Here is a 72,089-nt window from a genome sequence, read left to right as displayed (position 1 = left end):
AAGAAATAGCAGCCTTCGATTAAATGCCTGCTGCACGACAGTGATAGCTTCAGTGTGGATTCTCGTATTGCTTGATGTCGTGTCAAAACAAAGTGCAGCTAAATGCTCTGCTACAACTCGTGTATAAAATTCCACTACTTTTTGGCCCATTAGTGATCCCGTTCCAACAGGCAGCTTCGGAATGCCAAGCAGTACCTTAACATGCATACCAGAAACTACAATGGCCAAACAATCGCACTTTGTGCCATTGGCATTAGTCAAATGTTTACCATGAAAATGAGCAACAAGTGGAACTGTTAGTTTAAATTTTTGCCGCACTGCAGCTGTCAGGCTTTCACGTGAAGTGTTTTGAGCATTCATGACAGAGGAATGTGACATTGTCAATTCATTTATATCAATTCCAGCTGCAGCAAGAGCAGGAGTGACGATCATCATTGCTTGACGACTTGATGTTATAGTTTTGTTCAGTGCTGCATTAAACAGTGGATTATCGATAATGCAGCGTTTTGGTAATGGCTGCTCCTACTGGGTTTTCTTTTGTTTTGGTGTTATTTGGATTTACGGTGCAAACAGTGGGTCACTGGAAGAATCTTCATCATCTGCTGATCATTTTCAGATGAGAAAGCAGCAGCACTTAAAGGTACTGGATTAATGTGATTTCTGTTGCGTCTCTGTTCATCATCTTTGCGCTTTCTATACTTTGCAGCATCTTGCCGATGCATTGGGTCCTTTGTTGTCATCAGTATCTGTCATGCACCACATTGGTCTATCAAAAACTGGCAGTCTTCTGGTATTGTTGTGCGGCATTCCCAGTTAGCATGTGCAATATCAAATAATGCACTTAAGCTCTGGGTGAAGTCAGCTTCTGAGGTCAGCTAGGAAGCTGAATTTCACCTCCCTTTGTGCTTTGATTCTCTTATATGCTCTTGATGGATGCGTTTTGGTAACAACGTGAGTCTTTGCAGTAGTAGCGATATTAGGTTTCACTCACAAGAACTGCAAGCTTTGTTTTGTTTGTTTTTCATATCTTTATCCTGCATTGCGGGAAAGCGGACTTGAGCGCTATGCATCGGTGTACGCCTTCCGACTTACACCTGACCCACGCTGCAGCCGACGGCAATGTCTGTTTCCGGTTGTCTACTCTACTTACGACTTAAATTTGGTACTACCCATTACTCGAAATCGATCACTGGATAGAGGCAATTATCGTAAAGTTTCTTGCCCAGAAAAACAACAGCAAGTGCGGGTGGCTGGAGTCGAACATGCAGGCTCTCGACTGCAAGCCCAACGCGCTAACCACTCGGCCACTGTTGCCGACGTTCAGGCAAGTGGCAGTGTAACCTTATTGATCTTCATCTCGTAGTAGAGGTGGTGAAGAACCACACCCCATACAGGCAGCTGACATGGCCCCTCAAGAGAGTCAACACTAGAGAGTGGGTGTCCATTTGTTGACTCTCTTGAGGGCCATGTCAGCTGCCTGCATGGGGTGTGGTTCTTCGACGTCTCTACTACGAGATGAAGATCAAGAAGGTTACACTGCCACTTGCGTGCAGTACAGTTGCAAATGAAGTAATATTAACTACCATCTATGCCACTTTTTGGTTTGCAGCACCTTCATCAATATCTGCCTCTACGAATGACCTAGCAATGTTGCAGCTCACAGAGGATTATAAAGAGGTTGACAATGCAATTTCTCAAGTGGCAGAAAAAAGTTGAGGTTGCGCTTGTGGTACATCAGTGAGGATCTTGCTGCACTGCCTTTATTCAGTGATAATATCATAGATGATGAAAAGAAGGCAATCGTTAATGCTCTTAAGAAAGACCCATTTCCCGAAGATGTTCGTCGTTTTGCCCCAAACAAAATTGTCAAGTTTCAACGTCTCTCTTTGACACAGTTTGTAACACAGCGTTCACTTAACCTTCTCGAGTCACTGCTTCTGTCGACACATGGCGTGATCATGATGATTATAAAGAAGCATGCAAAGTTTGGCGTCATCTCAAAGCCGTCAATGATTGTGCAGAGCGGGCACTCAAATTAGCTACTGACTTCAATGAAGTCCTTACAAAAAATGAACAACAACGCCAGCTCCTTTATCAAGTGGTCGAGCACCACAGAAAGCTGCTTCCAACAAGTGCAATAAAGTCAACCAATGGCTTGGCTCTTTACAAACATTTCTCTTGCAATTTCTGGGCAATGTGTTGTCACCTGAAGTGTTGCGATCGTGACTGGTGAACGTACTTTTATGCGGTTTTCGCTAAAGTTTAGTGCATTTAATTTCATACCAAACGCTTGTTAATGTGATCTATTTTGTGTATTATTTCTGTGTTTCTGCATGTGGAAACACTGATTGTATCATAAATTCAGAGTAAAACAATGGTTAACACAAAAATGCTGCAACTGCAATGTAGATAAGTCAAAAAAGAATTACGTCACATATTCAAGGATTTTTGACAAATTACGCCAAAGAAAGCAAACTTTGAGGTCGGTGGGAGAGCACTTCCTCTTGTCGGATTCACTTCAAATTTTCACAGTGTCATTTTTTCATGAATCCTCCTCAAATGAGAGGGTGTGCAAACAAAAATAAAAAATTTCAATTTTTTTTGGCCACCCTACTGTAGAGGTTTTAGAAAGTAGTAACTACTGTATATTTGATTAGGTGTGTTAAGTGATATTATATTTTTTGTTTAATTTTATTTCTTTCTGCCAGGAATTTGTTTCATTTGTGATAGAGAATAACTTTTGTCTGACATACATTTAAACTAAAATTTTGATTTTCCAATTTCTTGCAAGTGAAAAGTTGTGGAAGTGAAATGGAAAGTGCAATACCTCAATATTACAGATTTTTGTTTAAGTACCGACGGTGGACTGCGGGTCTCTTAGCAACAGGACTTGCATTGAATAAAGGTTTGCCTCATTTCTTACCACAAGCCCTTTATATGCCTTTGTATGCTGATCTAGACTGCAAAAGGCGCTCACTTGAACAACAGTTGTCTTTGATCAAAAGCACCAAAAAAGATTTAAACATCAAAGAAACTGTTTTTCCTTTTATCACCAGCAAAGCATCGTGTCATTGTGCTGGCTTTTTTGCTTTTTCAAAATGGAAGCAATATCCTGTTGTTGGACTTCCAAAGTATTTTTTCTGTAATAACGTCATAGAAGTTGAAGATTTGGAGATAAAGCTGGGTGGTGACCAAAAAATTGTGGATAGCAATGGTGGTCCCAATGAACTAGCATTTTTAGAATCACTGTTATTGTCTGAATCAGCACAAAAATTTTGCATTGCCCAGCAGCTGTTTGCTTTAAAAGGAAACTGGGCATTGTGGCAAATCATTCTTTCCCCGTTGTTTGTTCTTATTGGATATGTTGCATCTTTTCATGGTTTAAAACTCATTTTTTCCACTACAAAGCCCACATCATTTGTGAAGATTGTCCAGTTTCAGTTAATCTGTATTATAGTTACGTGGATTGCATGTAGAATAGCAAAAGCAATGTTGAACAATTTGATGATCAAGTCAATTGACAGACAAGCAGCTATGATATCGAAAGAATATGCAGCTGGTGGAATGGAATTTTGCACGAAATCTAGAAATACTAATAAAGCTTTACGTGTTCTAATGGCAAGCAAAGGAGAGAAGATGTATACTGCATATGGAAATGTCAAATCTGGCATAATCTTTAATTGGGAAGGACCACCACTAACTGAAAGAGAAAAACGCTTTAAAAATGTTTTTAAATCATTTGAAAATAATGCATGACTTTGTTCTTTTCATAGCTACATTATTTCAATTAGATATCATGTTTTGTATTCTTGTTTATAAAACTGGGGATGTGGTACACCAAATTGAATTCTTTTATACTTATAGTTCCCATCTTTGGCAGATATATTTTCAATTTTTGAGGCTGATGAACTTCACAACCAACAGTATGACTTTTTATGACACCAGACAAACCTTTTGGTCTTATTTCACCATTTTTACTTTATATGTGTGCAAAACAAGGCAATAGTTCATTTTGTTCTTGTGAAGAATTTATTTCATAATAATAATCTGTGTGAAATTACTGCAGATTGGTTGGTTGTTTTGAATCGTTATCCTCGGACTGACAAAGCCTTGATTGATTATTCCTGATAAGTTTCTCATACTTGTAGAGGCTCCTTACTGAGATTGACAGAGTGAAGTTTTCCGATTGTTGAAGTGTTGCTGCCAGGGAATTATTCCATCCACTAGGTTATGTGCCGCTGAATGGAGAGCAGCCCTGAAATGCGTTGCTCAAGCGCACATCCCGAGAGTCGAACTTGCGCCGCGTGATTTTGAGCCGGGCGTGTAACCACTGAGCCAACGGGGCGGATAATTGTAATCTATGAATCTCTAAGTTTCTGGGCAGCCGATTGTAGCATGGAATAGACAGCGATAGACACGTGTTTCGCCCATGAGGCTGGGCTCATCAGTATCGCACCGTATTCTTGCCACTAGGGTAATCGACCGCCCAGCCTCATGGGCGAAACACGTGTCTATCGCGGTATATTCGATGCTACAATCGGCTGCCCAGAAACTTATCATTTATTGGAGGTCTTAATGGCTAGCGTGGAAGCTACACCGTTATGGTTAGCGAAGCGTTACTGCTGCTCGCTGTTCTAGCGAGTGATGCTGTGCTGATGGCCGGGAAGAACACCCCTTCTTCACACTATGAATCTCTGTTATTCTTATATAATTCATAATAAAGAATTTTAATGTTATTTTATAAAAAAAAAAATGTGGGCTACCAGCTTCTCACTGATTGCAGTTATCATTAATATTGCTTGGTTGTGGAAATCTTTATCCTCAGACTGAAAAAGCTTCTTTGAGACTGAGAGCTAAATCTGGCTGTTTTGCATGCTTGCAGAAGCTTTCAACTACTGACGCAGGCCCTGTCACCGAGATTGGCAAAGTAAAGTTTCTGCTTGTTGACTGATTTATTCCACTCAATAGGTGCCGCTATTTGAAAGCAAGTTGCATAAACAGATAAAGTTTTTTTTTAATGTGAATCAGTTGGTTAAAGTTTTGGTTTGTCATGCTGTTGTAAATTTGGACTAGGGGGTGTTCCGTTTAGAGTTGTCAGAATCACCGTAGTGTGTTTTGAGCGGATAACAAAAACGTTTGACATTGATTTTGCAGCTTAGGCTACCAAAATCAGTTCTTTTGACCTTGGGACTAGCACAGCAAGATGAGTTGTGGTATTAATTGACATTCACGGTCTGACCCTGTTTTTAATTTTAGCTTGATTTAGGCCAACAAGCGCTGGTTCACCAATAAAAGAAAAAATAATTGTAGACAGCTTAATCTCTATACCAATAAATCAGTCCATAAAGTAATCTACAAACTGTCTCTGAATGTCGATTATTTCTATTATGACCTTAATTGTATTGATATTTCGCTGCACATAAATTGTTATGCCAACCAACGTCAAATGTTGAATCAATGTAAAAAATATCTGTCAGGCTTTTCAGTAAATACGCATAGTCAATTCTGCCACCCTCAGAGACAAATAGAGAAGTGTTTATAGCCATCTACAATTAAATTTGTAACTTAAATACAAATTGTTTCTCGGCAGCCGATCTGTAGCAAGAATTGACAGCGATAGACACCGTGTTTCGCCCATGAGGCTGGGCTCGTCAGTATCGCACCACTAGTGTTAAACTGTTTTATTTGCATCAACAGCGCACGGGTACAAATAATTGACACGGCGAGAGAGCACAAACAAACATAGCCAGGTCGAAGACTTTCAGAAACCGGCCTGCCACACCCCGCGGCGGCGGGGAGCGGCGTGATTTAGGGGTGACGATGCACCCGGAGGGGTAAGTCCACCAGCTTAGGTCGCGGGGGCCAGGCTGGGGAGTCGAGGTACCTGTGGAGGGAGAGTGTGGATCGAAAACGTTACATGACCCGTCCGCAAATTTAGAATGGCGGAGCGGGCCAGGGAGACAGGCTCTTTCTGCATAGCCCAGAAAGATGGCCTGCGACCCGTCGCGTGTGGACGCAGTAATTGACCGCCGGGCGGCGCCCACGTCTTCCTCACGCGACCTCGGCGCAGGTACTTGACTCTTAAACCCGGTCTGCCAGTAGGCAGAGCAAATAAAATTGGGGTCTACCACGAGGAAGAGAGTCAACTATTTAAGGATAATTTGGCTCTCGTGGCAAACAAAATTCAAATAAAAATGTGGAGCAGAGGCTCGATTAATCAATAGTAACATATTCAACCACCGCTTTAGCAGTCAGTTTAACTCTTATCTTTGTGGAAACAAAGAAAGAGCCAACAAAACCAGCAGGCGCCAGGGCAGAGGACATTGTGAACAAATTGGCCAACTTAAAAGTTTTACCGTTCTTAGCCAAGTCGGCTACTAATACAAAAAAAGTGATATAAATTCACATCTTGCCCTTCATCTACGTAACGTAGGCTACCGGTGACTGGGGTTTGATAAATTGTAGTTTACACTTTCACACAATTAAATCACCCAAAACAGCTCAGTGGCTCACCCACGCAAACTCACCAATGCATTTTTGAATTTGGTTAATAAAGCTAATCACACTGGTAGGTAATTTATCTATGGAAAGATTTTGTATATTCTCAATCCGTAACAAGTGCATTGGTTTAAGTTGCTTCGGTGAAACATAATTTGATTTCTTTAGGGGGAGTTTCTCCAAGCTTCCCGTGGCTACGTCCTTTAATACTAGAGCTTATTAAGACCGGTTTATAATAACCAGCCTCATTTATGTCGCCGTTTTTTGAGTAAAATGATAAACATTTTTCATGTTTTTATGGCGAATGCATTTTTAATCAGGATCACAAATGTCTTGAATGTACCAAGTGTTCGTTTTGTTCAATGGACATTAAATTGAAACATCAGCTCAGTGGCAGAGTGGTTTCGGCTCTGGTAGATCTGAGATCGAATCCAGGTCGGGTCAAACCGAAGACATTAAAAACGGCACCGACTAAGTTCTTTCTTCCATAACAAAGTGACAATAAGTCGCAAAATAATGTGATGACATTGTAAACCTAATATAAAATTAAAAATGAGCACTGTCGCGAAAAGACCTTAACAGTTGTAAAGCGACAATCAATAAAACCATAACATCATTATTAAGTTAAATGCTGTCTAGTTCGGCAGCCTGTCGTACACAAAATGCTCTGGTTCTGAAAAGAGTAAAGCAAAGAAGGAGATAAGCTTTTAAGTGATTTGCTAATAGGCTACCACACCAGAAAACAACAAAATACAATTGTTTTATTAACACGTCTCCAAATCGAAATACACTTCATCGATAAAAGCATCGCATGTACATAAGGTTATTTGCGAACGTATTCTACGCATAACATCGGCTAGATGACTGTACAGAGGTAAAAGTATCGTTTTGACTGTAAGCTGAATAAAGTAGGCCTACTGTATGTACAATGAAAAAAGTTATTTTGTAACAAATGCATACGGCACCAAGACAGTTAACATCCTTTAAATATCACGTTATGATCTGTGGATTGTGATTGCACATTGCAGTGACTGAACGTATGGTAATTGGTAACGCTCACACTTATCAACTGACACTCTCTGTTGGTGGATCAAATCTAAACAGTTTTACACACACTTCGAATTCAAACGCAAGTTGGACATAGTTTCTGTTATCATTTAACGTTCATAAGATGAACGTTGCAACTAGTGCTAGAAACGATAATTGTCCTGATGAACACCCAAACTTTTCAGTATTCATAGTTTCTGTTTTCATACATGAACGCAAAAATTACATGTACAAGCTCCGATACAAAATAATATCACATAAAAGTTCCTTTGCTAGTCTTACTTTTTTGTATCAGTTAAACCCATAGTACTGGACGCTTATGACATGTTACATTGGTAAGCTAAAAACTCATGAAAGGACAGAAGACTTGAGTAAGGGTCTGTGGCTAATGGTGATCCTATTTGCTGTACACTAATGCAGCGTACCGTAATCGAAAAAGGTACGCCAATGCAACGTAATGCAAAAATAAAACGGACTGCAGGAAACACTAAAAATCGAATTCCCGGAGCTGCAGTGAGATTGGTGGGACTAAATCAAGTCGCCAAAATTGCAATCCGTACTTGACAAATGCATATTGACCATGAACAAAATCAAGACGCTATTTGCAGCTACTGCATGGTATTTCAACAAAGCTCAGTTAAAAAAGCAGTCCTCTTTCGGAAATGCACAGGGTATTATTTAACTAAATTCTTTCCCTCACCATTCAAGCTCCGAATTTAATTGTTGTTGCTTGAGATTAACCACGTCTAATTTCGTTAGTTTAATAAAAAAAAATGTACGAAAAAGGTCAATTTCTACATCCCACGCTAAAATATCATTGAGTACAGACTGGATCACAGCATGATTTGACTTCTATGTACGCACTGCAGTCAAAATAAAAGCTGGGAGAAATAGAAATGTAGGTTCTTTAGGGAATACCTTTGTCTAGCTGTCACCTTTATCTCCGGCGATTTGTGCAAAAGAATGAAATCTATTTAATGGCTATTGTAATAAGACAAAAATTTGCACTGCCCTAGTTTCACAAAGAAAATTCAATCATTGCTAATAATACTGTAATCGTTCGTTAACTCTTTAGACCAGTGGGATCTGGCACAATTTGTCTTTCAAAGAGGATGAAGCAGCAGTCGTATCTAGGCTAATACCTGGTTAGTAAAGATATCAATTAACTAAGCGGACGGAAAAGAGGAAAGCTTGCGTCCACCTTCAGGAGTGTAACAGCAACAACACGACTTTATAACACAGAAGTAACCCAGACAGCAAATTAGTCGTTTTTTACAGACGTTGAACCAATGTAAAAAAAGACTGATTTATTGTCTGGGAATTGGTAGTTGTGTGGCTGTAACATTTCTCTCATTTGCATCTTATAAATATGAGTACTTTCCACAACCGGATATTTACGAAACATACGTATAATGATATGGAAAATATGCTTAGTCACAACTGCAAGAAAAGGTGGCCAGCTTTGTCAAGAAAGACATTATGATGTTAGACAACCCATATTTAAAGGCCGCAAATAGAAAGAGAGCAATCGGTACTTTTGATCCCCGTAAAATGTTCACGGTAAAGAAAAATGCAACTTAAGAATTCAGAATTTCCGTTACCAAGCCGTGAACTTGTTCAACCACGCTCCACCCGTCTCCTTTTGCAACGCAGTTATCATTTTGCCCTTCCTCATATGTTTTAGTTTGGTCGCTGGGTCTCAAAGGCGAGGTGGAAGTGATGCTGCAATCTGCAAGAATCTTAGACAAGGCTAGTGTTGCTCTCATAGTTGGGTCGGAAACCTTTCCCTGGTAGTTGGTCTCAAGAAAAAAGTCGTCTGACATGAAAGCTTCAGTTCCTTTGGTGACGGTGAGTGAAGATTCGTCTCTCAAAAACGATTCTCCGCTCACTATGGCATCCACCTGCGATACCAAGTCAAGAACTTGAATGTTGGGTGCTTCCAATTGAACAGTGGGTAAAGAACTCTGAACAATATCAGCTATTTGAGCAGCCAGCAAGTTGGCCGACCACGGAGCGATGGATGGAATTCTTGGAGATTCCATTCTGGATTGAGATTTGCTCTCACCAGCAACAATTCGGTCAATCTCTTCTTGCAACGACCTAACTAGTTGAATTGGCTGACAACTGGTAAGATCATTTCCTTCCTGCAGTTTAGTGATAGGCTGCTTCTCCTCCGTGACAGTAGACTGTTGCAATATGATGCTTTTCAACGCGTGATCAATTGCAGTTACGTAAGGATTCTCTTCTCTTTCTGCTTCATGGTCGCCGTTGCATGGCTGACAATTGACACACTCGGAAATATTGCCACACATTTCATCTGCCATGCATACGTCGTTCAGCGACATGACCGATTTTTGCATGAACTTTTCTAAACAAAGAAAACAGTTATGAGATGTGAAATAATGCTTCGTTCATGTGGCATGTTAACTCACCCAGCTACAAAAACAGTACTTTTGTACATTAATTCAACGCGTGTAGACGTTGCCAGGAAGAACAGCATTTTATTGTATCCCTTCCAAATCGTTGACTAGGATGACTAAATCGAGCCAGAACGGTAATTAATTAACAAACAGATAATACGAAACTACAGTACGTTAGTTGCACTGATGAGAATTTAATATTCGAAAACGCGTTCTTCAACACTGTCTTTGCACTCTGCAATGCCTGAAGCAGATTTATCTGTAGATTTCCATCACGCATTGAAGCGGTGATCTGATCATGAAATTTTCAACGGTTCGAGAAAAAGTTTTCTCTGTCTACAAAACGTTGAATGGTAGTTTTATCAAATAATTAACAAACAGTCTGGCAAAGTTTACATTTTCATGATAGACACTGAGTAAAAGTTATTGGAAGCGAAAGATTTGATTTGTGGAGATTAATATGCATAAAGTACTCATGCAGCGTACTGGGAGTGATGCGAACACTGGGTGCACTCACTTTGGAAAGGGCGTAATTTCAAGACTTGAAATTAAATTTTTACAAAGTTTATGAAAAGGCTGCACTACGATGGGAAAATTATGTAACTTGCATGATTTGACTTGCTGAAGAAATTGGGACAGCTGATTCTAAAGTGGTTTAAGTCAAAAACAGTGATTTTGAGATCATCGAGTTCTATGACCCAAGCTACGACAAACATTGCCACTTCATGAAGATTAATAATAATTGCAAACTTTCAGCGGCAATGTCCATCACAGGCCACAGCGCGAATCTCCAAACTCAATGATCTCAAAATCACTGTTTTTGACTTGGGCCACTTTAGTATCAGCTGTCCCAATTGCCATAGTAATAGTATACACAACCACGCCAGTAAGTCAGTTTACATGTAAAAAAGGACAGATGTGGCATCTAGGACCATGGCGATCTTTCAATTCTTTAAGTTATTACCTCAACGCATGTCACTTACCGATCAAGCACAAGTTTTTGCTGAGATCTTCTACGTCCAATGGAATACCTACACAGCTCTCACAGTCCACAGGCTGAAAGGTTAATATGTACTTTTATTAGGAAGTAAAACGACTTGATTATAACAGCAAATAATCTCCGCCAAATAATTGCACTTCAATGCTTAATTAAACTTCGACTGAAACGTTGCTTTAGTGATTCGAATCCTGTCTGCACAAAACTAGGCCAAAGACCAGTGATATAAAATGGCTGGCAGCCATTCAAAGATCGGAAACGCGTCACAAATCAAAACTAAGCAGCCATAACACAAGCAAGACGGCGCACGTAGCATTTCTGTAAATAAGATGAATGCGTGTGGTGAGGTCACTCAGCACAAACAAACCTGCCCATTTTACGTACGCAGACGTTGAATAAAAGTAAAAAAAACGTTTGGTTTGCTGGTTGGAACAGGTTTGACAGCTAACGCAAGTTGTTGCAGCAGATGGTCAAATACAGACAAACAAACGTTGGCTAACGTTTAATCAACAACACACGATTAAAAGATTAATGCAATTGTAAGCAATGCTTTGTTTGCATAACTCAAATGGATTTCTTGCCCAGCCAGCAAAACCTTTATTGCAACTTTGGCTGACTGGTGCAAAAAGTACTTTTGTTTCTAGCACATTGTTCACAAACAGCATTTAAAAGCACGCATGTTGTATGGATACATAATACATGAATTCTTATCTTCTGCATTGCAAAATGTCAGCTTTGAACAAATAATATCTGGTTAACTCTGGTGGATCTAGCTCTAGGAATTCTAGTTTTCTTTCTATCATTTCACTCACCTCTGCTGGCGAAGCAGATCCAATGCTGTCAGCGAAGCACCAGGAATGATCAGAACCTAATTCTGATCCATTTGCTACAGAAGTGCCGCGTTGATCAATTTCAATGGAAGATGGAATATTATATTGATCTTCATCTTCCATTCTACAAATTACGTTGTATTGAAATGCACATTTAAAAGTACCAGGTGCATTTTCATTCAGATCATCTCTTATTTAATCCAGAAATTATTAAGTGAATTTTAATCCAGATCTATCTGCCCCGATAGCTCAGTTGGTTAGCGCGTGACTTCTGGAACGAAGAAGCTTCAAGATCAAGCCGCGCTGGTTCGACTCTCGGGGTGTGCGCTTGAGCCACGCACGTTAAGGACTGCTCTCCATTCAGCGGCATCTAATGGATGGAATAATTCCCCGGCAACAAGACTTCAACAATCGGAAACTCCACTCTGTCAATCTCGGTGACCGGGCCTGCGTCAGTGATTCAAAGCCTCTACAAGTATGCGAAACTGCCAGGATTAAGCTCTGCAAGAAGCTTTCCCAGTCCGAGGATAAAGATTCAATCAATCAATTTCAATCCAAAACCTATATCAACTCATAGGTACTGTTTAGATGATTTATTTTTCTAATATATGATACGTAATCACAGTATAACTTTTTATTGTCATGCTCCTCTTTTAGTGTTCTGTTCAAGTATAAAGCACAGCAGTATGGCCTCAATTTTGCATCATTTTCTCCTATTGCCATTAGTATCATATGTGATAAAGGTCAACTACAGTTCTGTTGGAATTTGCGCAGTACGCCTTGTCAATGAACGCAATCCACAAAATTAGAAAAGTATATATAACATAAATGGAGCTGCACAGTGCACACCAGAGCTGCAATTGGCAAGCAGTTGTAAAAACAAACAGATTTAGACATTTATAGGCCTGCCTCAAAGCTCCCGGCGGCGATGGCCACCAAGAAGTCGTTAAAAGGCCTCCGAAACTACCGCTCTTGTAGGCCCATGTTTGGATGCCACTTGCCACAAGCCAATATTTTAACCATAACACTGTAAAGCACAACTGCTAATTTAATCATTTATGTATATTAAAATCCTTTAAAGGTAATTAAGACATACTCAAAACTAACTTACAAGGAATGTAAAGCTTTAAAAATACTTTCGATGTACACATTAAAGCTTTTGCTTTCTGTTGCTTGTTTAGGTTGAACCAAATCCAATAGATAACCCAGTTGATCTTCAATCTGAAAAAGTAAAAGTTTCATTAGCTTCAAAGAAAATCTTAACACACAAAAATACGCTATTTTAAGATTTATAATTAACGTTTTCTCTATAGTGCAGTCAATTGAGTTCTTAGAACACAGCAAGGTTAAGTGTGGTAAAAAGATAATGTGTGGTAAAAAAAAGATAACGACCATCAAACATTCAATGCATACGTTTTTAGTTATAGAATATCCCCCAAGATTATTATAACTTATAAAACTGGCATACAATGACATTTTATTGTCACAAAATGTTTACAACAATCAAAACTTGAGTGATGCTTTGGGCTAGTGGCTGTGTGACACACGATAAAGACCAATATGTCAGAAACCAAATATATACTGTAATTGAATGACAATTTGACAACAGTTTACCTCCGTCAGTTGCTCTGCATTAGTTTGCAGTGTTTGCAAGCAACATGCATGAACAGAATCAACTTGCTGAAGAAGCCACTGTTCTTTCAATTGAAGCCCATTGATGTGATTCCCAAAAGTGGCTATTATGTTGCTTTTAATCTGTAAAATGTTAAAAATGTTCATGCTTCCCAATATTTTGAAAACTTGGCTAGGTATATATATATAGACCAGTTCCCTTTCAATAGTTTTGATGACTCATGGATCACTACAACATTAAGACAACTTCCAACTGTCTGTGCAAAGATTCTACCACTAAATTAAGGTCCTTTGCAATCACAGAATATTTATTGCTTCATGGATATATACTGAATAGCCTAGGTTCATAAAAGACAAGGTACCTCAATTCCATATGCATACCAAAAGCACTTTTTGATGCTTAGGCTACCAACTTCTATTTGAATAAGCTTAACAAGATGATCTACTAGCTGATTGAAATTGATTTTTAGCTGTTTATAATTGAACTGACTCGAGTGAAAATAAATTTGCTTGTATTACAAGACATGTTTCAACCAAGTCATTCATATCAAGCATCGTTGTGGGTTTGACACCTGTCAGAAGACGCTTTTTGATTTTTGATTACCAACTTTTTGATCAGCTTTTTGATTACCAACTTTGCTTGTGAAAAAAGTTGAATCAAATTTACCCTCCTCAGCACTCAGCAAGATTTTGCAGTGTGAAATCGCCACCATACGCACAAAAATTTGAAAGCTGTTTAACAACACCAGCACATAACACATCATTCTTGACTTACTTGTTGTATGTCATGATGCAGCAAATTATCTGAGTTTTCATGGCCAGAAGTTGATTCCAAAAGTTCTTTAATCTCTTGACTTATGTGTTGTTGAAAATTGGACATGATATACCGTTAGGGCTATTACAGTATCTTAGTTCAGTTATTTACAACAGCAACAATTACTGATCTGTAAACTTTCAAATAAAATTAATTTTCTTTATAAAAACAAAGCTAAAAACTTTAGCAATCTTGACTCTGTGCCCTGTTGAAATGGATGATGATTTTTTCAAAAAAGAATTTGCTTTTTGAAACATAGTTTTCGACAATTTGTACAAAAGCATAATGAACTGATTTCAATTGTTCACCGTAACAACAAGCTACAATGCAAAGAGTTTGGAGGAGCCATTGGATGTAGCTGGTAGCACCAAGCTTTAAGACTGAGATATATATAAATGTTCCAAATGATGTGTGGTAAATCCCTGAAGGGGAACAAGACATCCTGTTGCGGCTGACCTGTCGTTGGACAATTGACCACAGGCGACCTGTCACAAGAACATCCCACCACAAGGTGACTTGATGCAAATTGGTAAGATCTAAAGAAAAAACAGAACATTTTAAAATTTTCCCCTTGAGTTAATCATTGAAATTTTAGGGTGCAACCTATTTCATCCCCTGAAAAAATACAACAGAGCCAAAGTTGCTGATCGGAGTTGCCGCAAACATTTTTGTTCTGACAAGTCAATTGCCCTCTTGATTAGAATTGAAATTGTGATGAATTTTGTTGACATTGAATTTGTGTTGTTTCTGTGTTGTGCGTGACATGGCTTGCCTGGCTGCCATGAGATTTCACAACAGATTGTCGCTTTTTGCCGCGTGTGGGGAGCCATTGTTTCTGGACATCATTTGCCTTTGTGTTGGGTTCAGTATTTGGTAAAGCAAGCTAGAGGAATGTGTGATTTTGGATTTAAGTTAAATCGTTAAGAATTAAGTGTGTACAAAATTTCAGCTTTTATCCCAACTCACTGAATCAAGGCATACGCATTACGCAATAAATAAAAATATCAGAAACAATTGCAATCATGGTTGAGGTAAGAAGAGGATGGATTGTAGGAACGCATTGAGCCCCTACTGTCGTAACCAATTTCAAAATTTCTCTCGAACTTTTCAGGGGACGAAATAGTTTGCCGGTCCCGAAATTCGATTCTGTAGAAGGCGGACAATCGAGTCCGGTCTGGGAAGCTATCTCGGCGGACAAATTAAGTCTCACGGAGGACACACCAGTTTTAACGTCGATCGTCATGCTTAATTACTTTATCTTGAACTATATCTACGGTTTAGAATACTTTTTAAAATTTCAGCAAAGTCACTCTTAAAGGCTTTTATCAGACCAACAACCTGCGCTTGAAGATTTAAACATATCACTGGCTTTTTCCCTTAGGTTTGTTTTTGGGTGTCATGATTGTGAGCGAAAGTGATGAAGAGCAAGTAGGTTCCGGCTCCGCTCATCTTATTCATTGTCACTTATAGAATTTTCCCTGGGCCTTTTCTTTCTTCCTGTAATACCAAAACTTAGCCTACTCGTATAATCTAACTTTCTAACCAACCTTGCCAAAGTAGCCTATCAATAATACTCGGAAATCAAAGCCAGACATTGTGATGTAAGACTTGAACTAAATTGCGCTGATTAGTGTAGAAGTACGTAGCCCACTCAGGCCTCAAAACTCGTTTTTGTTGACGGCGGACAAACGTGTCCGGTCTGAGCAGCTATCTCGGCGGACAAATTAAGTCTCACTGTGGACACACCCGGTCCCACGAATTACCCATAAGTACCCATAAGCACCATAAGTACCCATAAGCCCCATAAGTCGCGTCGAATTACCCATAAGTACCCATAAGTCGCGTCGAATTACCCATACGCCCCATAAGTCGCGTCGAATTACCCATAAGCCCCATAAGTCGCGTCGAATTACCCATAAGCCCCGTAAGTCGCGTCGAATTACCCATAGGCACCATAAGTAGCATTGAATTACCTAGAAGTAACGTCGAATTACCCATAAGCCTGTATAGTGTAGAGTGTAGTCTATAGCCGTCTAGAAGCCTAGTAGTCGGTTGCATAGCCGAGTGGTGAGGAGCACTGGCTGGGCGTTCCAAAATATAGTTCTACACCGCTCAAGAGCAGGACACTTGAAGGCATGCCTAAAGGTGGACACAAAGATTGGCTTCGTTGCCTTCCCGTCCGCTTATGTGTAATCTGCAGTTTGCTGCAGCAGATGGAGTGTTTTGTCCGATAAAACACCTTAACATTGGACAATTTTCCCTATGAACCAGGTGACTGCAGCATGGCAATCGTTCTCGCACTCAGCCAAAGACTTAATTCTTGCTTTAAACTTGATAATTAAAGAAAAAAAAAGAATAATGGCAAGGGTGGGAATCAAACCCGTGTCACCAAATTCAATAGCCTTTGCCTTAACCACTCAGCCACGCAAGAGCTCGTGAAACCTTCGCTTAATTTGTTTATATCGGTAATGTTTCGAGAACGCTCACAATATTATCAGTTTAGTTTGTTTTTATTTCTGACCATCACAACGAAAAAACAATACACGACAAACTTAGCACAGATCTATAAAAGGTAGAAGCGACAAAACGCGGACGTTATAACGTGCACAATACCAAAGCCTGCAGATTACATATACGCTGACATGAGGCGTAAGTAATTCCACGTTGCTTATGGGTAATTCGACGCGACTTATGGGGCATTTGGGTAATTCGACGCGACTTATGGGGCTTATGGGTAATTCGACTCGCGTCGAATTACCCATAAGCAACGTGGAATTACTTACGCCTTCATGTCAGCGTATATGCAATCTGCAAGTCGCTGTTGCGACTTGCGATCGTGTCACTTAAACTGATTGTCCTGCTTTGGTATCATGCACGTTATAACGTCCGCGTTTTGTCGCTTCTACCTTTTATAGACCTCTGCTAAGTTTGTCGTATATTGTTTTTTCGTTGTGATGGTCAGAAATAAAAACAAACTAAACTGATAATATTGTGAACGTTCTCGAAACATTACCCATATAAACCAAATTAAGCGAAGATTTCGCGAGCTCTTGCGTGGCTGAGTGGTTAAGGCAAAGGCTATTGAATTTGGTGACACGGGTTTGATTCCCACCCTTGCCAATATTCTTTTTTTCTTTAATTATCAAGTTCAAAGCAAGAATTAAGTCTCTAGCTGAGTGCGAGAACGATTGCTATGCTGCAGTCACCTGGTTCATAGGTCTATAAAAGGTAGAAGCGACAAAACGCGGACGTTATAACGTGCATGATACCAAAGCAGGACAATCAGTTTAAGACAAACAAACAAACAAACAAACAAACAAGTGACACGATCGCAAGTCGCAACAGCGACTTGCAGATTACATATACGCTGACATGAAAGCGTAAGTAATTCTACGTTGCTTATGGGTAATTCGACGCGACTTATGGGTAATTCGACGCGAGTCGAATTACCCAAATGCCCCATTAGTAGGGTTGCCAGATATTTTTCCTCAAAATAGTGAACATTTTGAAAGCGCGTGACCGCATCCTCAATGTTCTCAAAGCAGTGGCGTAGCCAGGAATTGTGAAAGGGGGAGGGGTTGACGGCCGGCGGGCGAGGCCCGACGGCGTCTTCGCCAAAGGCGACACCCAGTGGCGGGGGGTCTGGGGGGCCTCCCCCAGAAAATTTTGAAAAATGACTTTGAATTTGGTGCATTCTGAGAGCATTTTCAACCAAAATGTGGGTATAAATATTCCTGTAAAATGGTGCTGTCTGGTGGCATAGCAAAAGGATAAGATCATTATTTCTTGGGCATTTTTCGATAATAGAGCTATGTCTCTATGTTTTCTTGTTGCTAATTCCCAGCTGAGATATTTAAGTGTTTGGTATTGGCAAAACTCGCTCTTTTAATGCAGTTTCGGTTAAAATTAGGCAAACTTTGTTTTGAGGCATAGAGACTGAAAGCATCATTCTCAATATGTCACACGCGTGACAAAGGGGGGGGGGGGTAGTAACCCCCAAAACACTCCCCCTTGGCTACGCCACTGCGCTCATCTGTCCATATGTTACCCATAACACTGAAAATTCTCTCAACATTGGCATTATATACAGGGATAGACATTGTATACTGGACAAATTTTAACAATTTAGGTACAGTTTCTTTCTGAAAGAAGTTAGTCCACTTTTCCAGCGATGATCTTAATTCTTCACTTATTAGCCACATCACACATGATTGAGTAGCTGGCCTACACACTCTATAAACAAACAGTTAAATAGCCAAACTTCTAGGCTGTTAGTTGCTCAGGCTAGTGGCTTTCAGTTTGTCAGCTACCTTGGCTGTACAGTGTACACTCCACTTTTGGACTTCGTGCTGGCCAAGCCTGGCTTTGGCGAAATTACACTGGGGTAGCATATTAGGGGTTTTTCCTCAAAGCACCAGACTCATGTGCTTTTACTTTCTAAGCAGCAGAAGTGTGTAGTCACTGGTTAATCCATGGCTATTGGCTAAAATATATTGACAGAATTGTAGACAAAAATTAATTGTCAACTATTAGCAAAATAGTTTACAGTGAACATTTTCTTAAAATAGTGATTTGTTCACTAAAATAGTGAACATCTGGCAACCCTACCCATACGTCGCGTCGAATTACCCATAAGCAACGTGGAATTACTTACGCCTCATGTCAGCGTATATGTAATCTGCAGGCTTTGGTATTGTGCACGTTATAACGTCCGCGTTTTGTCGCTTCTACCTTTTATAGATCTGTGCTAAGTTTGTCGTGTATTGTTTTTTCGTTGTGATGGTCAGAAATAAAAACAAACTAAACTGATAATATTGTGAGCGTTCTCGAAACATTACCCATATAAACAAATTAAGCGAAGATTTCATGAGCTCTTGCGTGGCTGAGTGGTTAAGGCAAAGGTTATTGAATTTGGTGACACGGGTTTGATTCCCACCCTTGCCATTATTCTTTTTTTTCTTTATTATCAAGTTCAAAGCAAGAATTAAGTCTCTAGCTGAGTGCGAGAACGATTGCTATGCTGCAGTCCCCTGGTTCATAGGGAAAATTGTCCAATGTTAAGGTGTTTTATCGGACAAAACACTCCATCTGCTGCAGCAAACTGCAGATTACACATAAGCGGACGGGAAGGCAACGAAGCCAATCTTCGTGTCCACCTTTAGGCATGCCTTCAAGTGTCCTGCTCTTGAGCGGTGTCGAACTATATTTTGGAACGTCCAGCCAGTGCTCCTCACCACTCGGCTATGCAGCCGACTACTAGGCTTCTAGACGGCTATAGACTACACTCTACACTATACAGGCTTATGGGTAATTCGACGTTACTTCTATGTAATTCAATGCTACTTATGGTGCCTATGGGTAATTCGACGCGACTTATGGGGCTTATGGGTAATTCGACGCGACTTACGGGGCTTATGGGTAATTCGACGCGACTTATGGGGCTTATGGGTAATTCGACGCGACTTATGGGGCTTATGGGTAATTCGACGCTACTTATGGGGCTTATGGGTAATTCGACGCGACTTATGGGGCGTATGGGTAATTCGACGCGACTTATGGGTAATTCGACGCGACTTATGGTGCTTATGGGTACTTATGGGGCTTATGGGTAATTCGTGGGACCCGACACACCAGGTTTAGCGTCGATCGATCGTCATGCTTAATCACTTTATCTTGATAAGTCTTCGCCATTTGAGAACTATAGCTACGATTTAGAAGGCTGTTTAAAAATTCAGCAAACTCACTCTGAAAGGCTTTCATCAGACCAACGACGTGCGCTTGAAGTCAAAGCGCCGTGTAGCTGCTTACGCCGCATAACTGATTAACTTCCACCGAACGACGCCATGCGACTTCTTGCGTCACAATGCTCTGGGCACGAATTGGAAAATTTCTACACTAATGCTACTTATTTTCTGCTGTGCAAACTTTCACTAGGCTTTTTTCTTCAAGTTTATTTTTGCGTGTCATGTGAGCGAAAGTGGATTTTCCCTGGGCCTTTTCTTTCTTACTGTAATACAATACCAAAACTAAACAAACTTTGCTGCATCTTGCTGTACTAGCCAGGTGCCTACTCGGATAACCTAATTTTGTAACCAACCTCAGGGTTACCAGATACTCAAGCTATAGTAAGGTCAAATTCATTATAAAATAAGGCCAAATTTTTATTTACTTGTATTAAGGCTAAATAAACGCTAACAACTTTATAAAAATATTTTTTTGTAAATGCCATTTAACGATCAAGCATAGCAGAAAATAATTTAACACTGTCAGAGCATAATGACCGGTTCGTTTGCATAATCTATTTAATAAACAATTACTGTAGTAGCAGAAAAACTAGAAACCATTATCACTTTAATTCATCATCAGTATGCCTTACTTACTGTATACTTAATCATTTTCAATACTTGGAGAATAGGCTATACCTTAACCTTTCAAAAAAATGATTAAAATATAACTGTTTCTGATAAAATTGGTTCTTTCTATTATTATTACCCTATAATCAGCAGGTTTATGAAGTTTTTAGATGGTTTACAGAATCAGTTGCTTACACCTTACTATGCTGTTGGTACTATGTAGGCTACTGACTGCTGACTAAGCTAAGAGACTTCACTAATTACTTAGGCTACTTGGCAATAGTCCCGAAACCCGGTTCAACTCAATAGAACCACCCTGTCCACAGCTAACACATTCTCTACTTAGTAATTAAAAAGGATATACTGTAGTTCAGGCTTTAAGTGATGATAAGTGATACTTTTATTTGCAATTTACTTAAAATACTTTCTAAACTGGTCAAAATTTGCAGCCATAAAAAGGGCCAAATAAGGCCAGATTTTCTGGCCTTATTTGCATCAATTTTTTTAAGATAACTGCAATTTAAAAAGGCCAGATTTTTGAAATTTGGCCTAAAAAAAGGCCATCTGGCAACCCTGACCAACCTTGCCTTATCAATATTACTCGGAGATCAAAGCCAGACATTGTGACGTAAGACTTGAACTAAGTTGCGCGTGATTAGTGTAGAAGTAGGCTATCGTACTCCCATCGATTTTTAGCGAAGAAATCACCTTTGTTACGCTGATTTAATGTCATCAGTTGTTAAAGCAACGTAAATATCGAAAGTTTTTTTGATTGAATGAAAGATAAGAGATACAGTATTCACTTTTTCTAGATGCGCAAGAAATTATATTCTAGCAACAATTGTTTGTGCTATGCAATGACGATTTGTATCGCTAGTTTCTGTGTTATTTCTCGGCGGACAAATATGACCAATATAGATGATACTTCCCACGAACATCACCTGCTGTGACGGACATGTCCGCCGTGAATTTTGAGGCCTGCCACTCCCATTCATTCTTAGCGAAGAATTCAGTTCAGTTTATTGTAAAACCAGCGATAAAAAAACAGAAAGTACAGAACTTAGATAACTCGTCTTCGGAAAACTCGTCAGTTTGCCCAAGTCGTCAATGATTGCCAAGTCCCGGAAGAAAGCCTATCCTTAGTAGCCTACACAATCATGTTCGGTTAAGTGGTCACTGGTCATCGCATAATTCGTCAATTCGATTATGTCGTCACTGTTTTTCTTCCCCTGGGCCGTAAAATTCGTCTAAGTTGTCATTCACCCAAATGCTGACGTGACATATACAAACTCTTTTGAGAAGAAATTACTGCGCTAAGACGTGTGCACGCACACACTCTATCGGGCCAGACAGAAGACGCACATGAGTGGAGTATGTTTTGGATTGTTGGTCTGGTCAATTGCGAGTGTGCGCGCACGTGCTCTGTTGGCTGTTGCCGATAAGAGAAGCGCTGTTCAGCATGTGCGCGGCTCAAGAGGAAGAAGAGCCTGTGCCACTTCCATCTACAAAAGCTTTGCAGATGGTTGGAAAGCTCCAACACTATATGTCATGCCAAGAAGACAGTGGTGAATCCGCAAGCTCACTATCAAAAATGCATGACTACTTGGTTGACAAGACACTTGCAAGCAAAACGCAGTCAAAAATATCTGTGCTCTTCAGTTAAGCTGTTAAGTGCGTTATTACTGTACTGTACTTTATTGTGTACCGTAATCAAATTTTTTCTCGCTTTCCTCTTTGTCTCACTTTACCACTATCGCATTTAATTAAGTCACGGAGCACCAAGAATTTAATGCGACGTGAAACAATGGCAAAATTTAGCTGTGTTTGCATTGGTCGTCAGTTCGCGTAAGTCGTCACTTTTTCTGTTCCCTCTGAGGTGACGAGTTATCAAAGTTCTACTGTATATACAAATTGAGTGTCTATCAGCACAACAGGATGGCAACAAAAGATCTGTAAGGTCATCTACCGTATGTCAGCTGCCACCCTAGCTTACCGTACCTTTGTTAATACTTCACCTTTGTTACACTGAATCAATGTCATCAATCGTTGAAGCAACGTAAAAGTACAAAGATTTTCTGCCTAAATGGAAGCTAAGGGATACAGCATTAACATTTTCTAGATGCGCGCTAGAAGGATACAACCTAGTTCATACCCTGAACAGTTCGTACCCCTAGTTCGTACCCTAAAAAGATCGAGAGAAAAAAATAAAAAAGCGGAAGTCGCTGATCGCAGTTTCCGCAAACATTTTAAAATTTTCCCCCTGAAATGATCGAGAGAAAGATAGCACAAAGCCGAAGTCGCTAATCGCAGTTTCCGCTAACCGTAACCCTCACCCTAACACTAACCTTCGCTGATCGCAGTTTCTGAAAACAGTTTTCTGCACTTCCGCTAACCCTAACTCTAACCATAGACTAATCTATGCTCTAACCCTCACTGATCGCAGTTTTTGCAAACATTTTTCCGTAGTTTCTGCTAACCGCAGTTTCCGCTAACCCTTAGCTTAGAGTAATCTTTGCTGTAACCCTAACTTATTGCAATTTTCGCAAACATTTTTCCGTAGTTTCCGCAAACATTTTTCCGCAGTTTTCGCTAACCTTTACCCTAACTCTATCCATAGAGTAATCTATGCTTTAACCATAGATATCTTATATATAGATATGCAACTCAGCAATCGTGGAATTATCGTCACGCTCGACTGACTTTATGGACACAATCAACAATCAAGGTTGCCAGCTTGGCTAGCGTATCTATGGTAGGCTATTATTGTACGGTTTGGGCTTGGCGAGTGGCGGCTTTTGAGCTCCTTTGGAATATTTTGTTTGGCGTATATTTCAAGTTTTCACAGAATAGCCTACTATGAAAAATCAAGACAATAATCTTTCTTCACGTAGATTATGCAACTTCTGTTTCATGATCGTTGGAACTACCATTTAAGCTTATTTCCAGTGACTCATTAAAGCTTGTTGTAGGCAGTTTACAAACCTGAGATAGAGGGGCGCCGGAACGATTGTAGAGTGAAATATACGGTAGCGATAATGCTGGGCAACTCGTTCGTTTTCCCGTTATTAGCCATGAAAGTCGAAATGTGAGACAGATGAATGATTGAAATAGCTTGAACAAGAAACGAAAAGTAAATTTCCCATTCATAGCATCACAATCTGCTGCAAAGTATAAAATGTGTCCACGGGATAATTTGTGTGGGCCTACTGTAGGCTATAGGCCCTATAATTTGGCTAAAAGCGAATAGCAGAAGTTGTTAGCCTATATTGCAAAATGTGCAGTAGCTTACATGACCTTAAAAGGGCACCATTGCCCCCCATCCAGAGAAAATTTGAGGGCAGGAGGCATCCTCCCCCCTGCTGAGACAGCTTCATTAGCATCACGGATCCAACCGCCAAACCAAGACAATTTTAATGTTTGGTACACACCATAACTAGGCTAACAAATGCTATAGCACAGCTTTCGGTAGCCAGCAGTAACTTTAATTTTGGTAACACTCAGTAGATTAATTGAATAAAACTTCAGCTTGTCCTGAAACTACAGCTCCAAAAAAGGTCTTTACCTACTTATCAATGGTTGACAGGCTTGTTGTTAGGCATTGTCGGAAATTTTCAAGCATTTTCAGGGGTTGTCAGGCATTGTAGAGTAGCTACTTTCAGGCATTGTGTAGGATTTCCAGGCATTGTCGATCATTATCAGTGGTTGACGAGTTTGTTAGGCATTATAGAACATTTTCAGGCATTGCCAAACATTTTCAGGGGTTGTCAGGCATTGTAGAGTAGTTACTTTCAGGCATTGTTGGGAATTTCCAGGCATTGTCTAGGATTTCCAGGCATTGTTGATCAATATCAGTGGTTGACTAGTTTGGTAGTCATTATGGAACATTTTCAGGGATCGTCGAACATTTTCAGGGGTTTTCGAGCATTTTCAGGGGTTGTCAGGCATTGTAGAGTAGCTACTTTCAGGCATTGTTGGTAATTTCAAGGCATTGTCTAGGATTTAGGGGGGGGCAGAGGGTGCAGGTACCCCGGACCCCCGACTTTTAAACGGCCCCCTACGTAAAAAAAATGTGATTTCGTGTTAGTTTTTTTCTTTTAGCTTTTGTGGTTTCTGCAAAATGCTGTGCAGTGCTGGATTGATGCTACTGTAGACGTCGAGGGGGTGTTTCGCGCCGTAGGCGAATTTTTTTGCACGGGGGCTCCTGATCTAAAAGTGCCCCCGGGCCCTCCATCAGTTAAATCCGGCCCTGTGTGAAAATGAAATGCGTTTTCATCAGATTATAATCAAAATCAAAAATCGCAGTCTGAAAGTGCCGCCCCCAGACGTGCCGCCCGGGGCGGTCCGCCCCTCCTTCCCCCCCTAGCTACGCCACTGATTGTCGGACATCTTCAGGCATTGTCGAACATATTCAATGTTAGATAGGTTTGTTAGGCATTGTCGAACGTTTTCTTGGGTTGTCGATCATTACCAGGTTTTGACAGGTTTGTCAGGCATTGTCGATACTTATGATAGCCAGATCATTTAAACGCTGCTGTGTTTGTGTATACTGTAAATACGTTTACAACCTACGCAAAATGGAAAGGGATCATTCTGCTGCGCATGCAGAGCTGAGAATAAAAATGCATGAAAATGTTCGACAATGCCTGACAAACGTGTCAAAAACCAATGATGATCGACAATGCCTGGAAATCCTAGACAATGCTAGGAAATGCCCAACAATGCCTGAAAGTAGCTTAATCTAGAATGCCTGACTACCCCTGAAAATGCTCGACAACCCCTGAAAATGTTCGACAATGCCTGACAAACCTGTCAACCACTAATAATGATCAACAATGCCTGGAAATCCTAGACAATGCCTGGAAATTCTCAACAATGCCTGAAAGTAGCTACGGTACTCTACAACGCCTGACAACCCCTGAAAATGTTCGACGATCCCTGAAAATGTTCCATAATGACTACCAAACCTGTCGAACACTGATATTGATCGACAATGCCTGGAAATCCTAGACAATGCCTGGAAATTCCAAACAAATGTCTGAAAGTAGCTACTCTACAATGCCTGACAACCCCTGAAAATGCTCGACAATCCCTGAAAATGTTCGACAATGCCTGAAAATGTTCCATAATGACTACCAAACCTGTCAAACACTGATATTGATCGACAATGCCTGGAAATCCTAGACAATGCTTGGAAATTCCCAACAATGCCTGAAAGTAGCTACTCTACAATGCCTGACAACCCCTGAAAATGTTCGACAACCCCTGAATATGTTCGATAATGCCTGAAAATGTTCGACAATGCCTCACAAGCCTGTCAACCACTGATAATGATCGACAATGCCTGGAAATCCTACACAATGCCTAGAAATTCCCAACAATGCCTGAAAGTAGTTAGCCTACTCTACAATACCTGAAACCCCTGAAAATGTTCGACAACCCCTGAAAATGCTCCACAACCCCCCAAAAAGCCGACAATGCCTGACAATGCCCGACAATGCCTACAATGCCAGACAATGGGTATTTAGAGGTAGGCTACCCTCTGTGACTGTGATTCGTTTTCAATTGCCAGAATCTCCATAAAGCAGTCCATGCGGAACGAGAATGTGACGTCATCACAAGCAATCCATACGTCAACTTGAAAACGAAGAAAGTTTTATTTAAACAAAAACCAAAAAAATATATTAAAAATAAAGTTGTTTTGCTGTGCCAAGTTTGAAGTCAATGCATACAGCCATAGCTACGCTGTTAGCCTTCAAACATCGTTACGCACCACTGAGTTGCATATCTATATTTAAGATATCTATGCTTTAACCCTAACCCTCGCTGATCGCAGTTTCCGCAAACATTTTTCCGTAGTTTCCGCTAATTGCAGTTTCCGCTTACCTAACTCTAACCATCGAGTAATCTATGCTCTCTAACCCTAACCCTCGCTGATCGCAGTTTCCGCAAATATTTTTTTGCAGTTTCCGCTGACCCTAACCCTTGAGTTGTTGTTGCCTGGTTTGATAGAAAGGGTAAGAATTAATGTCCGGTGGCATTTGGCTGGTTTTTCTTAATGTTAAATGTTAGATTTCTAGAACGTTTGGAAGGTGGGCATGTAAGACATGAAGGCTTCCGTCCTTTTCCAAGTGGAGCAGCACCTCTTGGGGCTCCCTGTGGACGTCGAGATATGGAGGCAGGTTGGCACTGAATTTTTCTTCCTGAATTTTTAAACGGGACGGCATTGGCATGTGAAGAATGTAACAGCGAAAGTAGCTGAGAGGGAGTTTTAATTTTTTCCAGTGTCGAATTGAATTTCTGGATAGCTTCTGTTGCTTCTTTGGAGGAAAGTGCATAGCCTAATTTTTTCTTCAGTAGTGACATTGTTCGCTCAAGACTTTCCTCATTCACGACAGTGGCATCCACGCACGTTGGCCTACGTACTGCATCATTTCCTTCGAATGCAAGTTCCTGCTCAGAAGAGTGTTCAGCTTGAATTGCAGTCGAACTACCTTCAGAAACAGTTTCACTACTTTTTTCCAAAGAATTCTCACCACCACACAGCATTGAGCTTTCGAAGAAACTCGAACTGATGCTGTGTGTATCACCAAGGGCAATATACACATACCGTCTCTTCTCTTCAGGCGTGCCTCTATACAGATGATTTGGAGTCAGTTGTTCATGCAAAATAACACTGGACTGATGCTTGCATAATTTTCAACATATGCCAATAGGACAAGAGCAAGTACCTACCAAAGCATCTACAATGTAGGAACGCCCTTCAGTAGTTTCACTTCCAACTTCGTATAGTCCAGAAGCTGTGTGTACTTTTGTGATGCTGCTGGCTGGAAGGACTGTCAGTTTTAAGGTAGGTCGTTTTGCCTTATTAAAAACAATACTTAGTATTCCATTTGAGAAGTAAGTACTGTAAATCTCAACAACGAATTGCAACAGTTGACAAGGGTTGTATGCTTTGCACCTGAAAACACATGCGATTGTATTAATTAGTTGTATAGCAGCTTGATGTAGGCACAGCTGTTTGCTAATATGAACATTTCTTTTCGTTTTTTACATTTAAAGTTACATAACCATTGAAAACCTACCTATTGAAGACAACATCTTTGATGATTTTAATTGTTGCTTCACAACAGTTGTTTGTGTTGCTTCCCCTGGTGATGCAGCTATCTTGACGAAAGGCATGACACCATTGCTCTCTTCTCATGAACAGATTGGTATCAGGGTGCGGCAAAAGTCCTTGCGGCAAAATTACGTAAAAACTTCCAACAATAGACATAAAAATTCGAAGCGGTGACGACCAACAGAAAAAGTGCGATTGAAGGCTAGAGAAATAGAACACAATGTTTTAAAGATTGGCTAATGATGTGCGGTTACTTTCGACGTTAAATTACGTAAAAACTTCCAACAATAAACATAAATTCGAAGCACTGAAGACCACTGGAAATTCTAGTGGTCTTCAGTGCTTCGAATTTATGTTTATTGTTGGAAGTTTTTACGTAATTTAACGTCGAAAGTAACCGCACATCATTAGCCAATCTTTAAAACATTGTGTTCTATTTCTCTTGCCTTCAATCGCACTTTTTCTGTTGGTCGTCACCGCTTCGAATTTTTATGTCTATTGTTGGAAGTTTTTACGTAATTTAACGAGGAAAGTAACCACTCACACATCATTGGCCAATTTTTTTAAAATATTGCGTGTTTTGTTTTTTCTTGCCTTCAATCGCACTACAGTATACAACCTGGTGAAATTTTATTTTGTATGTTATTCGCTCTGAGGATGCGCATTGTCATGGTGCGCGAAACGTCAGTGAAGCAATGAACCATCTTGTTTGTTGTTAATTTTACTTTCAATTTCATCAGATGAACGTAGCAACTAGTGCTAGAAACGATAATTGTCCTGATGAACACTCAAACTTTTCAGTATTCAACCTTGTTTATAATAGTTTATTCCAACGTGTGTGACGTATAATGACGTCATCATCCAGTTAATCAACTGGACGAATTGTGAAAGAGCACCCAATAAAATGCTCATTCATGATAAGCCTATTTTCCTGAGCAAATTTGTTAAATGCATCAATCAGATAATTGTATTAAAATTTTTCACAAATAGGCTACAGTGTGCGATTATCTTATTTCATCTGACTGTGGTATCTTTTTTGTTCCAGGCCAGTGAGGGGAAGTAAAATAATATGGTGATTCCTCTCGTCACTCAAGCATGAAGCTTGGAGTGAGTTGCTGCCATAGACATCTGGTTGCTGCCAATTCATCATCGATCATCAACTACAAACGATAAAACGAAAGCTTGCTTGTTTGATACCGGTATTTTTTCTGTTTCCATATACTGTAGTTTATGTGAGTGACACGTTGGTTCAGAGCTTGGCCAATGAATCTCTCATTTGACACACCTCAGAAGCACATTTGACTTTGATAATGGCTCATAGTAAAAGGTTTATGACTGTGAGGTTCAAGGGTAAGTGCTTGTGTCACTGTTGAAGTTGTTCCAGTGGTACCGGTAGTCCATGCAGACAAATAACCTTAAATATTGTCATTTTCTGCTGAGGATACGTTGTTGTAGTAAGATGTGTAATGCTTGAATCTACCAATTGTATCGTCTTGCAACCTATTGGACCTTATAATAATAGTTTCTATTCCCTGTCTTAGATTTTATACATAGAGGAGACCCAGGATAGCTCGGACGATTTTTCGAAAACAGCCCATATTTTTTTTAAATTACACAGCAAGATTGTAAATGTTATTTTGTTGTAAACCGTAAAGCTTTGCCGAAAAGGGATAGGAGTATCGTTTGTTTCAACAAACCGAAAATGCTTAAATAAAAATCATAATCTCTATGGTACTCAAATGTCCGAAGTCACCCCGGTACCGGGGTAATTTCGGACATGCCTGGGGTCATTTTGGACAGCACTTTTATGCAGACGTTTTGAGTTGATTTGACAGTTATTACAGAATATTTGTTTTTCTTTCATGTGTCTGAACCATTATGTCTTTACACGGTAATACAATAAATTATATATTCAAAAGATCTGAAATTAAGTTTGATTTTTTCCACGGGGATACTTCGGCCATTGTGTCCGAAGTATTTCCGACCACGTGATTACAGGAAAATGAAGAAAATATGGCTACCTGATTAATTGCTGGTCAAAATCATCACTTGCTTATCTGAGTATTGCTTTCTAACTACTACCTCAATCAATAAAAGTTTATTTTGGTTAACTGCAACGGAATTATAACCTTACACGACAATACACGTACAATTTTGTAATCTTGATATCACTGATGAAGTTACTTTTTTGACCTCAACTTTCTAAGAAAACTAGACATATTTGCAAACTTTATCCTGATTTGTAATGGAGCCACAAAGCTTTGGTAAACATGATTTAACAATACTCTACTGTGATGTGAAATGCTTTATCCGAGGTATCCTCGCGTCCGAACTATCCCCGGTCTCCCCTGCCGGTATTGCATTGAAAGATAATACATATATATAATGTCTTTATAGCCAAGTACAAGGTCAATATGGTGATTAATTCATGTTTTCTTTAATGTTGATAGGCTAATTCTTCGTTTTTTCTGTATATATATGGTGTTAATATTTCCGTTTTAGTGTGATTATTTGTTTTGTGTTTGTTCGTAGTGTGATTGTTTGTTTTAAAAGTGTTAGTTCTTTTTTATTTTTTTTTATTACTGTGTTAGGCTACCTGCAACAGGCTAGGGTGGCAGCTGACATAGATGACATTACAGGCCTTTTGTTGCCATCCTGTTGTGCTGATAGACACTCAATTTGTATGTACTTCTTGTTTGTTTATCACCAACAAACCAATAAACTGAATTGAAGTTTTATGAAATAGATAATTAATGGAATTTTTTTCATTGTTTGATGGTTATAATTTTAGTTATTTTATGAAACCATCAACATTTTTTGTATATATAGGCTAGTCCATGAGTGTTAAAAAATCCTTTTTAGCCATCCCACTTAATATTAAATTGTTTTACCTGTAAGACTTTATGCAAGTGAATGTTTTGATCACAGTAGCACTAGCCTGCTGAAGATAGTGCAAGTTATATTAATACTTCAGGAAAAAATGTGTTTTTTGAAGTAAGAAATGGCTGATTTGTTGGATTAAATGGCCTTGGATTGAAGTTTCTGTGCATCAGACATATACTGTTGTATGTTGTTCAATTTATTGTAAAACTGATCAACTAGACTTTAAATTTCACTGCAAAGGCCTTGTGGGAAGTAAGAAGTATCTTGTTTTGGTTTTAGAGTTGTGGAAATGTAGCTAATAAATTGTGCGGTTTCATTTTTAATTTGAGTGTTTGGAAGTTGGATTTTGGTGTTGCCGTTTGTTTAACTTTGGCATAGTCACTGGAGTGGACAACAATAATAATAATAATAATGTGTGTATTGTATGGCGCTGGCTGTTGTATCCATTGCAGAATGTGTTGCTCCTTAGTGTTTTACGAAACAGTTTCAATGCAAGCATATAGACTATAGAGGTGCAACTGGGTACATTATTACCCAAATCCATTGCTAACTGCCAAACAAGAATAAGATTCTTTACCGTATCACTTTTAAAAAGTCTTTGATATGACCCGACTGGGTATCAAACCCATTCCTACCGATTCAGAGACTGTATATATATATAAAATGTGAAACCTTTATTATACTTGTAGTTAAATATTCTTACCAGTTACCTATCTGACTTCGTTTGCATATTCTGTTGAATGAAAAGCAGTACCGTATTTTACGGACCATAAGGTGCAATTTAAATCCTTTTTTCCTCATAAATTGATCGTGCGCCTTATAAACCGCTGCGCCTAATATGTATGGATCAAGTAGAGCTTTATTGCCTAATGCCTACACTCAAAACCAGTACCGATACTATTATTATATACCGTATTTTACGAACCATAAGGCGCAATTTAAATCCTTTTTTTCCTCATAAATTGATCATGCGCCTCATAAGCCAGTGCACCTTATGTATATGAACAAAAAACTAATCAAAGCAATTTATTGACAGTGCGCCTTATAATCGGATGCGCTTTATGGTCCGTAAAATACAGTATTTGAATTGTGCTACTCAACTTCATGTCGTAAAAGTTAAATAAACTTGTCTTGATCTTTCCATTTTTTTCTTACATATTTGCGTGTTGATCAACTAAGCTACAAAAGCTAAACCGTGTTTGAATACTCAGAAATATTCCGATTTATTAATAACAAATTTACATTGCGTTTCAATCTCACTTTTGAATTTCACAAAAATTATAATGAGGATTATAGATCAACGTTCATATATTAGGTTAAAAATGAATTTGTTTTTCTTCGGTTTTTAGTAGTACTACTACTGCTGGAATTGGTTAGCTTATTTGGATTCTATGGAATGAGTTAGCAACTTGAATAAATGGCATAACCCGCGTAGCTTGTGCATGTAATAACTAATATTCTGAAAATATTGCATTAAAAAGTGTTGCCACTACCATGAACTTTATGGTATGTAATTTATATCAAGATGCAGTGCGGTAGGTTATTTTTAAATTGTTACCAAACCAACCTTCACCGAAGTAAAATGTTTGATTTTGGTCGGCAGTCAGTTAACAAACATCCTGCAATAAATTTACAGTGTTAGATCGACATAGTGTTTCTGAGTGATGTCATTGTTGAACATCACAAACTTAAGTTTCTATTTTCGTTGGCGTTTTCTGGTGCCGTAAGTTTTAGCCCATTAGCATTAAAGAAACATTATAATTTTTGCGTCGTTTTAATATCACCGGATGTTGAAACAAAGTAGCCTACGTTGCCTCTTGGCAGCAGTGCGTTGCAGAATCATTTGAAACTGCCTTCTGCAAACAAAAGATTGTATGTATTTTCAAAATTTCAACGTCACGTGAAGTAAAACATTTTGAACGATAAAAACCCTTTTGGTGTGTTGATGGAGGTTGTTTGAAGCACACAAATACAGGGTCTACTACTATTCGGTGAGTCCGATTCGGTGAGTCCGATTCGGTGAGTTCCTAACCTCTAACCCTAACCCTAAAACGGCAATGATAATTAGGCTACGCCTACGGTACCCGATAATTTAAAAAAAAAATTGAAAAAATCACCAAATAGGGATCGGACTCACCGAAACGGGCCATTCCGACAAATACAAACGCCTTTTCTTTCCATTCAGAGTTGGGCTCGTTGGGCATCAACTGTTCAGCTCGTTGCTGACGTGTCTTCCCAATAATACCCAGCTTTCAAAGAATGACCTTAACTGAGTCACTATTTGGTTGTAATTTTACAAAGCACTTCCACAGTTTTGTTTTAAAAATATCGCATGAATGAAACGTAAGCTGTAGTGGAGTTTGGTCAACGTGGTTTCACTTGTAACATTCGTTCAATTTTTACTGAAAGCGATTTCTTCAGCCGAAATCGTTTTGTTTCTGATTTGTCGGTTTCATTGTGTGCTGTAATTTGAATAATGTTATTCTTACTACATATGCATTTGTTGTGATTCTTTAATAATAAGATTTCTTTAACATAAGACACATCGATGCTGTTGAAAACATAAACATCGTTTTCTCTAATTTTTAACTTTCCGCCAAAGACACCCCTTGTGTACCCGCTTCAGTTTTGTTTGTTACCAGATTTCGTAAAAAAAAAACAATGCGATGTAACTTGAAAGAAAACTATTCTTATCTGTAAACTATGTCCATTTGTTTTGAACCTTTTTTAAGTGCTATTGCTCGAGGTAATTGATTGCCGCTAGCCCGCTACTGAACATACCATCCCAATTCAAAGCGTTTGAAGATTGACAGGTCACCTTTGGAATTGAGAGATGTTGCGCTATTAGGTTTATCCGCAAATTATATCCAACACAGAAAATGTTTGTAAAGCGTTTTTTTTTTACTATTTTTATGAATGAAATTAGATTGTTAATCATGTTTTGGCTCTGTGTCAACCATGAGCTTATCAAATTCAAACACAGCTGGCAAAGCTTGCGAATTTGGTAGTATTCCAACATTAACAACGTTGTAGCATATGGCCTGTGGCATCCCTGACAGCATTTCAGTCTTTGTTACATTGATTCAACGTCTGCAAAGATTCAGGCCACCTAAAATGGACCAATTTGCTGGCCGATGCCCAACAGTTTGTCACATTTTTGATGTACCGTTAAAATAACCAGGGATAACACCCCAACAAACGTCACAATGCTGTTTTAAAATATATATTTTGAATAATCATCAATGAGCTTGAGTGTCGTGTTTTAACTCAAAAAAGCTAAGTCGTGCAAGTCTATGCAAGTTTGCTAGTATACAAGAACTAAAAGCATCTTTAAATGTGTTATCTTTACCGTTAAAGTTCTTTCCTCTCGTCGAGGGTTGGAGGCAATGAAGCGCCAAGTTTCTCTGTTATGAGATTTTTCTATTGTAGTTTTGTAATCAAGTGATCAGTCTTAAATATCATCAGTCTCTAAGGTGGTCTGCCTCTATTTCGTTTTTTCGTTTATTTGTCCTTCTAGTAACTTAGTTGAATGGAATTATTGCAAGTCGTATGTTCAAAATACTTCAATTTTCTTGTTTTAATTGTTTGTAGAATTTCCATGTTGGTTTGCATTCTAATATACATCTTCGTTTGTGATTTTATTAAAATCCATGAAATTTTAAGCATTCTTCTATAAATCCACATTTCAAATGCCTCGAGTCCTTTTACCACTTTTGATGACAGCATCCATGTTTTGCATTATATTATAAAGTAATGTAATCCTGATAGCATTTCATAATTCATTTTTGAGAGTTGATGTTAATTTTGCGTGTTGTTACTTGTTAATGTGAAATGACACTTAACTAAACAAGTTTATCTAAGACGATTGTTTTTTTTTCTCAAGTTTAATTTGATCAACAGTGGCTTGTCGCTGACGCATGAGTTTCCCACTTTACTGAACACTACTGTAAGAAGCCATCTCTCCAAACAATTATGTTTGAGATTTTTCCAATCGATGGTCAAATCAAACCAACGTCTGCAGACGTTGAATCAATAAAAAGAGAACTGATTTGTTGATAGGGATCCTCAGCCAGTTAATTTGTACCGATCATCAGCTCCAATTTCAGTTTTGTATTTTCCACAGCTTTGTCTTTTTATGAATTGTTCAAATCGTCGAATACTCATTAGATTGTACCGCAAGCTCCAGACATTTATAGAAAGAAAATTAAACAAAGTGGTTAGATTTCACGACGTTTTAAAAAGTATAGTGAAACCAATGAAACAGATGGATGTATTTTCAGAGCAGCGTTCTGGTACTATCACACTCACCAAGAGAGCCTTTTCAAAGATGTGAATTTGTTTTATTGGCTTCATTATAATTTCAATGATGTTGCAGTGTTTAGTCCGTTTACCTCGGAGTGAGTGATCTGTGGAGGTTGCAGTTCTGTGAAACGTTTAGATGTGGCGCTCTTTAAAAATTCTCAACACTTTATTTCTTGGCTGTTCTTTTATTGTGAAATTTGTTGGTTTCAAACTTAACTGAAAAGTTTACTGTTCATAAAAATTTAATAAAAATATCGCTTAATCACGCTTCATTGCTTACGATGATTTGCAACATTGTGTTGTGCGGGATTTCGATTTGACATGAAAATAACTGCCACTTGTTGTTTCATTTGTTTCTCAGCATTCTTGTACTTGAGAATTGATTTTCAATGCATGGCTGTGAAGAATGTTACTGATATCCAAGAAACTTACTTTTCATGCGCTGGCAGAGACCCGACTTCCTGTGAGAGTTTGTATTGACTTTAATTCCTGCGACAGGAAGCCTGATTTTGAGTGCGTCACATAATAGCATGTCATACAATTCCTCTGTTCTAAGTGGTGCAACTTATTCTTAGTTTGTGAACGTCTAATCAACGAAGGTTTACGTGATTAGCCTTGATATTCTGCTTTCATTCTAATTTCTAACACTAAACGTTATTTAAAAGCAATCACAAATATACCACATTGATTGTCAGTGGCTGACTCGCTCAATTGACAAACATTGATGAAGCTTTTTGTAGGTAAACAACAGCAAAGACCCTTGTTTATGAAGTGTCTAGTCTAGTTGGTTGGATAGTGGCCTAGCCAAAGTGCATGCCGTATGCGACTTTGCTGGAAATGTTGGTTAATACAGATTTCAGAAAGCGTAAATGTATCTTTTTCTGTCAAAGTAGGTAGATGGTTTGACTGCAATATTTAATGGAGTTGTTTTTTTGAAGAAATAACGATCCAATGAATGATTTCTTGCATTTCGTTTGCTTTACTGGTTCGCTGTTCTGCCCATCAACTGACCCTCAATGTGAAGACAGTCATTTGCTTGATTGATTTGATTTTTAAATCTTTTGAATTTTTTTTTCGGTCCACTTTCAAGTCAACTGAGAATATGAGACTTACGGCTGAAAATATCGGAATTTGCCAAGTGAGAGGTCGTCAAATTGGAGTCTCCTACAAATCAGCAATTATGAACTGAGCAAATGACAGTTGAGCAAGTGACTGAGCGGCCAAATGAGCTTGCAACATTTCATCAAGTGGTTCAGGTTGGCAAATGTTTAAACTGAAAAAGTAACAATTGAGCAAGCCGCAACTTGGCATGTTACAAGTCAGCATAATCAGTTAATTGCAAGCGATAACCAAGCAAGTCCAATGCTAGGTAAAAATCCCATTTGCTGGTTTAGACTGTAGCTGAAATATAAATGCTGAGTTGTCGCATGCGGAGTGGTCTGACGACCGTCAAATTGTACCCTGAATCTTGATAATTTTGAGTTTTCAAACGTTTTCCTCAATCCTGTTTGTAAAACTACTAATTTTAATACTTCTTTTTTTGTGTTGATTAATCACGTTTTCACGCGTCTTGACTTTGAACCGGGGCTTCCCCGTTTTCAAGTCAACTTCCATTGTCGATTCTTGAAAATCGATTTGATATGCATGGGATACCGGCACACCGCAAGTTGAGTCACCACCACATTTCAAATTGACTCTTGTGTCTTGTTGCCGTGATCACATGATGTACGTCACAAATGGGGGCGTGTCAGAGTTTTTATCTGTGCTCTTGCGATTTTGCGCACCACAACATTTTCCATAACGCAGCCCAAGGAATTTCGTTAAAAGTTTTTTGCTAATACGAAATTGATCAGAACAGTATATTATATACCATGGCAACTTGGTTTTAAAAAGTTTGAACTGGTGTTGTGTTGTCTTGAAAGAAGCTGTGCAGACAGATGTAGAGGAAAGGGCTTTATGAGGAACAGAACAATTACGTGTGTGTAATTTTATATTTTTTCTGTATAAAATCGTTTTCTGTATCAACAAAAGCTTTATGGGATTTTTGGATTAGGAAAAAAAAATCGAGAAATTTTAGCGATAGTTTCAAAAAGTTTGAAAAACTTTTAAATTATAATATAAGGGAAACAAAACTAACTGGAGCTGAGCTTCAGAAGATTGCTTCACAAGGTAGATTTAAACGATCTGTCTTAGCCTGATGGTGCGAGTTCAGAAGATTGTTTGAACGCAAATATCAGCTTACATGTCCAAATTCCTTAGCTACACAGATGCTAGGATCACTTTTGTGAGATTTTCTTTGCTTATCTTGTCACCTAGCTGCAGTAAATGAAGCTTGTGAATTTGTGATCGCTGTTGAGGTAGCTGACAGTTCGACTCGGTTTGCTTCATTTTTCTTGCTTTTATTTTGGATGTGATAAGAATACAACGATCCCCAATCGACATTCACCACTGGAAGAAGTCTGTCCACGATAACAAGCACTACAGCACACAGCCACACATGTCGTTTGTATATCTGTTAGTCAACTTTCTTTATTAATGATATGCTCTTTTTGTCATTGAAATTGTGCAGTTGGACGTTTGAATAATTTTAATATCACAAGTCATGTGCTATACTTGTACCGTACATGAAGTTAAGTCCCAAAGTTTCTTTCTAGATCACTTGTATCGTACGTTTCTACGTGCTACATCACAAAACAGTCGTTGTGTAACTGCGGTAATAATGATCATCAAAGAGTGACATTTTATTTTGGTTCAATGTATTCAAGCCTCGCGACTGTCTTGATTCTTGAATCGATTGATGAATGATGATTGTCGACCCAGTTGAATTTTTTTTTTAAACAAAAATTTATAAGCAAGCACGCTGTGTTTATATAGAAACTATGTTCAAAAAGCGTGACGTGTTGCGATGAACGGTAAGTCAGTCACATTATGTAATCAAATGCTTAACCATTTTTTTGCTTCATTGATTTGTTGTTTTTCCCATCAATGTCCGCCCAGTGTCAAAACAATTACCTACTTGATTTAATTTTTCACATGGTGACTACTAAAAAGTATAGTGAAACCAATGAAACAGATGGATGTATTTTCAGAGCAGCGTTCTGGTACTAGCACACTCACCAAGAGAGCCTTTTCAAAGATGTGGATTTGTTTTGTTGGCTTCATTATAATTTCAATGATGTTGTAGTGTTTAGTCCGTTTACCTCGGAGTGAGTGATCTGTTACTGTTAGTGCTGCAAATTGAAAAGAATAAATTCAAAGTCTGTGGAGGTTGCAGTTCTGTGAAACGTTTAGATGTGGCGCTCTTTAAAAATTCTCAACACTTTATTTCTTGGCTGTTCTTTTATTGTGAAATTTGTTGGTTTCAAACTTAACTGAAAAGTTTACTGTTCATAAAAATTTAATAAAAATATCGCTTAATCACGCTTCATTGCTTACGATGATTTGCAACATTGTGTTGTGCGGGATTTCGATTTGACATGAAAATAACTGCCACTTGTTGTTTCATTTGTTTCTCAGCATTCTTGTACTTGAGAATTGATTTTCAATGTATAGCTGTAAAGAATGTTACTGATATCCAAGAAACTTACTTTTCATGCGCTGGCAGAGACCCAACTTCCTGTGCGAGTTTGTATTGACTTTAATTCCTGCGACAGGAAGCCTGATTTTGAGTGCGTAACTAATAATAGCATGTGATTCGATTCATCTGTTCTAAGTGGTGCAACTTATTCTTAGTTTGTGAACGTCTAATCAACGAAGGTTTACGTGATTAGCCTTGATATTCTGCTTTCATTCTAATTTCTAACACTAACTGTTATATGAAAGCAATCACAAATATACCACATTGATTGTCAGTGGCTGACTCGCTCAATTGACAAACATTGATGAAGCTTTTTGAGGTAAACAACAGCAAAGACCCTTGTTTATGAAGTGTCTAGTCTAGTTGGTTGGATAGTGACCTAGCCAAAGTGCATGCCGTATGCGACTTTGCTAGAAATGTTGGTTAATTCAGATTTCAGAAAGCGTAAATGTATCTTTTTCTGTCAAAGTAGATAGATGGTTTGATTGCAATATTGAATGGAGTTGTTTTTTTGAAGAAATAACGATCCAAATGAATGATTTCTTGCATTTCGTTTGCTTTACTGGTTCGCTGTTCTGCCCATTAACTGACCCTCAATGTGAAGACAGTCCTTCGCTTGATTGATTTAATTTTTACATCTTCTGATTTTTTTTCGGTCCACTTTCAAGTCAACTGAGAGTATGGGACTAACGACTGAAAATATCCGAATTTGCATCTGAGAGGGAAGCCGTCACATTAGAACCTCCTACAAATCAGCAATTATGAACTGAGCAAATGACAGTTGAGCAAGTGATTGAACGGCCAACTGAGCTTGCAACATTTCAGCAAGTGGCTGAAGTTGGCAAATGATGAAACTGAAAAAGTAACAACTGAGCAGTGAGCAAGCCGCAACTTGGCATGTCACAAGTCAGCATATTCACTATTCAGTTAATAGCAAGCGATGACCATGCAAATCCAATGCTAGGTGAAAATCTCATTTGCTGGTTTGGACAGCAGCTGTTATAAATGCTGAGTTGCAGCACTTGCTGAGTTGTCGCATGCGGAATTGCGGAGTGGTCTGACGACCATCAAATCGTACCCTGAATCTTGAGTTTTCAAACGCTTTCCTCTATCCAAACTACTGTATAATTTTAATCATTCTTCTTTTGTGTTCATTAATCACGTTTGTTTTCACGCTTGTTGACTTTGAACCGTGGCTTCCTCGCTTTCAAGTCAACTTCGATTGTCGATTCTTGAAAATCGATTTGAAATACACCGGATCGGATACAGTATTGCAGTACATCGCAAGTCGAGTCATACCACCAAATCGTTAACTCTTAGTGTCGTGATCACGTGATGCACGTCACAAATGGGGGCGTGGCATCGTGTTTTATCTGTGCTTGCCTGGTTTTATTTGCGCACGCACACTTTCTATAACACAGCCCAAGGAATTTCGTTAGCGTGTTATCAGCTTTTTTACTAATTATCAGAGCAGTACCATGGCAAATTGGTTTTGGAAAGTTGGGACTGGCGTTGTGTTGTCATGAAAGAAGCTGTGCAGACAGATGTAGAGGAAAGGGCTTTATGAGGAACAAAACAATTACATGTGTGCAATTCTATATTTCATGTGTGCAATGCTAAAAGTAAAAATTCGTTTTTTGTATAAACAAAATCTTATGGGATTTTAGAATTAAAGAAAAGAAAAAAACGAGAAATTTTTAAGAAGTTTTTAAATTATAATATGAGGGTAACACAACTAACTAGAGCTGAGCTTTACAAGATTGTTTGAACGCTAATGTCAGCTTACATGTCCAAATTCCTTAGCAACACCGATGCTAGGACCATTTTTGTGAGGCTTTGTTTGCTTATCTTGCCACCTAACTGCAATAAATTATGCTTGTAGATTTGTGATCGCTGTTGAGGTAGCTAACATTTCAACCGGTTTTGCTTCATTTTTCTTGCTTTTATTTTGGGTCTGATAAGAATACAACGATCCCCAATCGACTATCACCACTGGAAGAAGTCTGTCCACAATAACTTCAATACAACACAAGCACTACAGCACACAGCAACACATGTCGTTTGTATCTCTGTTAGTCAACTTTCTTTATTGTTAATAATAAGCTCTTTTTGTCATTGAAATTGTGCAGTTGAACTTTGGAATAATATCACATGTGCTATAGCCTATACTTGTACCGTACATAAAGTTAAATGCCAAAGTTTCTTCCTGGGTCAATTGTAGGAATGTAGGCCTATCTCAGTTCGTCACAAAACAGTCGTTGTTCACAGTGGTTGTGTGAGTGTGTGATAATAATGATCATCAAAGAGTGACATTTTATTTTGGTTCCATGTATTCAAGCCTCGCGACTGTCTCGATCCTTGAATTAATTGGTTAATGGTGGTTGTCGACCCTGTTGAATTTTTCTTTTTAAATAAAAATTTATAAGCAAGCACGATGTGTTTATATAGAAACGATGTTCAAAAATCGTGACGTGTTGCGATGAACGGTAAGTTAGTTATGTAATCATTGTGTAATCGAATGCTTAACTATTTTTTTGCTTCATTGATTTGTTGTATTGCCCATCCATGTCCGCCCAGTGTGAAGACAATCACGTACTTGATTTAATTTTTTACATGGTGACGCGTTGAAGCGACAATGCAAAAAGAAACTTTTGTTTGGTGGATTGCTAGGCCGCCAAATTGTTTCTTGAGTCAATGCTAATTTTTATGACATGTAACCTTGACAATCTTTAGTTTATTTTCAAATTGTCATGAACAAAGCAACGATCTAAAAGAAATTTTGAAGACCAAAGACGAACGTTCAAGCGTTTTCAATGCCGAAATGATAATGATTGATGATTTGTTGATGAGAAAGTGTTAAACAAGGTCGCAACACTTTACAATGAGGCTATACACAGGCAATCGTGAGTTACATGATTGCAAGTGTTCTTTTTGCAATGAGGGACTGGTTTGGTGGCTGATTGCGCATCTGGACTGGAAGCCAAACGCAAGGCCTCATCTTGCACGGCAAACAGGATCGCCAAACTTTTTTTCATAATATTGCATTTCGGGCTGATTTTGTCAACAACAGGATCGCCAAACTTGTTGACAAAATCAGCCCGAAATGCAATATTATGAAAAGCATCATCAAGATTCGGGGAAAGTTGTCTTTTCAAACCTGCTGTTTTGTAAATACTGTAGGCTACTGCGCGTTATTAAAAGAGTTTTTTTTTTATATTTACAATGCTAAAAAACATTGAAAAAAACCCAGAATATATCAAAATGCCAACAGTCAAAGTTGGCTACCAAACGCATTAAAAACGCTCCAATTTCTAAAATTTCGCATTAAAATTGCCAATATGGCAATCCTGTTTGCCGTGCAAGATGAAGCCTAGGGTTTAGCTAATAGCTTTTAGTTAGTCCATTGCAGCGAGTATTCCGTGCTGTGCTGGCTGTCTGGAAAGTTCCCGCTTTCTGCTTTTCTTGTTTTTGTAGTGAAAGACAAAAAGATGGTCATGTGTCCAAACCAGCCATGGAGACATTCTATTCATCCAGCGATTTTTCCCATTAATTCAACGTCTACTGGCGTCGAATTATTGTAAAAAAGACTGAATTTCTGGATTGCTTCTTTGTCGTCTTTTTCATATTTAATCGTTTATTCATTAATAAACTTATCAAGCTGTAATTCAAAACAAAGGGTATTGTTGGGTATCTAAAAAAGATATTCAGAAGATATTTCATTTTCTTGTGAATCTAAATCTCCTAGCAAATTGCCTTGGTGTTTAACGTTTTTAAAAGGAAAAACAAGGTTAGTCAACTCTGACAACATTCAGCTTTTTTGCATTGATTCAACGTCCACATAACTACAGCAAGCATCGGGTGTACTAACCAATTTCTGCAGTTTTGCACGCATCCCTGACAACTTCACAACATACGGCAACGGAAAATAGAAAATCATGTTATATTTGAGAGAGAGTACGTTCAGCAAGCGACTTCCGGCTGGCAAACACAATGTATTTACAATGAATTGGAGACGTTAAATCAATGTAAAAAAGAATTGCCTCTTTTGGCTGGGAAGGCAACAGCTCGCACTGTGCTCACGGGGACAGCAAAACCAAATTAGGCACTTACCAATGAATTGGAGACTAAATGTCAAATCTAAGAGTTAAATCAATGGCGTCAGGTGGAGTTGGTTTACAGAAACAGAACCCTGTGGATAAACAAAGCCCAAAACACCATTCTCGTTTTGTCAGCGTATCAGACGGGCGTATTTTTCAATGGCAAGCAATTCATATTCGCAGGCTGTTAAGAGCAATGTTAAAAAGAAAGTCAAAACTATATGTATAATACCAAATTGTTTAAGATTTAAAAGCAGAATAGAAGTCAGCTTTCTAGAACAGAAATCTACGAAGTTATAAAGAAGTATAACTTTGATATAATAAAGAACATTGTCGGCATAGCTGAAAGAAAAGGTTTTGTCGAGGTTACTTGCACCGAACGACAGCACGTGTTCAATCTTCACAATGCACTTCAATCGATAGACGCCCTCTTGAAAGTGGGGTTGTACCACTACGATCAAATCGATGTGAAAATTAGATGGTAAACGTTGTTTATACTAAAAACTAGTTTATGAAGCTCACTTGATCAGTCTTTACAATGCTTTACCACACATCTGCTTTCGAAAACAAGGACACCCCTTGTAATATCTTGTTCATTGATTTTAAGGCTTATTTAAGTTTTGTTGCCATAGTCTTAATTGGTGGATATACAGTACAGTAGTTGTTATATAATGTCTGAGCAAGAGCAAGCATCAGAAAGACTTTCGAGTTTGGAAGACAATGACGCCAATTCATTTGACAGGTAATTCTGAACATAAAAGCACTGCACACAAATTATTTGATTACTGCGTATTGTGTTCTCTAAGACTTTAAGTCGAGTCGGCTATGTTAGTAAAGCTGCCTCAATGATGTAACAACTTTGAACGATATGAACATATTATTTAAGCACATCTATTGTAAACGAGCAATATTACAGTTTGCAAGTGTTCTTCCGATTTTGAGTACAGAAAACTAAGTATTGAGATTAAAAATCAACAGCTTCTCGTTATCATTAAAGCTGGGAAGCACTGACCTAAAATTAAACCTTTCTTTCGTCTTCTTGGTGTTGCGAAGAATTATAACTCATCATGCGAGAATCCACAAAGTTTATAGGTTGCGCATTGCTTTAAACTTAGGTTTTTTTTCTGTAAAACTTTTCACATTGATTGGAAAGTTGTAATGAGCGTAGCCTAAGTTCATGAAATATTACATAGTGTAAATGTTACTCAGCAGGAGGAATATGTGCGACAATTCAATAAAGAGCCTACCACCAATGGGTACACCAGCCACTGCACAAAACAACGTTACTCAGGTAAATGAACAAATACAAATGCCATTCTTTTATTGCTTAACTTCTCCTAGTTTGGTTTTCATAGCTACCATTGGTTGCTATGTGCCAGAGAAAATAACATTGATTGCTAGAGGAGCTCCACAAGAGGCTGTAGGAGGAGGATGGTCATTTATTTTTGTTAGGATGTGAAACGTACATAAAACAAAAACGTGCAGTGTGCATCCAATGAGAGAGTGCGAAAGACCGTACCACTAAAAAGGCGTAGGAGGTCGTCGAGTCTGCACTCACTTACGATTCTGTAGAATGAGTAAACTCGATTTTTTTCAAAATCTTTTAAGTTTTATCTTTTTTTGGAAGGCAATGGATAACTATGTTAACAGCTGGTTTGTTAGTTAGTTGAACCTAAACATTCGGAGCTTGTTGCAAGTCCCGAGTATATTTGTTGGGATTCCATGATACAATTGTGAATCAACAACCATTGTTTTTTTTGGTATTGCTATTAGAACAATCTGTGATAGCTCTCAATTAATTGTTCTTCATTATATTGTACTCAATGTTGACCAGACCGATTTGTCATAAACCAACCAGCAAAATCTGTCTGAACTTATGGAGAAATGTTAGCGTCAGCAGTTGGGGTCGTTGAATTAATGTGAAAATAACGATTTTGTTTGCTGGAAATGTGTTTTATCTTATCAAAAAATCAGCTATCTTACTCACGAAAGGTCTGAATAAAACCTGAACATCGTTTTATTTCATCATTTGACATTCAGTCGATTGTTTTTCGATGATCAGCAGTTACTCTTCTTTATTATTTACTTTTTTAATTTTGCACAGGATGACAATTCAGGTGTTTTTCGTCCGAAGTCTTTGGAGAAGTTGTACGAATATCAAATTAGGTTATTGACCGTAAATCCAACGGAATTGAAGAATCAACTGCCCTCGTTGGTAAGTTACACATTGGTTACAATCAGTTACTATTGGTTAAGCACTAGTTGTATTTATTACGATACTGTATGATGCTGTTTCAAGGACTGCATCAAATGATTTAAGCCTATGTAGTTTTGTATCTGCGCTGGCTACCAAGCTTGTCAGACGAAAGGTCACCAGCAGTTTGAAACAAGCCTTTTTTATCGAAACGAAATAGTTTGAAAATCCGAACCAAAGGTACTTCAAAACTACAAATTATGTTAAAAACATTTTTACACAGTCGTGTGAAAGCAATTCTGGATTAGCTGACTAAATCGTGTGAAGAGAGCATGTGCATAATATTTCTGGCGAAAAGCATGTCAAGACACCGTGGAAGAGTTGAAGGTTGTACGATTTAGTGCAACACGAGAGCAAGACAAGGATTTTAGCTTCTAACCAAAATATTTGCGGTTTGAACTGCCGTAGTCATTAATGAGATACGGTACCAAGCAAAAGAAACTTCTATTATGTACTTTTTTGACAGGTGACATCAAAGTTACTTAGCTAGGATAGTCGCATAAAATGCAGGGTTATGGAGTCGGAGAGATTTGGGCTTATCCGGAGTCGGAGTCTTTAAAAAAAAAGATGACTCCGGCTTGACATAAAACGATCATCCTCTGCCATCATTCATTTTGCTTCAAAGAAGTTTAGTCTTTATCCCGAAACATCGGGATCGACCAGTTGTCTGCAGCGACTTCTCCATCTCTGTTATTGGCATTTTTAATTTTTAGGTTTCTTTTTATTATGTCATCTTTCACGTTGTCATCCCACGTTTTGTTTGGTCTTCATTTTCTCATATTTTCTGTCACTACCTTATTCCAAACTCGCTTTGTCAAATTGTACCCATCCACTCGCTTTTACCGAGATCAGTAACAAAACGATAAACAATAAAAATTTTGTTTGTAATCTTTTTTCAAAATATTGTTTTTTGTTCTCCATGTTGCGCTCTAAAACTTTACCAGAAAGTAGAAGTGTTTGTTTGTATCAGTTTCTGTAAAAGTCACCGTTTCAATTTCGACTCCAACTAAGGTGAAATTTAATTTAAAAATAATAAAAAGGGCAAATATAAAAAAATCTGGCAACCCTTAAAAATCTGGCAACACTGAAAGCCGAGTCGGTGTCGGAGTCAGCAATTTATAAACCGAGAAGTCGGAGGCGTATATTTTTACGCGACTTCACAGCCCTGATAAAATGTCTTTGAACAACGAACAGTTACAATGCACACAATTTACACTCTTACTTAAAAGTATCTAAGTCACATTTAGGTCTATTAGGAGTCAACAGAGGGAGGATGTTTTTTGGAGTTTCCTGTAATGCAACGTTCCGAGCTCCACTTTTTATTGGCATACAGTTTGGACAAACATAATTTTTTTAGGAATTTTTGATGCTATTGTTTTCGAAATTGACGTCTTGCCGTTTACGTTTTGAAACAAGAGGTGCCACCTGTTGTGCACGTGTTGCAAAGTTATGAATAGGCTGTTGCTTTACTAAAGTGATTTATGGTATAAGAAAAATTAAAGTAGTAGGCTACTTTCGCGCTGATAAATTTTTTGGGTCGTTTTTTTCTTGGATCATAAACAAATGATTGACGACAAAGCAGTTATCTGCTTGCAGTGCGGTAAGATTACCTTCTTCTGAAAGTTGTACCATTTCTTTGATCAGTTTCGTAACTGAATTCATTTGCAGTTGCAAGAAAGAATAAAGGAACTTGAACAGATAGAAAAGAATCTCAAGGAAGAGATGACAAATGTAAGTTAACAAATTTGCATACTTTGAAACTATTAGATATTGAAATTTTCATTACAAAATGTTTCAGATTATAATCTGCATTTATTCTGTCGTTTCGTCAATCAGACACGACTGACGTCTTCAGGGAGTTAGATCAGGTAGTGACTACCTGTCTAGCATGGCAGAACACAGGACCATGTTGTTGTAAATCAACTAAACATGCAAAGTGACATTCAACTTCGAAACAAAATTATTGCACGCAAATTTTGAAACTAGAAAAAGGAATTTAAATGCTATCAATAAACAAAAAATTCAAATAAAAGCAGATATGAGTCATGAAGAATCAAATTGTACACACACACCACTGTTTACTATCAGCATGAAATCAATTTAAATACAACAAACAAGCACTTACAATAGTTTTTTATTTTTGTAAATAGCAGGAAAACAAATACCATCGTTTCGATTTATTACACAAGGCTTTTGATTGATAAACTAAATTAGAAAACATTCGTTTTTTGTAATCACTTTCAACTTTTGGAATTTCGCATTGCTCCATGTTGTTTTGTAATCTGAAGTTATGGCATGCTTGCAAATACCAGATTTTTCAGGGCGTTGATGTTTCAAAGCCCTTTTGGATTTATCAGTGTGAGATTTAAGACCTCGTTTTGTTTGGCCAACATAAATTAAATAGCTATTATCACAAGACACTTTGTAAACTAAACCTGAAATTTTGCTTTCGTTTAATTGATCTTTTAAAGACGGCAAAAGTTTAATTATTATATTGCCAGGCCAAGAAAGGTTTCAAAGCGACTTTTGCACTAATTTCATTTAAGATACGCTGAATTACGAATCATGTTGTTGAACTAAATGTCTGGTAAAGAGCCTCATTCAGTTTTTAGTTTCTCTCAGTTATATTTGGAATTGGAAAGTTTTTCTCTCATGAGATGACAACAAAGTTTTCATGCGATTACACTGCAGTAAGATTACTTTCTTCACAAAGTTGTACCATTCCTTTGATTGTTTTCTCAACTGAATTTAATTGCAGTTGCAAGAAAGAGTAGAGAAACATGAACAGATTGAAAAGAATGACAAAGAAAAGATGATAAACCTAAGTTAATAAATTACATAGTATGAACATATTGGGTATTGAAGTTTCTCTCAGTTGTATTTTGGATTGAAAAGTTTTTCTCTCACTCAACAGCAGTTTTTCACTCTAAATCGCACACCCTCTATCCATCACGACGCTCCACCACTATCCTCAACATCTCTCCTCTCCAACCCAATAAACACTTTCCCAAAGCATCTATCCAAGTTAACCTTCATCTTCATTATTTACGTTGATTTTTCTTTGTTTTCAAAATTCGTATTTGCATATTTCAAATATTTCATTTTCAAAACTCAAACTGCGTTTACTTTTAGCCACTGCTGTCCGAAGATGCGTTACTTTTTCAACTTTGACCTTTTAGGATATCACACTCTCTGTTTTTTTAAAAGCAAGATTAAGTCTTTTTTTATCTGCCTCAGCCCCCTTTAACGCAGTGTTTTTCAACCTTTTTTGAGCCACGGAACACTTTATGTATTAAAATAATCTGACAGAACACTAAACGAAATTTTATAATGATACAATAAAATAAACAACACAACAATTCATTTACCTTTAGTTTTTGTCAGTGCGATATCTGGCCTGTTTGGATGATCACAAAGTTGATATTCGGGCAGAAATTGCAGAAGACAAACGCGAAGCTGTTGTGATTTTGATTTTCGACCGGTGTTAAATTCGGGAAAAAACAAATGAAGCCAAAATAAAGCCATTATCATGTTGGCTTTTTTATTGTTCTGAAAAAAATCGAAGAAACATGAAAAAAGCCAGAAAAAGCCAGCCAAACCTACTGTCATCTAGCACTAGTGCTATGTAAGAGTTTTACATGATTACGTTATCAGTCACTACCAGTGCTGTGTTAAGCCCTTGGTGGGCCCCGGGGCCAAAATAATTTTGGGCCTCTTATCGGCAAGCGACTTATGATAACATTGTGTGTATGTTAACTGCACTGATATGGAAAGGTGGTTCACTTCACTAGACTTTCTCACCAGTTGAGAAAACAATACAAATGTAAATAAGAGCAAACACAGGTCTATCAAGTCGTAGCTACACCTTTGCTTGCAATGAGAGCCAAAAGTGTTAACGATTTCTAAACATACTGGCAACGGTCATGAAGCGTAGGGGTCATTCAACCCAGATCTTATATCACACAGTAGAAGTTAGCATAAAAATTTGACATGCTTATCACATTGAGTTATACAATTTTAATATCGAACAAGAATTGACAAAATTATGAGAATTTTAAATTGGTTAGAGGTTAGTTACATTTGAAAGCAATTTTTTCCAAAAATTACAATTGGCATTTGAAATTTCACTAACCTATTATTTTTAAATGTATATATAGCCATAACATAGCAAAACAGTTTAGAAGTGCAAAAAAAAGTGAATTCATAAATGCTTTAACAAACAACATTTTAACACTTTCACCAAGTGGTAATTATGTTTTGCCTTATAGGATCACCGGGGTGGAGGCTGACTTGGTGACCTCATAAGGTCTTTCGCTTCCTTGCTCTCTCACTTTGATGTAATGTACCAGTGCATTTGATGTAATATTTTGTGAAAAAACATAAACCAGTGATTGATTGATTAAACCACTCACCATTACAATACTTTCAAAAAGCTACCCAAGTACACATTCAAAATGCTAGCATGAAAACTCAAGTGTACTCAAAACTCAAATGTGCATAATCAGGAACTTTAGTATGATAAAAACAGTAGTTACCAATCTAGTGATATACTTTCAATTCACAACAGAACAGTGTTAATTTATAACAGCACAGAATGGCGTACATGGTTTATTAACTAGGCCTACTCACACAAGATACACTATTATTAGAAACCTGTTGTTAATCATGCTATATTTCACTAAAACATTTTTTTTATTAATTGCATTATTTTTGGAACATTGTGGTTGTTGAATTTAAGAAGCACAATTATTATGAGCAGCAGTTGCTGTAATCTAACTGTTGAATTAACTTTACTACATGTAATTATTTTTTTCATATGCAAACACCATTGGTCATGCTAAAAACAGCTGTTATTGGAATGGTGCATGGGCATGAATGCTGACTTATGTAGATGAAGTTTAATAACTTTATCACATGTTGCAACTACTTCACAGGAATCACAGCATATATACATAAGAAAATTACTATGAACTTTAACAAAACGGAGCAATATTTACAGTGCAACACTAGTTAAGAGGTTTCTAGGTAAGGTCTAACACAGCGGTTCTTAAACTGGGGGGCGCGCCCCCCTTGGGGGGTGCGAAAGGTTCACAAGGGGGGCGCGAGCGATCTCAAACTATGTGACTAAACGCATGTGACTAAACGTCGCGTAATGAAAATTTGGGGTTGTAATGAAATAGTTTAATTTAGTCTAGTGCCGGTAGGTTGTAGTCTTGCCATGATGTCAATTGACCGCAACCGTCGGTATGAAATGTCGAACGATAAAATATAACCAATCGTAACAATTGATGCATTGTTACGTTATCATTGCTGTAACGTGCTGACCATCTAGAAGTGGATTTATTGCCAGAATAAAGCAAAAAAGTCCCAATGCTATTGGATCTCACTGCGTGATTCACCGTGAGGCTCTGGCCTCCAGGACTCTACCAGCTGCAATGAAAGATAAGCTTATAGGCCTACAGTAATCATACGAGCCGTCAACTTCGTCAAAACCAGTGCCGTCAATAAGAGACTGTTTACCAAGCTGTGCAAGGATATGGATTCGAACCATGAGACTCTCCTTTTCCATACATCTGTTCGTTGGTTATCGAAAGGTAATATGTTAGCCCGCGTTAGGGTGCACCATTTGCCGAAAATTTTTGATAAATGAGCCTAACTTTTTTTTATATGTGAGGTTAGCTAAAAAAATGACTTGTACAAAATTTCACCCCGATTGAACAAAGTTTAGATCCCCCACCTGGCCCTTAATTTTGGACTCCGATGTCATTTTTTCAACGTTTTTGCCACTAGGTGGTGCTATGTTTATGCTACACGCATGGGGTTACTTTTAAAAGATGGCCCTTCAATTTCCTCATCACATTAAAAAAAAATTTTTTAAATCAGTCAAGGAGTTGTCGAAAAATGGGTCAATTGATGTTTTATTTTAGTCAGAACACTGTAGTACGACATCTAGTGGCGAAAATTGAATTCAGGATATCTGCTAAAGTTCTTATCCAAAAAACATAAAATTGGTATCTAGACCCCCGTTTTCGAGGGTGGAGAGTCCATTTTTGCTGTTTGTTTTGCACATTTAGGACACTAGATGACGCTACAGAAGTCTTCAATATAATACAAGACAATTTTTTGAAAGTTAATAAGTTTTAACTTAAGTATGGTTAAAGTACAGTCAAACAATAATAATACACAAATTAGTATGCAAGCTGAAAAAACAATTCTGGTTGAACAATTTATAGGCACAGAAACCCTCGAAAATAGGGGTCTAGATACCAATTTTATGTTTTTTGGATAAGAACTTCAGCAGATATCCTGAATTCAATTTTCGCCGCTAGATGTCGTACTGCAGTGTTTTGACTAAAAAAAAACATCAATTGACCCATTTTTCGATGACCCCTTGACTGATTTAAAATTTTTTTTTTTAATATGATGAGGATATTGAAGGGCCATCTTTTAAAAGTAACCCCATGCGTGTAGCATAAACATAGCACCACCTAGTGGCAAAAACGTTGAAAAAATGACATCGGAGTCCAAAATTAAGGGCCGGGTGGGGGGTCTAAACTTTGTTCAATCGGGGTGAAATTTTCTACAAGTCATTTTTTTAGCTAACCTCACATATAAAAAAAAGTTAGGCTCATTTATCAAAAATTTTCGGCAAATGGTGCACCCTAGCCCGCGTGTATGAAATGAGAGATGAACTGATGCTATTTTTGGAAGCTCATGGGAAGCAAGATCTCCTTCTGCCATTTTCATCGGAGAAGTTTCAGCTGGAGTTGGCATACCTCGTGGACATTTTCGAGGCCCTCAATAACTTAAATCCGCTCTTGCAGGGCAGAAATACTGACCGAATTAATAGCTATGATTCCATTCGAGCATTTGTGGCAAAGCTGGGGTTGTGGCACCGCCGAATACAAATAGGAAATGCAGCTTCATTTCCCAACCTAGATACTGCACTTGACAAAAAGCAACTTGAACTGGAAGGTGAGCTTAAGGCTGAAGTGGAGGCTCACCTTCAGCTTTTGAAACAAGAATTCGAACGCTATTTCCCAGACTTGGGTGACACCGACCTTCCAGAATGGAAGATGACAAGAAATCCCTTTCGTGTTAACGAGGACATTCTTCCCGACGGTTTGCAAGAGGAATTCTTGGAAATAAAATGTAACTCCACTGCAAAAGACGATTATGAAGCAATGCTACTAACTGATTTTTGGGTTAAATATTTGCACATATACAAGGGAGTGGGTAGCGTGGCGATACGCACACTTCTTCCGTTTTCGTCTACTTATCTGTGCGAGAGTGGCTTTTCTACACTTTTGAACATAAAAACAAAACATCGAAACAAACTTATTGATTGTGAAGCCGATCTGAGGTGTGCATTATCAGCTTCAAAGCCTCAAATTAAACTTTTGGTTTCCGAAAAACAGTTACATCCCTCACATTAATGAAAGCTAAATATAAATTTCCGTAGTCATTATACTTTATTGTTTGCTAATTTTGTAGTTTGGTGGGGCGCAAGTTTGGATGGCACGTCAAAGGGGGGCGCGGCTCAAAAAGTTTAAGAACCCCTGGTCTAACAGCTTCATTACTCACTGACAACTGTGCAGTACTCAGAAAGCCTTCATAGGTTACTGAGTGCTTAATGAAATGTTGTAATGCTTACTGCACAATAACTACGTAATGCTTACTGCACAATAATATATGTTTACTATAAGTTAAACTTTTATAACTTCATAAACAACAATCAACCCAGCAGTGTACAGAACACAGCAGAAATATAACTTATAGTAAACATAGGTCTGTCAAGTTATAGCTTCATCTTTGCTTGGAATGAAAGAAATGAAATATAAAGCAGCAACGATTTGAAATCACAAACAAAATCCTGGCAACTGCCATAAAATACTTATTATACTGGTATCTAAATGTATGCTGGTTACGCTTGCTGATAGCTACCTCTGTAAAGTCAGGGATATTTATAATTACGGGATTGTAAATGCTAAAAATGAAATGCTAATTAATCTATGAGAAATGCTATTTTGTTTACTGTTTACAATTTTTTAGCAGTAAACAAAATATGACTGCAGAAATGGAATAGACTACAAATAAGACAAACATTTTTATGGCCTACATCTAAAGGCAGGTGAATTGATTATTACACTACTCAATGTCCGCTGTCCGCTTATTACTTGCTGACCTTTGAGGTCAGTTTTTGAATTGTTTGCCTTACTTTTGGTGGTCGTTCTTTAGCTTGTGGCCTGCTGGTCACTTTATCTGGTTCTTACCACAGCAATTAAAGACATGGGTAAAGATCGCATTAAATGCTTCATGGTTTCTGGTACATTCAAGGTTTAACATTTGGCTCAACATAACTCTTGAAAAAAAAAAACTATGCAAAGAGCTTTGAGAAAAACATTCCCTTGTTTGGAACTTCTGCAAAACTTTTGCAGCACGTCTGCACCATTGGTAATCATAGTAAACGAATGTACTTCAATGGCAATAATGGCAAAGCAAAGTTTGCTTGGTCCTGACAAACCTCCATGGTCAGCCATTTCAAAGAATTCCTCTTTGAGAGTTTTGTTTATAAATCTGAAATGTTCAAAGCAAAAATGTCGCTAGTTCAAACAAGACATCTTCTTTATGAAATGCTGAACGAAATCTTGGTACATAGCAAGGTTACACCATTCTAGAACTAGACTACCAGTTGTAAACCAGTAACATTCACTTTGAAGTTAAGCTTAAGAAAACAAAACACCCTGTAAAACCAAAACGTTAAGCTAAAAGTGCAACAGCCTTAATGCAGCTTATGACACTTCAAAAAAGACTTTTATATACCTTGCAAGTTATACCAGTAGATGTAGAAAAATACTTTATTGTTAAAAGGGATATCAATAGACCAACCAAACTTTCAGCTAGTCCAGTATTACAAATAGTATTTTATGTGTCTTGTTTAGTTATTGGCAGACTTCAAAATCAATCGTATCTCACTCTTAAAGTTTATGCTAAAGAGAAGCTAACCTACAAAACATGAACGCTTTCACCTTACCCGGTATGCTAAAGAAAGGTTTCAATCTATGCTTTTGCAAAATTTAGACAAGGCATTACAATTAAGTTATGCAAATGTCTTATATAATTTGCCCATTTATGACAATCATTTTAAAATGAGCTGTCTACTTCGTGGTTCAACAGTAGCTTACAAAGTATGGTGATCCTACCAGTGTATAAAGTGGTTTCAGTTCAATAGTTGCCAATTCCAAAGTTTTACCACAAAATACGAAAAAATAAACAACCAAAATAATTAAAACACATTTATCTTAAACACATCTTTGTGGGAATTGGGCCCGTCTTGACTTCAAGTATTCAATTGCAACCAACCTGTTTTATTTCAAATACAGGTAGGCTAATTTTACTAATGTTGTGATATTTTAACTTTTCTTTAAGATACCGTAATGTGGTGTTTTTAGAGATGTTTTGGTATAAGGGCCCAGCATCTCATTGGTACCGGGCCTAAATTATTTTCTTAATGGACAAGTAGGCTACACGCAGTAAACTTTAACAGCTAAAAAACACATTGTTACTGAAACGCAAAGTCTATTACCTGTGGGCCCCCTGAAATTCCATCACAAAATAACTACAACACATTTATTTTAAACACACCTTTGTGGGAATTGGGCCCTTCTTGATTTCAAATATTCAATTGCAACCAACCTGTTTTGTTTCAAATACAAATGATTTTACTAATGTTGTCGCAGCCTATTTTAACTTTTCTTCAAGATAATATGGTGATTTTTGAGATATTTTGGTATAAGGGCCCAGGCCCGGCATCTCATTGGTACCGGACCTAAATTATATTCTCAATGGAAGTACACGCAGTAAACTTTAGCAGCTAAAAAACATGCCACTGACGCGCAAAAGTATATTACTTGTGGGCCCCCTGAGATGGTGGGCCCGGGGGCCGGGCCCCCCTTGGCCCCCCCCTTGACACAGCACTGGTCACTACTGCAGCACGTACACTCGACAATGGTATATTATTTGCAGATAATAATTAATTTGTTTTCAAAATTTTTTTTAGATCAGTTAGGTGAAATTGGATAATTTCACACGGCACGCCTGACGAACTCACACGGCACACTAGTGTGCCGCGGCACAGTGGTTGAAAAACACTGCTTTAACGTTTTTATGATTTCGTATTGCATATCTGTTGCGTTTAAGTTAACCTCCTTAAAATTTACCATGTTGACTGCGTCGCTGAATAGCGAAAATGTCTAACTGACGTTCGAAAGCTTTTCAATTCATGACTTACCGAAGGCACTCGACTGGTCTAAACAAGACACTTAATTGACATCAGTGAAAGCTAATGGCAGTAGCAGGTTATTGACTGCGTTTACTAGATTATTTAATCTGTAATTTTTTTAATCTTTTGTTTCTATTTGGCTAATACTGTGTTTTGCAGTTGAATAACTGTATTTTTTTAGATGAAGGATACCATTGAAAAGCTTCAGAAAGATAACAAAAAGCTTCAAGAGCAACTGACAGAATCCCGAAAACAAACTACTAAGGCTGAAAAAAATCATGCCGAACCAGTAAATGCAACAGAAAGTATTCGATCTAAGGTGGTGAAACGAACAGATGAACGTCAACGTGCCAAAGCTGAGTTGGAACAGACTAATGAACTTCCACTTGCCACAGAGCAGTTGGCACAACGGACTGGTGAACTCCAGAACGTCGAATCTCAATTGGCACAACAGACTGGTGAACTCCAGAACGTCGAATCTCAATTGGCACAACTCCAGAACGTCGAATCTCAATTGGCACAACAGACTGGTGAACTCCAGAACGTCGAATCTCAATTGGCACAACAGACTGGTGAACTCCAGAACGTCGAATCTCAATTGGCACAACAGACTGGTGAACTCCAGAACGTCGAAACTCAGTTGGCACAACGGACTGGTGAACTCCAGAACGTCGAATCTCAATTGGCACAACAGACTGGTGAACTCCAGAACGTCGAAACTCAGTTGGCACAACGGACTGGCGAACTTCAGCACGTCGAAACTCAGTTGGCACAGCGGACTGGCGAACTCCAGCGCGTCGAAACTCAGTTGGCACAACGGACTGGCGAACTTCAGCACGTCGAAACTCAATTGGCAGAACAGGCAGAGGAGTTTCGCCGCAACGAAGGTCGATTCACGGAACAGATGGATTTACTCCGCCGCACCGAATCTCGATTGGCGGAACAGATGAATGAATGTGAAGTCCTTCATGAACAGTTGGTGGACCGTACTCTTCAAATGCTGGAACTATATGAGCAGAACGAACTTCAAAATGATGAACTCCAAATCTTTCGGGAACAGTTGATAGACCGCACTTTCCAAATGCTGGAGATGAATGCTCATGTTGGATGGCATCATCGGGATATGGGACAGTGCAACTTTGTAGAGGAAGTTTTCTTCACCACCGATCAACAAGTATGCCAATGTTTTTTTTTGTATTAGGGTAATATAATGACGAAGTAGCCTTTTCACTTTTACTATTGCACATACATATTATCCTGTCGGACTTTACAATGTTGATTCTAAAGTTTTGTAGGAGAGATCAGGGACTAGTGGGACAAAAATAGCTTTTTCTTTAAAAGCTCAAGTAATTTACGAACAATGTGTACCAAACCACATTTTTCATAAAGTTTCACCTTTTACTCACATCTTTGAAACAGTTTGATGTTTTGATGTTTATTTTCAAGTTTTAAATGCCGCACTAAAGTGTCCCACTGGTGCTGTGGTGCCTAACCTAAGGGAGCAGTGGGACACTTTAAAAATGCAATAAAAATAACAATCTTACATTGCTTTCGTGCATGCATTTGTGTATTACAAGGCATTGTTGCGACATTTTACAAAGAAACGTTGAAATAAATAGTTTTATGGATTGACTCAACAAACCTCTCAAGCGCACAAAACAAACACTATTGAAAACAAAATAGAATACACAATGGAGTTGTTTAAATGTTCCATGACTTTTTTTTTTAAATGGATTTGTCAGCACCATCTCATTATGTTATGTATAAGTTTATACTGTCCCACAGGTCCTTGAACAAAATATCCCACTGGTGCTTAAACCCCATTTTGAAATAGATGGCCTCTCAGTCCAAAACTTGAAAAAAAATAACATTGCAGTTTTTTAATGGAAGTACAAGTTATAAGTATGAAATCAACCTAAAAACTACGTCCTACTAAGCCATGATTAAATCAAAACAACAAAAGAAATCTAACCACTTCTGTTTACTTCAACAAGTGAAAAAATCTTTTTTGATGTCATGCTTGAGCAACAAAGATTTTTGCCATCAAACTACATCAAACGACATTGACCAGTATCTCGCTTCTACACGCAAAATTTCATTACGAGTCATTTACGTTCACCACGGTTCAAGAAAACGGTAGCGTCCCACTGGTAAAACGTCCCACTGGTCACCGATCTCCGCTACGTTTTTGAACGTCGCATTCAATTGAAAATATTAGCACTTACTTTTCCATCAGTCTTTTTTTAGTGTAAGAATCAGTCTGCACTCTGCTCTATTTTGGGACGGTGAATATTTATGTGACATGACTTTTTACATTTTTTTAAAACAGTCAAATTTTTAAACGTTCTGTTTCATCATCTGTCACTGCTTGTTCAGATTGCAACAGCTGCAAAAAGCAGTGCAAGATAGGAAGACATCATGTTTTTAGAAAATTTTAGTGAGATTGTTAGCAACAGTTGGCTAGATTTAAGTTATTTTGGCAGCCGATTGTAGCATCGAATAGACAGCGATAGACACGTGTTTCGCCCATGAGGCTGGGCTCATCAGTATCGCACCGTATTCTTGCCACTTGAGTAATCGACCGCCGCTTTACCAGTCAGTTTAACTCTTATCTTTGTGGAAAGAAAGAGCCAACAAAACCAGCAGGTGCCTGGGGTGGGTTATGTGAAGAAAGGCGTTCTTCCCGGCTATCAGCACAAGGCTGATTACTCACTAGCACAGCGAGCAGCAGTAACGCTTCGCTAACCAGAACGGTGTAGCTTCCACGCTAGCCATAAAGACCTTCAATTAAACGTTTAAGTTATTTTGTGACATGTGACATGTGGCACTGCAAGTGGAAGCTACACCGTTCTGGTTAGCGAAGCGTTACTGCTGCTCGCTGTGCTAGTGAGTAATCAGCCTTGTGCTGATAGCCGGGAAGAACGCCTTTCTTCACATAACCCACCCCAGGCACCTGCTGGTTTTGTTGGCTCTTTCTTTCCACAAAGATAAGAGTTAAACTGACTGGTAAAGCGGCGGTCGATTACTCAAGTGGCAAGAATACGGTGCGATACTGATGAGCCCAGCCTCATGGGCGAAACACGTGTCTATCGCTGTCTATTCGAAAATGCCAAAATAACTTAAACGTTTAATTGAAGGTCTTTATGGCTAGCGTGGAAGCTACACCGTTCTGGTTAGCGAAGCGTTACTGCTGCTCGCTGTGCTAGTGAGTAATCAGCCTTGTGCTGATAGCCGGGAAGAACGCCTTTCTTCACATAACCCACCCCAGGCACCTGCTGGTTTTGTTGGCTCTTTCTTTCCACAAAGATAAGAGTTAAACTGACTGGTAAAGCGGCGGTCGATTACTCAAGTGGCAAGAATACGGTGCGATACTGATGAGCCCAGCCTCATGGGCGAAACACGTGTCTATCGCTGTCTATTCGAAAAAATCGGCTGCCAAAATAACTTAAACGTTTAATTGAAGGTCTTTATGGCTAGCGTGGAAGCTACACCGTTCTGGTTAGCGAAGCGTTACTGCTGCTCGCTGTGCTAGTGAGTAATCAGCCTTGTGCTGATAGCCGGGAAGAACGCCTTTCTTCACAGTTGGCTAGATGTGAAAAAATCGGGCTGTTGCTTCTGCCAGCTATGTAGAAACTAATCATGCAATGAAGTGTACTCCCGAAGAGGAGATGTCCATCACCAAACGATATTTTACCAGTTGAAGTATTAACTTGAGGACAGTCACCACTTAATCAAGGTTAATATTTTGTAGCGGTACATTAATGGACACTCTCAAAGAGTTCAAGGATGTTATCTCGCCATGCTTGATGCGAGTCAAAGGCAAGTGCGTCGAGCAAGAGCTGCTCAGACATTGGCTGAGCAGGAGAGAGATGATGCTCTTGAAGCGCTCGACGTGGCTGAAGGAGTTAACGAAACATTGGAGCAAAATGTGAGAGAACAATTTTGTCGCGTTTTTGTTTAGTTTATCATTGTCCAGTGGAGTTCTTTCACACTCCTTTCTGGAATGGCCAAAAAGTAAAATCATCTACCATTCAGGATATAGATGAAAACCGCTTCTGTGTGTACGACTGTACGTCACTGTCATCGACCAACTTACCACCGTTCTTTGAGTTGATGCGATTTCATAAAGTTAAAAAATGTTGCAGCTGTTTGATCATAATCCAATGAACGCTTAAATTTACTTCATGTTGATAAAAGTAACTCCTTGGCATAAAAAAAACAAAAAAAACTTAAGAGCTTCGCTGATTAAATACGTATCAATGTAATTTTTGTTTATCACCAAACAAAATTGAGATTTATAACACTTTACCTCTATTTTAGCGCAGCCAACAGTCTGAACTGCTCATGAACCTGTTGGAAGAACGAAGACAAGCTCCACAGGTTGTTACTGTGAGTTCATGAATAACATTTGTTGATGGCACTGCAATTGGTTTAAGACGTTTACTTTATCGTAGAATATGAAATGATCGGGCCATGTGTTGCCGGAGATTTTTTTATTATTGCATCAACTATAAATAATATTGTTCTCCTGGAATTGAGGCGATTTGGGAATTAGAATTGAGTCACTTTTGCATACTTGTCGAGTGGCGATGCTTGAGCTGTCCCAGTCACTGAAGTTGACTTTTAGACGTCAGAAGTTTTCTCACTCTCGATTTTACCACCACGTGGAGTAACATCACTGATAATCCCCGGTTTCATACACATCTGGTTCCAGAAATATTTTCATTCACTGTGGTGCATACACACTGGCTTGCAACTCCCTTTGCAGCTTTGTAGAAACCATGGATCAAAACAATTTGTGATCCAATCAATTGCAATGAAATATCTCACAACATACAGAGATTTTTTTTAAAATTAGTCGCGTGTGTGTATCAAACATTTAGATTTGTATCTGTCTAGTCAACAGAGCTAAAAATCAACCGTAAAAAGTTTGATCGACTATTTCTATTTGTCGTAGCATATATCTCATCGCATTTTTATCTGATTTCAGACATTCGCTTAGGGATTCTTCATTTTGCATTTTGCTGCATGCCCAGACAGCAAAATCTGTCATTTTTACATTGATTCAACGTCTGCAGCTGGACGTTGAATCAATGTAAAAATAATAGATTTTGCTGTGTAGGTGGTCAGTAGAATGTGAAACGAAGCTCGAGTTGTTTTCCGCGTTTCAATTTGTTTCATTTTTTTCGCAGGTAAACCAGGTCTTCGTCAATCAAACATCCAACCAAGCTGCACTTAACATCAACATCAATGGATGACGTCACAGCTCAACTCGTTCTATTGCTATACCTGGCACTTTGGTGGGGTTGCAGTGACCTGGCCAAATTGCTTGATTCTTTAAGCCCCGGTTGTATATCTAGTCACGTTGACGTTACATGCGTGATTGCTACAACGGCCGATGGTTGTATTTTATGTGCCTTAGGAGCCAGTGGTAAAGAACAAGAAGAGCATGTATGTTCGGGTTTTCCAACCACGACTTATTTTAAAACTAATTTTTCATACCCGTGGAAGGCAACATTCCATCAACCATGCTATTCCCGTTCTTTGCCCCTGGTTTGTGAGGCATAATCAATTAATCATGGTTAGAATGTAACTATTTGCCGTTGCAACCAATGCTAGTAATCACCATGTGAAGTGTGTTTGCTATTAAACGGGCATATCCAATGATTTTCTGTTGCATCGTGTCAGATATGGCTTCCAGTTCCAAAACATGTCTTTGCAGCAGGCGCGGATCTAGAAGTTTTTTTCGGGGAGGGGCCAGAAAATTTGAAAATCAATTAAACAGAAAGAAAAAGATAAAACAGATATGAACAATGATATTACGACATATACGATATGCTATAAAATAGACATTAAAACAGTCATTTTCATCAATTGTGAATGTTTAAAAAATAAATTTTGCTGGAATAAAAATTGCTAAGCATGCAAAATAAACTTGAAATCTGGTTTAAAACCCTGTATGCAGTGTCAAACAATGCAGATTGATGACCAATTGGATATTTGTATGTTTGCAGGCATATACGGTAATTGATTAAAATTATAGTGAAGACTAAAAACTATATAACAGCCATTCAAGGTTTCAGATTGTTTCAACTGACGTCATTTGGTTCAGCGTTGGTTTCAGCTGAGCAAGCTCCAACAAATGTTGCTATTAAATCGTAACTTATTTGAAGTTGTATGAAAGAAAATAACGGAGTCTGATCAATGGATACTTTCAACCATAATATAACAAAAAATTATTCCCCCCCTCCCGGGATAAGTTAAGTCCGCCATGGGACTAATATCAGCTGTTTAGAAGCATATAAAACCATTTGATGCTGAAGCATACAATTTCAACAATTCCTCACGAAATTTAAGGGGGGGCGCCCCCCCCCTATAAATCCGCGCCTGCTTTGCAGCAATGCAGGGTGCGTTCGAAATAAACCCAAAACGTTTGCCCTGTCGTTTTGAACTTCCAAGTGAATCGGCTTGTGATGATGTCATTGCTGTGCTACATCGCAGATGAAAAAATTGTGATGTAGAGGCACTGCATTGTTTTGACAACGAATTATGAAAGTAATAGCATTTTTTGTCTCTGCATATCTAGTTGAAAATTTCTTTTTTTGTTAGCCGATGCCTTTGATGTCAATGGTAAATTTTAGCTGGTCAATTTGAATCTTATGTTTAATTGCATTACTGAGCATAGCCTAAAGTAAGCTGTATCCCATGTGGTACTCTGACCAACAATTTGTAAATAACAGCGCAAAATATTAAGGTTTTCTGTTGACGCAAATTAATAACTTGTTTGAAACAATAATTACAAAGTGTGTTGAATGACTAAGTCACAAATCGTTTTATCTTCAACCTGTTCATGTTCCAACAACGGGGGTGCATGCTTATCTTCATTTATTTGGGAAATAAAATAAACTTCATTCCGTTTTCATCAATTCAAGCGTATTTGCTAAGAGATAGAGATCTTGTGATGAAGATGGTTACTGGTTGGTGGTTAGGCTCCAGTTGGCTGAGAGACCGAGTAGCTTCTTCGCGACGAAGCTCAGCCGGTTGGATGCCAGCGAGAATGGGGAGGTTGTCCAATGGTGTGGGACGCAGGTATCCGGTCACTGCGCGCAGAGCACTGTTGTTTATGGCAGTGAGCACTGCGGTAACAAACAGGTGCACAGTACTCCGCTGAAGAGTAGGTAAGGGCTAAGGCTGCTATACGCAAAGTGTCAGATGGACCTTGCCAGGCGCTTGAGTAGCGCAGCGCGGGATGTCAGTTTCTTGCGCAGTGACCTCAAATGTATTGAATATGTAGCTCAAGATCAGCTTCTCGATTGTGTAGGTGGAAAGCTGCTGCCACAGTTTGGGTATCGCTGAATTTCAGTCGCCTGTAGATCAGCTGAGAAGGTTTTCTAATCCTGGCTCAAAGTATCTTCTAAGTTTTTCCACGACTTTGTGGAGCGGAGAATTGCCAGATCGTTTGCATAAGCGTATTTTGCGGAGACCGTGGTTGGCAGGTCGTGGGTGTAAATGTTGAACAGATGTGAAGCCAGAACCGATAGGCCTACCCTGTGGGAAGCCGTTTTTCAGGCGTCTAAGTCTGCTTCGCTGTGAGTTGTCAGTGGTGTGGGAAAAGCTTCGATTCCTGACAAGTTCCATAATCATAAACCATATGTCGGTCAGGAAGCAGCTTGTAAGTAAGGCCACGGTGTCAAAGGCAACTGTGAGATCTAGAAAGACAGCGTCGGTCTTCTTTTTTTTGCCTCAAAGCAGTCATCGATGTCTTGGGTCAAGAATGTGGCCTGATCTACGTGGGTTTTCACAAGGCACCTGATGTGAGCACCATCTGGCATTTGTGTTTAGTGATCGCTCATAGGATCAAAAAGCGTTTATAGTTCCGCTTAAATCTTTCAACGTTGTATCAACTAAAGAATGTATACAATTCAATTTCGCAATAACAATACAGTAGAATTCGCCTATAACGGCACCTCTAGGGGATTTGCAAAAACTGACGTTATAGCCGAATTAACGTTATTGACGAACTACCGCAAACTATTCCACAACTGTCTTTTGATCAAAGAAAGAGGTGTATAATCCAATCAGGGTTACTGTGTAGCCTACCACCAAACTAACAAAAGGCACGCAGAAAATACAGTACCCGTAAACAAAGAAATTGTTTAAAAAAAAATAACCAATAGCGAAAGGTAGGCCTACAGGAAATTTGCGCAATACAGCTCGTTACATACAGTAAAGAGAGAGAGAGAGAGGAACCTTTTATTTTGTCTGTTGCGACAATAGTACGGTACAATTATACACAATACGAATAAAATAGTAGGCTACCATAGCTATCTAAATACCACAACAGACAGGAAGCAGCGAAAGACTATATCAGTCATCGAGTCAGCTGCTTCCCAGTTCTTAAAGTGCCCCTGACAGGTTGGATCCAAGTATAGTAACTTTTTAAAGCATTTCCTTGCGCAGAATCATATTTAGCGAACTTTTTAACCTCGTAGCTCGACTGGTTAGGGCGTAATTTACATCAAACGACGGCTCCGCAGCGCCACCACAGGCGAAACTCCATATTTCACTGCTCTGGGACGACTTTGGTGGTATTACGTCATCCTAAGTCGGCGTTCTTAGCGACGGATGAAACATACGTTTCCTAGATGTAATTGCTGGATCACAGTTTAGTCGGAGTTGGTACAAGCAGTTGCTTTTTTCAAAGATCTGTTGTTTTTTACAGTTTAATAAAACTGTACTGGATACGTTCCTACAAAACCTAAAATATACTTGAAGTGAAAAATGGAGAAATTGTACGAATCATCATTCATATTTAATTCATCATCACTATTTAAAAATAAATAAAAGTTCTCTCTCTCTCTCTCATGATGTGCCCTCAGTACGTACATAGCAGAGTCTATACATGTAAAAGCCTAGTTTACCTGTACAAGGGTACGTTTTTGTAAACGTTGTTGTTTAGAAGTGCTGAAATCATCATCAGCAACAGGTTGCATCTTTGCTTTTATAGATGGTAGCCTATGGCAGATTTCTTCAAAATGTAAAGTTTGCTCAAGCCCATTTTTACTTGAGTGGTATTAACAAAATCATCTTTAGTGAAGTGAGGAGAACATATATGACTAGTTTTGTATGGCCCATCCTACTTTCGAACACTTGAAGAAAACTTTGACCATTTTCTTCTCAGCACCTTGTTTTGTGGGAAAGCGTGAAAAGAAAGCACACGATCTTTGTCACTGACACTGTCACATATTTATTTATTATTTATTTGCGTCAGACAAAGCTGTCCACATCGAAAACAAAACAACGAAATACTGTAATACACAAGCTGAAAATGCACAAAGATCACAGAGAGCCACCTTGGATGCCGTCGGTTTAAAAGCTCACTAAATAGGCTAACTGCTGTTACAAATTTACATACAATGAGCGTTGGAAGAATTGAAAGCATTCAGAACGATAAAAACAATCAGATGACATCATGTCTGATATAAAGCGATTTGAGGAGTGTATGCAATCGGTTAATAAACGACAACATGTTTTTTCCTCAATAAAGCATCAAACGTAGTTACATTATTCATTACTTGATATTCACGGGCACTGACCTAACGAGGCAAATTGTACAATATTCTGAAAGAGTCATTGTAAGCAACACGTAATTGTTTTATACTAGAAGATCTAAACTTGTTCCACAACTTGGATAAGTAAAACGACATACAATAAGAACGAAATAAACTGTTTTTTACAGTGGGTGAGCATTTAGAAAAATTGAGATTTTGCATTATTTGCAGCACAATACTGAGAGCGTACTTGCCTTGAAACATAATTTTCATCTGAGAACTATCAATAAATACACCCAGGTATTTTACAGAGTCTGTGAACACAATTTCAGATTTAACTAGATGTAGCAGAGGAGCACGTAAAAGATAAAAGTTTTTTGGGGAGAATAACATACCAAATGACTTTTTAGAATTGAAAGTAATTTCATGTTCAACGGCATACTTGTGGCAAACATCTAACAAATTTTTAAAGCCACACAAACTAGGCGAGATGCAGCAAATGTCATCAGGAAACACAATATGATTTAGACAAGAGTTGCCAACATAGCAACCAACTTTTGTTTTATTGAGATAAGAAAGCTGATTAATATATTATATACGGCAAAAAGATAGGGGCTGAACACCCCACCTTGTCAGACTCCGTTGGACACAGTAGCCTAAATGATTGGCACAGGTGACCTTCCCACCTCTCTTGCATGGTTTTTTTACTATAAAGGCACAAGGGTCACCAGTATTCCAATAAGCGAACAAACTAGATAGGCAGTAGGCACGTTACGTGTGATAAGCGTTTTAAACAATAAATGATGATTGACTTTGTCGAAGGCTTTTGAAGCATCCAAAAAGACAGAATATACAGGAGTGTCATGACTGATATAAGAGGACACTGGTTGTTTTAATAAAAAACACTCATTTCAGTACTATGACCAGACTTAAACCCAAATTGATTGTCACTGGTATTCCAGAAAGGCAATAGATGATTCACATAAAACGTTCAAACAGTTTTGAGATTACTATGGCTAGAGCAATAAGTCTATAGTTACCTGAATCTTGAATGTCGCCATTCAAATTCTTTACAATCGGGACTAAGACAGTGTTCAAGCAAGAATTTGGTACAGTGCCATGACAAAGACACATATTAAAAAGTACACTAATATAAAAACAAATAATCAGCATAAACAATATGTTCAGCTGAAATTTTGTCAGCACCAGCAGCGCGGTTTAATGGCAGTTTGACAAGCAAGGAACCAATTGTGTCCATGTTGCAACAAAAGTTGTAATATTTATCCCTAGAAGAAATACATGAGTTAACAAATTCTTTTTCAGTGTTGGTTTTGCTAGAATTTAGCAAGGAGCTGTAATGATGTTTTCACATCTCAGCAATTGCTTCAGGACCTTGTGCTCCACCAACATTTACAGAAAGAGAACTCTTTTTGTAACATCACTTTTGTGAATATAAAAGTTGTGTGAGCGAAATCAAAATTTTCCTATCTGGAAATTTGGTTGTCTGTTGGATTATAGAAACAACATTTAAATTCTCCCTTTGTCTGTAGCGTCCGGAAAAAAAAACAAGTCTATTAACTATCTTAGATTCTGACAGTTTTCAGACTAAAAAGGAGTCTATGCCTCCTTTAGTCATATAGTGGCGCCCATATTTCTGAAATTGTGTTATTTTTATCTCTCAACGCATCAAAAATAGCCTGTGTTGTCGAATTCTTTTCAGTTGATTAATTATTGTGAGATTACATCTGTATATACATTGGCATAGCACAGTTTGACGTTGATTCTATGCTAAATGGGTTCGCTTGTTTCTAAACGTATTTCTTTGTGTCAATTTCTTAAAGATTCGTTGTATTGTGAAATACTCAGCATCAACGTCAACGAACGGCCTTTTTATGCAACTGTAACGTTTTTACATTCAGCATCAGGAATAGCCTTTTTCCTAATTCATGGCTTTAAATAGAAGAACTTTGCGTTATTTCTCTAATTCAGCAATAATAGCTCAGCTACGCGAACATTCCTTTGTGTCAATTTCACACGTATTAATGGATAGAATTGTTTAGCAGTTTAGAAATAGATTACTGTATTTGTTAACTGAGCTATTGAAATGAACTCTTGATCGTAATTTAAGAAAGGTTATATTAGACTTTCTGGAGTATTTGTTAACTATAATTCTATTCTATTTAGTCGTGATATAATGCTTAGGCGTATCACCTTGTAAATGCATTCTGGAAAAGGGGTTGTCAACAACCGGTAAATATGATTTTCATTTTATTCATAGTTTGTCTCATTTGTTAACCAGCCGTACATCTCTTATGAAGTTTAACATACCAAACGTTACGTTTGGTATGTTAAAGATTTCATTGAATGTGTATGTTTGCAAATTCGCAATGGTTCAGTCTTCGAAATTAGCATATTTTTACTTCGGCAAAAACGTTGCCGAGGCCAAACGGCAAAAGTTGAAATTGCCTCGGCAATTGCTGTGAACATTTAGTAGGAAAAGATTGTACTAAAACATGTAAAACAAGAAGCGAAAACTATACTAGAGTAGTCTATCACGAACGCATTGTTTGATTTGTTGTGATGTAATAATACCAAAAGTAGTGATAAAGCGAGCAACGCGGTACGCACGCTGTTACGGTAATTCACGTTAAAAACTCACGAGGAGGGGGAAAGAAAGTTAATTTTGGGTTGATTCAACGTTCGAGTCAACACAAATCGATTTAATTTTCCCATCGGGTTATATTATGTAACAACAATGCCCAATAAGAAATTTACGTTTGTTTTACATTAACTTGACATTTAGCGACGTTGAATTATCATAAAATAACGTTAATTGCTCAACCAAGTACAGGTAACATATCAAGAACTCCCTGCGAGAAGATTGCCTCGATTTACGTAAGCTTATAAGCAGTGCTGTATTCGTAGGGTATACGGTGGTATACTCTCTGCTTTTTCGAGCAACTATAGTATACCCTCTTGTTTTCCAAATAGAGTGCGTATGCTATCCTTAGGCTACTGATTCTTGACAACTATCCTACTAACTAACTACTTAAGCCGAGAGTATACTGCGCATACCGCCGTATACCCTACGAATACAGCACTGCTTATAAGCCAACATAATTTCGGCACAATTGGGATACTGCGAGCAACTCAAAGTCTGTTTGATGATGATTGATGAACTAGTCAGATTCGGTATCATCAAATGCTGTATCAGCTGGACGATATAACGGAAAGCGAGGCGCAACAAGGAGTAGATGCTTACAATAATTTGACGTAACTTACTAGAGTTAAATCAATGCAAATAGGGTGATATTTCTATAAAAAATTCTCCCAGCTGGGCACGTGTCTAAACGCCAGCGAAGTAGGAAGTAAACCAAATAAAACATCCAGCAATAGTAAGATTGAATCAACATCTTAGTCTGGTGTAGTATAAGAAAATTAGTTTTTTCTTGTAATCTATGGTAATTTCGAAGAGTGTGGTTAGTCTTTCTCACAAAGACTGCGTTTAGCGTCGCAGCAGCATTAAGCTTTAATAGGTTGGATGTTTTCTTTCTTGCACCTTGCGATCTTATGAGCGCTGCTAAACTAAACAAACTTCTTTTATGTTTTCCTTTGCAACCTAAAAAGCGCGTGACTCGTGACCTGTTATCTTTAAAGTGGCGCTTTCAGATTTGCCGCATTTTGATTTGTAAAAGCGATTGTTTCAGTAGGCCTACGTCTTTAGTTTGTATCGGTTATTTTATTGTCATGTTCATTATGATGTCACATTCCCTTACGCTGACCGGGAACTGAAGTTTGATTGTGACGAACGAAAGTGAGACCATTCGGAGAATAGATCAAACGTGGCTTTCTCTCACCAGGAATTGCCAGCTGTGGCAGTTGCCATAACAACAGCAATGCAGTGAGTACCCTTTTTTCCACGCAGCGTTATTGCGGAATTGCTTTGTTCTGTCGGATACTTAGCGAGAGACATAGCGTAAAACAAGAAGTTGCGCTGCAGTTGGTTGGATAATCCAGCGTTTAAGAAAAACGGAAATAATTGCTACAAACACTTCATAAGTGTCATGAAAACAGGGTGGGCGAAACATATTTTGCCCACCCTCGTTTCACGGCAGGGTGGGCGTCGCCCACCCGGCCCACCCTATTTCGACGCCTATGCAAACGTATGATGTCTACTTGTATATTGTGGTAACTGTTTATTATTATTATACGTTTTCGTATTCGTAAAGTCACGGTTATTTTCCCCAGAGAAAAACCGCGACCTGACGAGGACAAATTGAGTGCTTCGAAGACAATTGCGCGTTTTTCCAACATAGAACAATCATCCCAGCTTGTTGGTGGTATGCGAGCAGACAAGTTCAAGTGGAATCACCTCAGTGTAGATCAGGTGTTTTAACATCAGACAACCCGCACCGCTATACGATCTTACACTTTTTGCAAGTAGACTTTTTTACTTTCTGCCAAAATGACTTATGTGAGCTGTCCACGTTGAGTGCTGAGGCAAGCACATTTGCTCTATGTTGTTCAGAGGCATGATTACAACGGCGAAAGGCTTTTTTAAACTCCTTTCGTTTGCTCTGCATCAACTCATATAGGTAACCATTTCACTGTTTCCCATTTTTCACCTACATGATGTAACTTTCTCTGGCAGTAGCATGAGCTTGCTTAACATGATTATTCCAACCAGGAACAGAAAATATGTTACATTTCTTCTTTACACCAACAAAGATTTTATCAGAAGCTGCTTTGAGAGCATCAGTTATAATATTATAGAAAGAGTCTATTGAGGCAACATGAGAAGCATCTGAACAATGAGAATGATTGCACTTAATACTTTCAGTTGGCAAGGAAATTTGGGATAGATATTTTAGTGCTGGTTAAAGATCGGCCGCCTTGGTCAGTGACGTCACGAAAAAGGGTGACGTCATGCAAAAAAACGCAACTACTTTTAGGAAGGGTGCAAAAACGCGGAATAGAAGTAAAAGCGGAATGCTTCCCAAGGCGATTCGATCGTGGTTCAGTATTAGCCGCCCACAGTTTGCAGTGATCGATGAATACTGCCTCCACCAAATGTGTTGTAGCTTTCTCATTTCTGCGTGGATTTGAGAAATTTTACCATCGTTGGAAAGCACGATACTGCATCTATCCGATTTAATTGGTTGCAAGTTTAAAGTATGCATTATATTGATCTAGCGCTAACTTAAACTTTACTATTTTGTACCAATTCTCAGCAATTCAACTTTTACAATAAAAATATCAAACCAACACAAATTAAAAGAGTATGTCTTGGTTTATTCATATGTTAACTTTCACATTTATATGTAATCAACAAAACGAACAATCGTTGTTCAAACGTAACCGCTCGACGAAGCTTTTTTCCAATGCATTTTTCAAGGCGATTCGATCGTGGTTAAGTATTAGCCGCCCACAGTTTGCTGTGATCGATTCATACTGCCTCCACCAAATATGCTGTAGCTTTCTCATTTCTGCCCAGATTCTAACAATTTTACTATCGTTGGATGGCATTATGCTTTATCTACTCGAATGGATTAAATGCCAATCTAAAGTAGGCATTATATTTATGTAGCGATAACTTAAACTTTACTATTTTGTACCAATTCTCAGCAATTCAATTTTTACAATAAAAATACCAAACTAACACAAATTAAAAGAGTATGTCTTGCCTTATTAACCTACCAACTTTCACGTTTATATGTTATCTACAAAACGAGAAATCGTTGTTCAAACGTAACCGCTCGACGAAGCTTTTTTCCAAGGCGATTCGATCGTGGTTCAGTATTAGCCGCCCACAGTTTGCTGTGATCGATGAATACTGCCTCCACCAAATATGCTGTAGCTTTCTCATTTCTGCTCGGATTCTAACAATTTTACTGTCGTTGGATGGCATTATGCTTCATCTACTCGAATGGATTAATTGCCAATCTAAAGTAGGCATTATATTTATGTAGCGCTAACTTAAACTTTACTATTTTGTACCAATTCTCAGAAATTCATTTTTTACAATAAAAATACCAAACCAACACAAATTAAAAGACTATATCTTGGTTTATTCATATGTTAACTTTCACATTTATATGTAATCCACAAAACGAGCAATCGTTGTTCAAACGTAACCGCTCGACGAAGCTTAAACTTTACTATTTTGTACCAATTCTCAGAAATTCATTTTTTACAATAAAAATACCAAACTAACACAAATTAAAAGAGTATGTCTTGGTTTATTCATATGTTAACTTTCCCATTTATATCTAATCCACAAAACGAGCAATCGTTGTTCAAACGTAACCGCTCGACGAAGCTTTTTTCCAATGCATTTTTCAAGGCGATTCGATCGTGGTTCAGCATAAGCCGCCCACAGTTTGCAGTGATCGATGAATACTGCCTCCACCAAATGTGTTGTAGCTTTCTCATTTCTGCGTGGATTTGAGAAATTTTACCATCGTTGGAAAGCACGATACTGCATCTATCCGATTTAATTGGTTGCAAGTTTAAAGTAGGCATTATATTGATCTAGCGCTAACTTAAACTTTACTATTTTGTACCAATTCTCAGCAATTCAATTTTTACAATAAAAATACCAAACTATCACAAATTAAAAGAGTGTGTCTTGCTTTATTAACCTAACAACTTTCACGTTTATATGTTATCTACAAAACGAGAAATCGTTGTTCAAACGTAACCGCTCGACGAAGCTTTTTTCCAATGCATTTTTCAAGGCGATTCGATCGTGGTTAACTATTAGCCGCCCACAGTTTGCTGTGATCGATGAATACTGCCTCCACCAAATATGCTGTAGCTTTCTCATTTCTGCTTGGATTCTTACAATTTTACTATCGTTGGATGGCATTATGCTTTATCTACTCGAATGGATTAATTGCCAATCTAAAGTAGGCATTGTATTTATGTAGCGATAACTTAAACTTTACTATTTTGTACCAATTCTCAGCAATTGAATTTTTACAATAAAAATACCAAACCAACACAAATTAAAAGAGTATGTCTTGGTTTATTCATATGTTAACTTTCACATTTATATCTAATCTACAAAACGAGCAATCGTTATTCAAACGTAACCGCTCGATGAAGCTTTTTTGACAATTTTACTGACGTTGAAAAGCACGATACTGCATCTACCCGAATCAATTGATTGCATGTCCAAGGTATACAGTATATTTATCTGCTAACTTAAACTTCACTATTATAACATCAATTACTCCGAAAGTGATATGACATTTGGACAACACCATGAACTCCAAACAGACTTAAGCAATGATATCCATAAGCAGACACTAGGCAAAAAGTGTTTACTAATTCTCTTTAATTGAATCTTGCTTGAACATTTTTAATTATTCCAGACATGTTGGATCAATGTGCTTGGCCTACGCAGTTTTTGAAGTCAAGATTCAGTTGGTCA

General features: G+C 38.3%; 3 protein-coding genes across 3 annotated transcripts; 2 read left to right on the top strand and 1 right to left on the bottom strand.

Annotated features, from left to right (window-relative positions):
* Positions 1-2,716: 2,716 nt before the first annotated feature.
* On the top strand, positions 2,717-4,423 carry LOC145767299 (transmembrane protein 177-like). Its single transcript, XM_082579092.1, has one exon. It carries the CDS (start codon positions 2,812-2,814, stop codon positions 3,754-3,756), a length of 945 nt encoding a protein of 314 aa, XP_082435218.1. The 5' UTR covers positions 2,717-2,811; the 3' UTR covers positions 3,757-4,423.
* A 2,818-nt stretch (positions 4,424-7,241) lies between these two features.
* On the bottom strand, positions 7,242-14,540 carry LOC145767463 (uncharacterized). The gene is made up of 6 exons (XM_082579288.1): positions 14,200-14,540; positions 13,407-13,547; positions 12,904-13,013; positions 11,775-11,916; positions 10,949-11,021; positions 7,242-9,913 (listed from the first exon to the last, which is right to left on the bottom strand). The coding sequence occupies exons 1-6, from the start codon at positions 14,302-14,304 to the stop codon at positions 9,123-9,125; spliced, it is 1,362 nt and encodes a 453-aa protein (XP_082435414.1). The 5' UTR covers positions 14,305-14,540; the 3' UTR covers positions 7,242-9,122.
* A 28,633-nt stretch (positions 14,541-43,173) lies between these two features.
* LOC145766912 (uncharacterized) lies at positions 43,174-62,025 on the top strand. Its single transcript, XM_082578619.1, has 8 exons — positions 43,174-43,309; positions 43,777-43,858; positions 44,672-44,782; positions 46,490-46,552; positions 55,285-56,277; positions 58,855-59,031; positions 59,424-59,492; positions 60,296-62,025. Exons 1-8 carry the CDS (start codon positions 43,239-43,241, stop codon positions 60,359-60,361), a joined length of 1,632 nt encoding a protein of 543 aa, XP_082434745.1. The 5' UTR covers positions 43,174-43,238; the 3' UTR covers positions 60,362-62,025.
* The last annotated feature ends 10,064 nt before the right edge of the window (positions 62,026-72,089 follow it).

The sequence above is a fragment of the Aplidium turbinatum genome, chromosome 3 (genome assembly GCF_918807975.1).
Source record: "Aplidium turbinatum chromosome 3, kaAplTurb1.1, whole genome shotgun sequence".
Classification (NCBI taxonomy): domain Eukaryota; kingdom Metazoa; phylum Chordata; class Ascidiacea; order Aplousobranchia; family Polyclinidae; genus Aplidium; species Aplidium turbinatum.
This window is presented reverse-complemented; position numbering and strand designations above follow the sequence as displayed.

Coding starts and splice junctions, on each gene's coding strand:
- LOC145767299 (XM_082579092.1), top strand. CDS start 2,812: ATGGAAAGTGCAATACCTCAATATTACAGATTTTTGTTTAAGTACCGA.
- LOC145767463 (XM_082579288.1), bottom strand. CDS start 14,304: ATGTCCAATTTTCAACAACACATAAGTCAAGAGATTAAAGAACTTTTG. Junction 11,917..12,903: donor TTTAAAGCTTTACATTCCTT/GTAAGTTAGTTT, acceptor CGTAATTTGTAG/AATGGAAGATGAAGATCAAT. Junction 11,022..11,774: donor GATCTGCTTCGCCAGCAGAG/GTGAGTGAAATG, acceptor TTAACCTTTCAG/CCTGTGGACTGTGAGAGCTG.
- LOC145766912 (XM_082578619.1), top strand. CDS start 43,239: ATGTCTGAGCAAGAGCAAGCATCAGAAAGACTTTCGAGTTTGGAAGAC. Junction 43,310..43,776: donor GACGCCAATTCATTTGACAG/GTAATTCTGAAC, acceptor AATGTTACTCAG/CAGGAGGAATATGTGCGACA. Junction 46,553..55,284: donor TCAAGGAAGAGATGACAAAT/GTAAGTTAACAA, acceptor GTATTTTTTTAG/ATGAAGGATACCATTGAAAA.